This window comes from Parus major, chromosome 2 (genome assembly GCF_001522545.3).
Source record: "Parus major isolate Abel chromosome 2, Parus_major1.1, whole genome shotgun sequence".
NCBI classification, from domain to species: domain Eukaryota; kingdom Metazoa; phylum Chordata; class Aves; order Passeriformes; family Paridae; genus Parus; species Parus major.
Window position 1 is genome coordinate 105770273 of NC_031769.1, and position 72089 is coordinate 105842361.

The 72089-nt window shown below is 41.0% G+C and overlaps 1 long non-coding RNA gene across 2 annotated transcripts; it reads left to right on the forward strand.

Moving 5' to 3' along the window:
• Positions 1-12008: 12008 nt before the first annotated feature.
• On the forward strand, positions 12009-49017 carry LOC107201027. Of its 2 annotated transcripts, XR_001519954.1 has the most exons (6): positions 12009-12472; positions 23069-23166; positions 36824-36999; positions 42894-43020; positions 47280-47443; positions 48805-49017. It is a non-coding gene; the product is annotated as an uncharacterized LOC107201027 (long non-coding RNA). The 2 variants fall into 2 exon arrangements; XR_001519953.1 differs by having other exon boundaries at positions 42894-47443.
• The last annotated feature ends 23072 nt before the right edge of the window (positions 49018-72089 follow it).

Genomic DNA, 72089 nt, shown 5'->3' on the forward strand with positions numbered 1-72089 from the left:
TCTGTTGCTGCTAGGCAGAGAATAAGGAAGCCATCTGTAACGACAGGCCAATGTTTGCAGCAATCCCGTTGAGAAGTAAAGGCAAGGACTGCTAATTTCCAAGTGTCCAGCAGGGAACCAGTACACATGCCTCCAGTCACCATCGTCACAATCCTTAGTATCTGAGCATGTAATTATATGGTCATATTTTTAGAAGAGATCAGCATTAAAGATAACTGTTGAAAACTCCTGGCCAGAGCAGCATGCAGAGATCTATTTGAGCACCTACTGCCTAAAGTGCAGAACACCTGGGTTTTGAAACTGCAGTTGTATGTGACCTTGCTGTAATGAAGAAAATATTAATATCTCATTTGTGGGGTCTGCTCTTCCCTCTCAAAAATAAATTCTCCTGTAAAGTTACACCGATCTCTCTCTAAAACAGCCAAAAACACAGTTTAATATCAGGATGGATAGACTGTGAAACTTGCCAAACCTGATTTATTTCAACCCTCGCTATTTACTTATTCTCTCTATTAATTAAAATTCTTACTCAGAATCTTTATCAAGAATAAATTAGTAAACAGTGATTCAAATATGAGAGTTTTGGGGTTTTTTTTCAAATCAGATACATTTTACAAAGGGATATGATTATTCTTTTAATTTTAGATATAAAAGCAAAGAACTGAAACAATCTTTGTTAAATGTCACACGGTAGACAGCCACCAGAGCTTGCTGCCTGGGCCTGTATCTCTCCTGCAGATATTGCCCACAAAAGCAGCAGAAGTATGGTGGAGTGACGTGACCAGACTCCAAAGATGACAGTGTACAAGACAGATCTTTACATGCCTCAGGTTCAGGGCAATATCAATGCAGGATATCCCAGTTGGAAACCCAAACTGGTAACTCCCCACAGCTTTACACTGTACCACATGGACTTGCTTATTCAGATTTTTGATGGTTCACAAATTCCTGCAGCAGGTTCTGGGTTTTGCTGTAGACAAATCTCATTCTTACTAACTCATCCCACTGATGTCACTTTTGGAATTAGTTCTTCTATGCAGTGATTTTCAGACTCTTCTAGTTTGTTCTCTCAGTTGTTTGAACTACATATTTATGTAAAGTCATTTTGTGTCCAATCTTGGCTCTTTTTCATTTTTTCCATGCTGGGGTGGCATTTTGGGGACACTAGCATGCCATAATGCCTTTTCTATTATAACTAATTTAGAAAGCTCATTAAAAACATCTATTAATCCTAATTCATCTGTTCACATAGTCATTCTGACAGTGAAGGTATTTCCCTTCTGGCAATTTTATTAAGTGCAAGGAAGATATCAGCTCTGAGTTTCACTGTTTCTAAGTCATTCTGGAACACAGGATGGAACACATCATCTTCAATAGCCTCATGCTTATTTGACTCAGATTGGTTTCTCAGAGTCCCCTTGTGGGTGGAAAGGTCAATAATGAGGCATGAGGGGGGAAAAAAAAGGATATTTTGACAAAACTGACCTAGTATAGCATTTCCCAGAAAAACTCCATCAGAGGGTATCTAGCAGGCTTTTGGGTAACCAGCAGTGAAAGGAAAGGGCAGGAAATTAACAGCTGTGATTTACTAAGTGAAAAGGCAGTCCTGTATCAGTCGGAAAACCCAGCAAATCCGATAGCAATCTGTAGATGGCAGTGTTAAACCCTTCGCATATGGCTCTCACTTTTGATGTCAATAAAAATACCAAAGAGATCAGGATTGGGCCTGAGACTCCCTATTCAATATCTCTGGACACACAGTCTCAGTATAACATTACATAAAACATCTCATGTTCCCAAAAATCTAAATACATAATTTGTGACTGATTATATGTGTTTGCAGCTGGCAGTGAAGGGTGATTTATTGTTAATGTCTTTCTGTAAATGTTGAATCAATAACTATCAAAACTCTATAGTCTATATTGGCATTCATATAGCATAGTCTAAAAATACTTCATTCTCTCTAACTCACTCTCTCACTACCCTCTAAAACTAGAGGTTTTACTATTTTTCACATCATTTGAATTTTTATTACAACTAAATAATAAAATGCATTATTAGGATCAATCTAAATCCATGGTATTTGCAGTTTTAGGATTTTCTCCACAGATTTGGCTCTACTCTCCAGAATCTAAGCCTTCCCTTTACAGAACTGAACTTTCTTTTGCCTTTCTGGTTGCAAAGGTATCTTGGCAAGATTTAAATTCTGTACCTCTCCAATATATGGCTTAGTGCTGAGCAGAGACGGATTGAATTCAAACTTTCAAGCCACATTCCATTTATAAAATGAAGTTTAATAAAAAAAAAAAAAGCTTATTTGGCTGCAGATAGGGTAGTCATGCTAGCAATTATGTTTCAAACTCTTTATAATATTCATAGGGCTTATTTAAAATAAAATTAATAGAAAATGAATGTGATAGATGCATTATTTTCCAGTTGCAATGAATTTGAATAATATGTAATAATGTATCTAAAAATAATTGCTGCTCCTAATCATAGGTTTTGCTTCAGTGCTATCTGCTTAAATGATCCTAAGTCATAGACTACTTTTTAGTGTCTCTTCCCATTTCTTAAAAATTGAATTGCTCTTGCTAAATGAGTGGTGGCTGTCTCTATTCCCTCCCCACAGAGCACAGAGGATGAAAAAGGAAATATTATCTTGCTTCTATTTCAGAACATTCAGCTAGCTTTAGAGCTCCTCTTGACTATCTATCTAGGAAATGCCCTGGTCAGAGAGGCTGTGCTGCACCTGGCTGGGTGTAAGATCCATGTAACTTGGAAATGGTGTCCCAGTTATTCAATTCACCAAGAGTGGCTTGGGAGATGCAAGGTGCCACCTCCCCAGCATCAAAACTACCCTGTCACCTCACCAGAGGGACCAGAGGAGCATGGTCAATTATCCAGTACCATCAAAGGATCATCATGCCCTGGCCACATGTTCACTGGTCTGTCATTGTTAAGAGAGAGTATCTCTGGTGCAAACAAGATGAAATTTTTTTGCTTCTTGGACAAAGAAATTTGCTGCTGCAGTGTGCCTATCTGACTGACCCATCTGTGGGCTCTGCCTGTGGCTCCTAATGTGCCTTGGGGTCCCAGCAGTTGGCCTGAAGTCAGTGACTGGCAGTGAGTGGAAAAACGTTGCAGCCCCCAGGCCTTTGGCATCTAGCCCCACACCTCATCTGAGTCCCGCAGTATCGGGTGCAAGCAGTGACAGCTAAAGAAGACACCATTATCATCTACTTTGGTAAGATACAGAAGCTGACATTTTTCAGGGTATCTTAAGGACAGAAGGGAGCTACATGAAAAGTACACATACCCCATTCTCTCTTCAGACATCAAATGCATGGAGGTATCCCACCTCACAGATGCAACTCAGCCAGATGCCATGACGGGCAGGCATCACACACCAAGAGAAAGAGGACCAAAACTCCCATGGACTTCTTGATAGCTCACACCTGGGAAGAACCCTGGAGGCAAAAGGCATGATTTCTCCATGGACAATACAGTCCTAAAGCATAATATGACAGTTCACAGATTTTTAAACTCATGAGACTGGGTACTGGTAGCAATTCAGCCATGCCAGCAGAGAGCCTTCTTCTGACAAATTTACCCTAAGTGTCAATGCAGGGGTTTTGTGTATCCATCATTGGCAGAAGTAAAGCACGTCTTCTTCTCCAAAGTCCATCAGGGTTCACCCACCTTTCAAAGTCCCAAGCCCCCTGAGAACTTCCAGCAGATCTCTGTTTACATCCAGAAGCTTTCAAGTTGCCTTACAATCTTTCAAAAATCTTTGTCTTACAACTTTTACTATGGCATATGTGAAGCATAGACCTGAATTTGGGGTTTTCACTTGAGAAGAGAGAGATGCCAAAGGTTCAATCACCATGCTAGAGAGTTGTGGAGCTTTCTTTGCAAGAGGCTACACCTGGGACTTTCAGGAAGTCCCAAAAGATCCACATAAAGCCTGGAGGCCTGGCAGAACCCATTCATCCACAGTGTTGGCTTCATACCAGACTACTACTCTTGGCAGTAAAGTGTGCTGTGTATTTAAAAGGTGGGTTTTATTTGTTGAAAGGATTAAACATTTGTAAAATGTTTGACAAATCAAACCTTGATTCAAATAAAGATAAGATGGCCAAAACACTGCATATATTCAATGCTTGGATATCAAAAGCCATTTTAGCTCCAAAAATACTCCAATTCCACACCTTACTGGTTTTCTTTGCAGAAGTTTCCAAGGACTCCTAGGTGCCACTATGAAATGTTACAAAGTGAATTGTTAACCCACAGAGCTCACAAGTCAGAGCATAGGCAATAATAAACAACCAAATAAACAGGCAAAGAGTAGAAGGACAACTGGTTAAGGACAGCAGAGTTCCAGAAAACAGTAATTACAGAAGTATCGATGTTCACAGCAGGCTGCCATTTCTGCCAGCCCTGTTTCTCATGATTCATGCCAGAGAAGCAGGGTCAGTTTTGCCCCATATTTATCACTGATTTAGCATTAAGTACATATTAAAATGATTTTGTACCATGGACTCTGGCTTCACTTAAGAAGTGAAGGTCTCAAAGCAGCTTTGAGACCTATTAAGTACGAAAAAATTACAGAGGTTTTCACTGGACATAGAGTGCAAATTGTCCATTCTGAATCTCAAGGAAACTAAGCAACTATCAGCTGGGTTTTCTGAAGTTACATTGCATGGGCCAAAACATGAAAATTCATCAGAATACCCATATACCAGAGTACTTCGGTGGCTGGTTAAATCAATAAGTCATTTACATTTTTAACATTTACTGTAGAATGTTGGAGCATAACATTCTGCTGTAAAAAGAAACTGGGGGAAAATGCACAGAACTCCTTTTTTCTGGGAAAAGTCATAACAGCATTCAGTTGCTTTTTCCCAGTACAGGTTTTGTAGTGTGAACTAATTCCAAGCAAATATGGTTTGATACTGTTCATTTCTCTGTTTTACAGTATGACTCTGGGAAATAGCCAGGTGATAAATACATTGACTAGCCATAGTTCTTGCCATCCATACAAAGTTTATTTCATTTTTCCCTCTTTGCTGGTTAAATCCCACCAGCTTATACCCATCAGTCAAGGCTTATGTGAAGTAGTGATCCAGTCAGCCTCAGGCTACATAAAGCAGTGTTTTGGCCCTGTCTGTCTTCAGTTGTATTGTGTTACCTGTGATATTCTCCAACCAAGAGAGAACTGCAGAGCTGTTGCGAAGTGGCACAGGGGCTTGTCCCACCACGACAGCCTGCTTCCTGAGAAGCTAGCAGTTCTAGTCAGGCTGAAAGTGAAATTTTAATATGGCCTTGGCAGTGCTCCACTGGCACGTCCCCAAATTTACACTATTGTAACCAAGATCAGTGTCTGTGCCAGCATCTGTATTATATTAAAGATAAATTGGACAAGATGTGTTCATATCTGAACTAAACTCAGCAAATAAAAAAATGAACTTAACAAAATAAAATCAGATGGTCTGACTCATCCTCTTTTGAGAGATCCTGATAAAATATGGCTGTTCCAGAAGCTCTGATGTGATCTTAATAAAAGATGACACTGTGAAAAAGGCGGGGGGGAAAGCACGGCAGGCGGGAAACTTGACAAAAAGAAGTTTTCACTGTGCCTGGATCCTAGCTCATATAAATGGAAATAGATGAGAAACCTCAGCTTCCTTCATTGACATATGCAGCATAAAATCACTGCATAGGCAGAACACTGTGAGCATGCCCAGTAGGTAGACACCAGACTATAATTTCTTGTTCAAAATACCAAAATGCACCAGTTTAACTGAAAGAATGAGGACATGATATGAAACAGGCATGAGCTAAAGTACAAAACAGGAGGGATGACTGGAGCCCACCTCCTCCTACTTCCAAAAAAGCCGCCTAATCATTAGCCTGGGGAGTCATGCTTTCACTCGCCTTTTCTCCTTTTCTCAGTGAATTCAAACCATTTTTCTGCACAGTGGTGCAGCTTCATGAGGAGTGGTAAAGCATTCCCAGAAAAACCTATAGTCTAATGACTAGAAGTGTGTTTGAATTCTTTCCAAAGAGGAGTGTGTATTTCCTAGTTTCTAACCGCTAGGCTGATGCAAGATAGGAATGGTGATGGCTGCTTTTCCACAAGTTTTTTAAAAGAGTGAGGCCTTCAGAGAGTTTTACAAGGAACTTGGTCTGGTCAGGCTGCACTAGGCATGCTCTGAGAGCATCTCCAAAGCCCATCAAGGGGCTGCCATGTCCTGTTGTTTGATCATTACTGTGAAGGAAGGGGTCAGGCAGATGATTCATTTTCATACCTTGATGGACTGAAGGGATGGTAGTTAAGAGGGAGAGAATATGAGCATAACAGTAAAGGTGGAATTATTTACTTCAAAACTACAGAAAGTACCTTTGGATGCCGGGTAAAGGAGCAGTCACAGCTCTATAGCCATATCCCCCAGTGTCTTATTTAACTGCCTACTTGTCAAGTGTTCAGCCATATCATTTTAACAGTGAAATTCCCTCATCTGTCTTATATTGCATACCTGCATGTCATCTCTAGGGATTGTGGCCTGACATCTGGGCCCATTCTGTCCCTGTAGCGGACAGTGTCTCCTGCTGCACACCCACCAAGCCCAGGAGCAGCAGCCAGAGTGAGACCACAATGTACTTGAAATCATTCTACTCTATGGAAGGCAAGAATGCAGACAACACACAGGAGAGGGATGCACTCTACAGAAGGGCCCCAGGTGAGATCAGATGCAGCCAGAGAATCCTAAGGATCAGTCAAATGGTTTCACATGGAACTTCTCTCCAATGGTACTTCAAGCATTGACAACAAAGACAATGTCCTTTAGGGTTTGAACCAAGTACAGTGAATGCAGGATTGTTCCCAGGTGAACTCTGTCAGTTCTTTATCAGTAAAGTCAAGGAAAGAGGACGATAACGCAGCAAGGCATGAGAAGACCTTTGTAATGGGGTCATTAAGATCAACCTGAAAGTACATTCACAAATATCATGACAACATTGTGGATGCTAAGTGCTATCTAAAAAATGCACTCCTGTCTAAGTGCTAGTATTAGACAAGGTGCATTCTTGTCAAATACTGTTTGGTCCAGTAATTGAAAAGGATCATTAAACATTTACTGAAAGTCAAACTGGAAACACATGGATGAATGGAGCTGTACTTGAATACCTTATAGCTGTCACTGATACCACAGATTAAGTGGCAGCATATTACAGGTTTCCAAGAGAGGAGAGACAGTCTTCACACTCACACATACATGCAGCTAAGAAAGGTAACATTGAAAGGGGACACTTCTGCATGTGTGATCATCCTCTGTGCTCTTGTCTTAGAGCACTGGATATCAAGTTGTAGCAAAGCATCAATATTTGCACTTGCACTCCATTCATACAGACACACCTACAGATTTACTTCACATGAATATTTGATATGTCAACAGATTTGATATCAAGTAGGCAGAGTTTGAATTATTTAATTGTTTTCCTATAATATTTTATTTTTATTATTTAATGAATGCTGACTTTGTGATTTGAGCTGGACAACCACAGAGTGAGCCTGAACTCCACTGTGCTCATGAGCTGACCCAATGAAGTCAGAGAATCCTAGAATGGTTTGGACTTGAAGATACCTTGAAGACCACTTACTTCCAATCCCTCTGTCCTGGGCAGGGACACCTTCCACTAGACCACATTGCTCAAAATTCCATCCAAACTGGCCTTGGTTTGCCTTCATGGCTTTGAGGAATTGTAGCCTCCGTTAAATTCTGGCGCATAATGTAATCCCAACACAATCTTCAAGATTAATCAGACTGGCACCAAACCTACAGCTGAACACTGATATGGTCTCCTGGTAAAACAGACCATGGATCAGACTCAAACCCAGGGTCAGGGCTTCTGCAAACACCCTTCTTTCTTCTCCTCTCCCCTTATCAACCCCTTAGCTGCAGTGGACAGAACTTTTCTCAAGATTTGATGTGGTGTATTTAAGATGTGAAAACAACAGAGGAAAAATTAAAATGTTTGTGATCCATTATGCAGAAGGCACATATTCTGCATGAAAATATTATTTACTTCAGTTTTCTATTCTAAAACTTGATTTTGTATTCAAGATTTAAGGTCTCCATGGAGGTAGAAAAACACTTTGAGACTCTGAGGCTTTGAAATGCTGAATTGCCTTGTATAAGATAAAATCGATATTTGGGAAAAAAAAGCAAAGTGGAAATTAATGTTCTTGTAATAGGTGAGTAGCTTTTACACAATTATTTCATGGTGATAGACTTGGTTTTGATGTAGCTTAATTAGCAGAATATAAATTATATATGTTTTTTTTTTTAAGATGTGCATATGTATATTACAAGATTTTTTTATTTCATTGTGGAGCAAACCATTTGATGTGGCTCTGCAAAAAGCTCTAATACACATCAAAAAGCAATCAACAAACTCTTTGAGTACATCAAGCAGGATAATTTAGATGGTTTTTAATCAGGATTATGAAAATATAATTAGGTGGTTTCATGTTGGTTGGTGAGTGCATAGGGAAAAGTGATTCTCCAAACAGAAAAATATGGATAACATTACCCAGGAGCGATGAAACAACCACACACACATGCATACACAAACCAAACAGAAAAGACTTCTGGCCTCCTTCTCTAGTAGATCAGCAGGTAACATGTTTAAACACAATGTCATTTCCTTTAGGATGTCAGGAAGATTCTTATTTAACAGACAGATTACACAGAAGGAGCTTTGGAAAAATGCCCCTTTTTAATGTGTTTGAAATCATTAGTCTGCAGCTTAATAAAATAAAAATCCTCTTTTCAGAATTTAGTCAATGAGCAGAAGATGCACTTTGGGTCTAATCAAACAGGAGTTTTACTGAAGGAAACAAGAGAGTGCTTTAACTATATCTGGGCCTCTAGTACCAGAGCAAGTACCACATCTATTTGCATAGTATTCAGGTGAAGCCTCCTCTCTTCAACCACTGTAAATGCCTGCCATTCCTTAATTCCAAGAAATGATGACTAAAAACTCCTTTCTTAAGACCTGCCACATCTAAACAACCTTATCTTTGCAGGTTCTCTTTTCACCTTCTTATTGCTCAAAGCTTCCCTGTGCTTTCAGTTGTTTTTGATGTCCTGATCCTGATCTCTGCTTCCCAAAACGTAGATTTTCTTTACAATCAACTTTTCTTGATTAATCCGGAACACTGTGTGCCATGTGTACCCACTTACACCAAAGTATCTTAAATATTTGAAGTGTTTTTCTCGAGTTCTTTAGTTTTATGTGCTAACATTACATTTCTGGTTGTCTGTGAGCACTGAGCAGATGTTCTCACTATTCATAGATCCATCTCCTGGCTGGATGTAGATAATCCATAACCCCACAGTACCCTCAGAACATGCCTGTCTGTACATAATCCTCACACCAGTACTCCCTCTGTCACGTTCTTTCCTCATGTGACTGGTTCTGGCAAAACAAGGTTACCCTTGTCAGCTTGCCAATACATTAAAGAATTAGAAAGACAGATTTTTTACTTTTTTGCTGTAGTGAAAACTGTCTAGTTTGTCCTTCTCTTCTTTGTCTCTCCTCACTGGGTCCTATTTCTTGTGCCGAGAGAGTGATTATCACTGTAGTGATGGCTGGAGATATCTCAATAATCTACCATCTCATGTGGATCCCTAACAGATACTCTCTCCATACCAAAGGCTAGATCTGCTTTTAGTGACTTAGAGGAAATTCATTTCATACTGTTATTGAGATAAAAAAAAAATTACTTCAGATGCTTTTTAAGCACTCTTTTAAGCACTTTTTTTAAGCAATTTTTTGTTTTTTAATTTAGATATATAGTTTTGATAGAAATCCTATAGAATCATATATTGGGGGGAAAAATAGCAAGTTTGTGTATGTCTGAAAGTGGTTTGGGGGTTTTTGTCAGCTAAGCATTCATTACCAATGTGTCCTTAGAGGGTCTTATGAAAGAAAATACCACCTTCAAGTCAGTCAGTCTGAAGTCAAAAGTAAAATACTTATGTGCTGAAATAGCACTCACAAAACACAGCACAGGTGAAAGAAGTTTGGTTTTTTTAAGTCTAAATGAAACAGCAATTAAGTGCCCTTAAATTTAATGGCAAAAGAAACAATAGAAGTCACTGCCCAGAGCATGGCTCAGCTTCGCAATGCAAAAGCAAAAAGAGCAGGAGCAGAGAGCAGACCCAGCAGTTCTCTTGGGTGAAGTTGCAAGTGAAACAGCTGGGGGGCTTGCATGTTGTAGGTGAATGTGTGAAGGAATGAAAAATAATGAGAAAAGAGAAGACATTGGGAAAGCCACCTGCAGGAGTGGAATGGTTCACTGTCAGAGGGTAAAACAAAAATACAGTTCTTCTTGGCTGAGTGCTCCCTAAAAAGAGACTTACACTTCCAAACATAGAACTACTTTGCTTGCTTCTGCCTTGCTGTAATAGCACTTTGCTGTAATAACAACCTCTGGAAATAAACAGGGCCTTTCCCAAAGAAATCCTGGGTTCCTATCATCCCCTTCCATTCCTAATGCAACAAAGACAGCAAGGCCCAGATTTTGGATAGCTACTTGCACCATGGGGACAAAAAAACTAGCTGGCATCAAAGCCTGTGCTGCACAGATTAGATCTTCTTATCAAGAGTTAGAGAGATGAAGAACTATTGCTCTCTGCCCGGGAGGATGGGTTCCATGCCTTCCCATGTGCTGTTGCAGGCAGCATTGCTTTCTTCCCTTTGGAAGACTGTTAAAAACTCTGGCCTGATCTGTTACTGCTGAAGTGAATGGGAGTTTTGCCATTGACTTCAAGGAGACAAGAAGCGAATCGGGCCCTCTGCTTGCAAATCCAGTCTTTATAGTCCTTTCCAGATACTAAATAAAACTGTGCTTGGAAGTAATTTGAATGCCAGCAAGCTGGCCCAATTTGCCATGGATTTCAAAGATGCCCAACAATCTAACATTTATTAGGATACAAATAAAGTGTCTTCTTCACAGTGCAATTGCAATTTCCTTCCCAGTAAAAATATAAACGTGCCTTATGTGCAAACAATTTTAGCATTTCTGTTTTTATGCCATTTTACTGACAAGAAGCTCCCAGCTGTTATAATTTGTCTCATCCTTCTCTCTCTTGTAGAACCAGCCTTTGTTCCTTTTTGCAGTGCCAGGGACTTGCTGAGCTCCACCTGATGTGATTTGTCCAGGCATTAATAATGCATCTTCAAGATGCAAGATGCATGAATTCCTTTAGTAACAGATCCGCCGGCAGACTGCCGCACCGTATTGTGCCGCTTTCCCGAGATGGGGGAGGCAAGAGGGCCACACAAGCATCATGTACCCGTGCAGGTCATCCGGCTTGGCAGCGAGGGGCTCCTGTTATTACGAGGGGGTCACTACATCCTCACGACGAGGTCAGGCTGAGGATAATGAACATTACAGTAGACGTTCCTCCAGCAGGCAGGTCCTTACCCGCCACACAAGGAATCCCTGTGGGACGACCTGAGGTGTCCACACTGACAGTGACTTTAGGAGAACTGGCAAGCAGGGGTCGAGTGCTGCCCCGCTGGCGAGTGCTGTCCCTAAACATCACCAAACCAAACCATCTTTGCCTCCGAGCGCTCCTCAGCCTCCTCTCCCGCCAGGACGGCAGAGGTCGGGAGCTCGGCACCCGGACGATGCGCTTTATGGACGCTGTGTGCTGGAGGGGGAGGCTCTCCCTCGGCAGATACCACACACGCCTGCTCCTCACCCATTCCCGGGAAACGCGGAGGGATCTAACGGCCTCCCGCACCAAATGGTCTCAGTGCCGCTTTCCCCGTGCGCGAGTGTGTACGTGTGTGTGTGTGTATGTATACCTATATCTATATCTATTTATCTCCTTTAATCGATAGGATCGCTCGCAGAGCCGCGCTCCCGCACCGCGCCTTGGCTCTGCCGGTGTAGCCATGACAACGGCTCCGGCTGCCGGCGTGGGGCCGCCCGGCGGCCCAGGCCCAGGCCTAGGCCCCGCGCACTGCCCCCGGTACTGCCTCGGTACTGCTCCGGCACCGCTCCGGTACTGCTCCGGCACCGCCCCGGCTCCGCCAGCACTGTCCCGCCACTGCCCCGGTCCCGGCAGCACAGCCCCGGTGCTGCCGGCACAGCCTGGGCCCCATCGCGTGGAGACATCGTCTGTGCAGGTGCTCTTAATGTCTCCGCGTGTCTGTGTCCCCCCAGGACTCGCAGGTGTTGCTGTCAGTGATCCTCAAGGTTACAGACCGCAGACTCAGCCCTGCCTTCTGCGGCTGTGTCTGTGTGTACCCACAAGTAGGTACATTCTCTGCACAGAGGGGCCTGGGAGCCCTGCTAGACAACGAGCTATCCAAGACCAATGGTATACTGGGATGTATTAGGAAGAGCATTGACAGCAGATTGAAGGAGATGATCCTGCCCCTCTACTGAGACCTGGTAAGGCCACATCTGCAATGCTGGAATGTTGTGTTCAGTTCTAGGATCCCCAGTACAAGAGAGACATGGAACTCCTGAGTCCAACAGGAGGCAACTGGGGTGGCTGGGGGAGATCACAGTATCTCTCTTAAAAGGAGAGGCTGAGGCAGCTGGGCCTCAAGCAAAAGAGACAAGTCAGAGGGGATCTCATTAATGTGTATAAATATCTAAAGGAAGGGTATCTAGAAAATGTAGCTAGGCTCTTCTCAGTGGTGGCAAGCAATAGGATACAAGGCAGTGGGCAGAAACTGATGAACATGGATTTCTACCTGAATATGAGGAAGAACTTTACTGTGTGAGTGACCATGTACTGAAACAGATTGCCAAGAGAGGTTGTGGAGTCTCTCTCACTGAGATATTCAAGAATCATCTGGATGTAATCCTGTGCTACGTGCTCTAGGATGACCGTGCTTGAGCAGAAAGGTTGGACCAGATGACCCGTTGTAGTCCTTTTCAACTTTATCCATCCTGTGATTCTGTGATACACACACAAGCAACCCATTTCCAAAACATTTCTGGTAATGTTCCCAGCTTTCTCAGTGATCGTCAGACATCACTGATGTTCTCGAGAGGGAGGAGATCCTTCCCTAAAGTCCTTGGCCATCAGCAAGAGAACCGTAAAGCAGGTCAGTATGAATGCAGTCAACACTTGACGGCCAAAAATTTGCCATCAAAATTTTCCATCAAAAGCCACCAAAGCTGATGCAGGCGAGCCTGGCACAGCTGTTTGGGTGTGGTCTGTGGATTGATGGATGTTGGTCATGTCCCCTCCACACACAAGCACCATCAAGTCTAGTGGGCTTTACTTACTGTGACACTTTTCTCTGTTCGATGGACTTCTGAACATTTCAGGAAAAGATATGCAGCTTCTTTTCATGTTCACAGAAGCACAGAATGGGTCAGATTGAAAGAAAACATAGTGGGTCACCTGGTCCAGCCTCTCTAAGCAGGGTCAGCCTAAGAGTCATTGCACAAGCTGTGTCCAGATGGTTTTTCAGTGAGGGAGACACCACAACCTCACTGGGCAATCTGTTCCAGTGCACAGTCCTCCACACAGTAAAGAACTTCTGCATGTTCAGGTAGAGCTTCCTGTGCATCAGTTTCTGCCCGTTGTCTCTTGTCCTATTGATTGGCACCACCACTGCCTCCACCCTTTTGACACCAACCCTTTACATACTTACCCACATTAATGTTGTCCCCCTCTCAGTTATCTCTTTTCAAGGCTGAACAGGCAATTTTTCATTTTACATTTCTAAAATCACATTGCCATATTGTGTTTCTTTTTAAATAAAGGCCTTCTCCTAGGCTGTCAGTTGGGAAGAATATAAAAAAAATTACCCAGTTGTCTCTGAGACCAGTGAGGCACCAACAGGTAGGGGAATAATGGGAAAGATAAGAAAGGAGGACAATCTCTCTGAGGATCAGTTTTAAGAATCCAAGGAAGACAAAAATGGAGCAAAGCCCTCCACTCCTTTAATTGGACAATAATTTTTCCATTTTATCCACAGTGAACTTTATGGGATTCTTTTTTATTTGAGTCAGAATATTTCTGTCGCTTTCAGTAGGAGTTCTTCAGGGTTTTTGCATACGCATAGTAGAAAAAATGTTTGTTCATAAATTTATATTAAAAAAGACAGTGAAACAAATACTCCTGTGAATTTTGTTTCCAAAAAGCTTCCAAACTGTCTGCAGAAGTCATCTCAAAATCACTTTATATTTTTGAAGACTATGCACCTAGAGACCAGAAACAATAGACTGGGATTCTACTGATCCTTCGTGTACAAACTGAATTACAGCTCACAAAAGCTCTGATACACCATCCAGTCTGTAAGCAATACATAGGCTAAAACATATTCAGATTAACAAGTCACGGAAGAATTTATACAGAGAATAAAATTAATAGAAATTAAAATGTGGTCGTTGATCAACCACAATTAGGAAACCAAGCTAAATTCAACAAATCAGCTGTTTGCAACTAATAGTTTTCCTAGGTCTCATGATAAATGTGGGTAAATGTTGACTTACTAATTATGACAACAAAACTGAAAAGAGAGCTGAGAAATCAAAATTAACTAGTGCCTTTCCTGAATTAGTGTCAGAATGTGTTCACAGAGGTCTGGAGCGTTGCCGTGAAATGTTCCAAGTTCCCAGGCTGGGCTTTTCTCAATACACGATTTGTAAAAGTCTGCAAAATCTTGATTTTCTTCCTTATAAGAAAAGATATAAGGAAAGAAAAAGGCATAATTTTTTAATATTAAAATTTCACTGAGTTCTGGGCAACTGAAAAAGGGTTGCATGCTGCAAGGTATCAAGCAGTCTTTCCAGCTCCATCATTTACTGCATTTTGAAGAGAAGAAATGTACCAGGCTCCTGTGAGTGGTGAGCTGGCCTTGCAGACCCTCCAGCATAGCAAAGGAAAGGAAGCTTCCCACCAGGAGAGGCAAGGAAACAGCCAAAATATTACCTGACAGATCTGGCCTTGCATCAGGCTGGCCACAGAAATTATCAGAGGCAATATTAAGTTCCCTACCCTTAGCTTCCACCTTCTCAGTTTTAAGGGGATTTCTACACATGCCAAGGAATGTTTCATCAATCTGCGCCACACTGGATCCACTGCAAGAATTTTGTGTAAGGAAATCTAGTTATTTTAAGTGCAAAATACAATTTGAAAGTCCCCTCTGTTCCACATGATTTTCTTCTAGTTGCACCAGGAGGCTGGAAAGGATACTGCAGTTTTCCTCATGTTAATTTTGGCAATATTTTATTTGAAAAACTTTTTTAAAAGAATCCTTTAAAACTGAGTGAAAGGATGGAACATGCCTTTTGATGTTCCTGTGTCACATATATGACTATTCTGAAAACAGACTTCCTATTGTGTCAAGACTGGAGATTTTGAGATATTTTCTTCCCATATACTCAGATCTTCAAAGTTTTGCATTAACTGCTATTCCAAGAACAACCCAATATGGATAAGGCAGAGAATTTTACTGTGATTTTTTTTTAAAAGATTTATTTTGACTTCAGTTTTCATTAAACTTCAGTAGCTTAAATTTACTGGCACTTCAATTAAGCAGAATGGTTTGTTATTCATTACACTTTCTTCCCAAAAACATTTTGCATAACAATAATTCACTGAAGTTCTTGCTTTGTGAACCCTTCTGGCTTTAATGATTTCTAGTTCTCAAATTTTTCAGAGCAGGGCAAAAATGTTTAACATTTCTTCTGAAATGTTTGGTTTTGTATGTAGAAATTGGAGCTCCAGGTTACACATGGCAGACAGGACTACCACAATTTACATCACAGGAGACACAGGGCCAGCTCTAGTACATCCTTCTTGGTACACACAAGATGCTTCCTAGAATTACCAAAATTATCTGTTTCCCACAATTTTCTGTGATCCTTGTCATCACTATCAGATTTTGATTGAGACCCATCAAATATTTCTCAGACAAATGTCATGTTAAATAACCCCTTTCCTCTCTTACAGAGGAGGTTTGATTAGTTCTCAACTAGCAACACCATTTGCAAAATCTGTTTCTCAGGAGTGGTGAGCTCAAGGTGAAGTAGCAAAGGGGCTTCACAGAGCACTAGATGGGGACAGCCTCACAGGAGCCAAAAACACAGCACAGCACTAATCTTGGCCAGCAGCTCCCTGACCAGGGAACACAGAGTGGGCAAAGAGAACAAGTCTTACGAGAGCGGCTGAGGGAACTGGGGTTGTTTAGCCTGAAGAAAAGGAGGCTTAGAGAAGACCTTGTCACTCTCTACAACAACCTGAAAGGAGGTTGTAGCAAGGTAGGTGTCTGTCTCTTCTCCAGAGAAGTAACTGACAGGACAAGAAGAAATGGCCTCAAGTTGTGCCAGGGGAAGTTTAGATCGGATGATTGGAAAAAAGAGCTGTCAAGCATTGGAACAGGCAGCTAGGAAGTGGCTGAGTCACCATCCTCTGGGGGTGCTTATAAGAAGAGTAGTTGTAGCACTTAAAAACATGATATGGCGGAGTTGGCACTGCTGGGTTAATGGTTGGACTCAACCTTAGAGGTCTTTCCCAGCCTGAAAGATTCTATGGTTCTATGATTTCAAGACTTCTGTGTGCTCTATATTCCCCCTTCCCTTGCACACCTCTTGAAGAGATGGACATCACTGTTGTTGAAGCATAACCCCATGAATGCCGAGACATGAGAAGGCACACCACCTCGCCTCTGGATGTTGTGCTATTGACAGTCACGGGAATGACCGGGAGGGTAAGCACTGCTAAACTCAAACACATCAGGAGCTGGGAAGAATGCCTGATTACAGCTGCCTGCACCAGGTCCCAGCGGTAGCAGAACTGATGCATTCAGGCAAGGTGATACAGGTCACTGTTGCTGGGGTAGCAAGGGAAAGATAAGAAAGTGAGAAGAGAAGAGCATCTCTGCCTTGCTGCTCAGGCCCGTCAGGCAGATAAACCACACACGTGCATGCAGCCAAGAGAGCCTGACTAGCCCCAGTGGAGGTGGTTCCTTGACATCCCTGAGGCAGCCCAGGCCATGGCAGGGGATTCAACCATCGAGGAAGCAGCTGGCCTTAGCAGGCAAATAAAAAAAAAAAACAAACCGCAGAAACAAACCCAAAACAGAACACAGCCAGAGGCAACAGCAGTGGAAGAGGAGGGGGAACTGGTCTAAGAGATGTTTATTCAGAGACACTACCGCTGCTCCTTACAACCCACCACAAATACAGTCCTACAATCCTATACCTACAATTTTTGTAGGTATATGCATTTTATAGTAAAAAATTACAGAGTTTTAATGTTTCCTTAACTGCTCTCATCTATAAATATTAGTAGGCAGACTGTCTTTTATATAAACACAATTTCATAACAATAGAGTGTATCCCAGCTTTGCAAAGCCCTAGTCATCTATTTGCCTAGGGTGAATAATCTCTTATGAGAGACAAGAGTATTCTTTCTTTCTCAACATCTCAACAAAGAAACAGGGAGATTTGGGGACTCGCTGTGGTAAATGATCAAGATTTCAAGAAACTCACATTTCAATATTCTAATGATCTCCTGAAGGTTACCCTGTGATAGCTTTTTGTTTGTTTGTTTATTCATTTGGGGTTTACATCATTATGTAGCCTGGTATGATGTAATTTTCTTTGCATCAAAGAATATCAAACTAGAGTATGTACAAAAGAGGTAATGGTAACTGTTTCTGCTGGTAGCTATTTAGTGCTTTAACCAAGTTCTGCCTTATACTCTGCAAGGATTTTAATCACTGCACTATTAGATGAAAGGAGAGAAGAGGTAGTTCTCCCTTTTCTCCCCTTCCCTCTAATCTTCATCACAGGTAAAAGCAGCAGCAGCAGCATTCCACTTGGAGGTTGAGAAAACCTTTTATTTGTGGCTTTCAGAAAAGATTAGACTGACACAGAAGCCAAACTTTGCCAAGGTTGTTAAAGGTGTTCAGAGAACATGAACTCTAGAAATCCACTGTAAGGTGCGTCTTAAGCACCTCCAGACATATTCAGGAGTTTGAGAGTCACAAGTCTAAACTTGGGCACCTGCAGGTAGATTAAGACCAGTATTAGGTACCTGACCTTTTCTTTTGCACCTAAACCCAAACTGCATTTTAAAGGCTACAGAATACAACCCGATGGCCTTGACCTTGACCCGGATTTAATAACTTGCACACTGGAAAACATTTGTTCTTATGCCGAAATTCATCATCTCTGCAATTACAGTGATACCACTGTCATGCTTTGAATGAGTTTGCTAGAATTAAGTCTCTACTTCAGAGAAAAAAACGAGTTTTACCTGGTTTTGCTGCCAAAGCAAATTTGTTGTTTAACTGACTCCTTGGTACTTTCAATTGTTAAGCTGCTTGAGAAAAAAAATATTCATTGTCCCTGAACTGATGTGGTGAGTGTTTCAACAGCCTTTTCAGAAGCCTCACCATCCTGCTGTCTCTAGGCTCAGATCAGCAAGGCAGTCAAGCACATACTTTCCTTCAGGTATGTACTTAGTCCCCTTAACTTGCTGCTTCACAGCAGGTTAGAAAAGCGAAGCACATACTTAAAGGTAGGCATACACTTACCCTTCCCCTTCCTTATTACAGCACTCAGAACTAGTGAAGAACCCTAACTGTAGCCAAATTCTTGTTTCTACTAAATCTGAAAACAAGCACAAATGTTTACTTAAAATATTAATATGCTTACCATATCTTATCTTTGACATAATTGCTTTAATTAAAGGAGTTTATAAAAACTAACATTATGCCTACGTGCCCTCGCAGTAACGTGTAAGAATAATGGAATTTAGAGTGGCTGATTTATTAATCTTAAAATATGTACTTGGAGGGAAACAGGTAAAATTGTAAATTGGGGAGAAATACATGTGAATATTGGGATTTATAATTTAGTTTTGGATGAGTTGTGTTTATGCATTTATAGGTTTATACTATCTGATTAGATTTAAACATATTTTTTCATGTTTATAATCTCTAAAATATAAAACATGTAACTTTACTACTTCTGATAGAAATTTTTAGATTGTATTGACTTTTGATGTGGACAAAATTTACATGGCAAACATTACCAAGATCTTTTATGCTATGTGTACACCAATGGTAATATTATATACTTTATAAACTTGTGTAATCAACCCCAGTCCACTATGCTGTCCCTACACACATTGCACATGTCATTCTCCAATGTATTTCCTTCTCTGCTCCCCAGAAAACTTCCTTCTGTCTGTCTCCAGTGCCTTGAAGTAAGGCGAATTCTTCATTGACCTCTTCATGGCCATTTCTTCCCTCCTTAATCTGTGAACAACTTCAGATATAATTCCCCTAACTTTTTCTGAAAATCTGATTCTCCTTTGGCATCTCTGTCTCCTTCTACCTGTCCTTCTGCCTCTGTAATTTCTTTTTTCATGTCCTAGTGCTTTGCAGTTACCACTGGCCATGTTATCCAACACCACCTCACTGGTTACTTTTACTTCCTGCCAGCATCCTTCAGTCATCTCCTGGTTAAGTGTATTGCAAACACATGGAAAGAATGATCTTTGTCTTCCACTTTAATACAACACTCAGTACTGGTCTGAATTCTAAAAAGTACATGTTAATGTCTGGCTCCTGTGACATAGGAACTACCTGAAGCTAAGGGTATATTTTACTTGCTAATTTGTTTAAACAGTTGTTAAAGGAATGGCAATGTATTGTTTACACGTATTTGTTTCATGTCTTCTTTATGACACTGCCCTATCTAATGTGATTATGCAGCAAAATAAACAATGTCAAATCATGACTTCTTTGTAAGGAAGTCTAGTCTCTTAGACTACAAGTCTGGCATACTAGCCAAAAGCATACATAATTTAAAAGGCACTTTCAATACTGCCAGAAAAATTCTGTGAAATATTGGTGAGCTTGAAGAGAAGAAACTACACAGAAGTTGCATGAGAAGATCTTTTTCCCAACTATGATGCTACTAAAAAATAAATCACCTTTTTTTTTCTTGTGCGTATATTCACATCAGTGATGTGGTACAGCTCACAGACTAGAAGAGACCCCATGTCAAGAATGTGTTTGTGTCCCCACCCATTTGGAAAAGCACACAATCAGTGCAAGAAATATAATTATGTACTCTGAGTAGGAATGCTGAGGTGTTCAAGGTTAGTCAAGCTCACCATACAGGTCATCTTTTTTGATACAGATGTTCTCACCCAACCATCTTCACTTCTTACCAGCATGCTCAGCCAGGTGAAGAGATACTAAACCAACGAGAGCTGCATAAGACACAAAGAGGAGTGCAACTTTGCTTCAACCTTGAGTTAGCCTAAACATAATTTTACAAAACAAAACAAAAACTGCACATAGAAATTTAATTTGACAATTACAGATTTTTAGTTTAGAGAACATTTTACTGTTGCTTATTTCTGCCCTTGCCTGTGAGTTCTGAACCGGGGTTCATAAGGTCATTAATTCTAATAGCAATGGGAAAGCAGAAGAAAGAGATACATCATGGCATGAAACAAAAATCTGAAAAGAAAGAGTGATTTAATGTTTAAATCCAATCTCCTTTCTATTATATTAGGGAATTTGAGATGTGCTTTTTTAATCTTATCTTCTTGAATTTTTTTTTTCCACAGGAAAACTTCCCCATAAATTCACAAAACGTTCTGGCACTTGGTATGGTTTTACACCCTGAGAATTTATTATTCATGAAATAGGTCTTTTGAAGTACAATTTCTAAGTACTGATGTTTTATCTTTAAGCAGTGAACATGAGCAGAGGCTTAAAGGCCCACTGACAATCACTCAGGAATAGCTCAACTGCTTATGTCTAGGCGAGGTCTTCCCCACACAGGGAACCTTTTGTAAATATTAGTTACTAGAATCACAACACTAATATATGTAGTTAATAATTATCACAATGTGCCAAAACTGCACAGTTTGCTCCCTGATTACAATATTAAATTGCTATTGAGCTGTGGTATTTGCTTCAGGCAATACTACTGAGAAGCCTCCAAAGACTTTGGTTGGCCTCCCTGCACGAGCTTGGGAAATGCATGCCTGCACAGAAAGCAGAGGCAGTGCTGGGGTTTGCCAGAAAACAAACAAATCTCAGACAATAGAAGGAAAGTTTTATCAGAGCTGAAGTGTCCTTTCACTTGGGAACTGTCATCTCATGAAAGTAAAATTCACACACACACTGATTAGGGCTTCTGTGGCAGACCATTACCAAGAGCGAGGTGATTCAAGCTGTGTGTGGTGCATCCTGTACAAACAGTTCTGAAAGCTTTGTTTTTTTAGTTGCTTTTGATGGTATCTAAAAAGCAGCTAATCCACTTCAGAAAATTCCAGAGGTTCTGCCTGACTTGTTTGTGTTCATCTATCAATGGGCGTTTTCTGCTGATGCTTTTGTCAGCTGTCCTGCAGATGAAGTCGTTTGGGATGGCCAATGGGAAGTACTGTTGCTGGTACCATTGTTCATCTTGGTCATGCATTCAAAATCATAATGGGTCTAAACACAAACCCTAATCTTCAGCTTCAGGTCTTGATTCTTTATCTTTCTAAATCCAAGAACCAAATTGTCCAATTCGCAGAGTCTCCAATTGAATATAAAATTAAAAAATTGTTCAATCTCCTTAGATTTTGGGCATTTGGACTAGTATCAACCTTCAGACAAGCTTAGGAAAGGGTCTGAAAAGCACAGTGGTGTCTGAGCCCAGATCAGTCATAGATTAAGGTTTCTGCCGGAGAGCAAGAGTCAGAAAATGCCTCTGCGCTGTCGTATAACTAGTGCTCAGTAATCTGCTATGTAAATGTAGTCCTTATTTGGAGGGAGGAGAAGGTGTGACAAGTCTATCAGAAGCAAAGTTTCAGGCTCAGGATTTCAGACTCAGGATTCTTTGCCTGTCATCAAAGATGACTTCTCTGTCATTTTTCTAAAGTGAATGCATTCAATGTTTACTGAAGTTATGAAGACAGCTTAGCCAGGATTGCAGTTTATTAGGGTGTCAGTAGGAGTAGCCCAGGAATGTGATTTGCAGGTACAGGTTCCAATCCTTGCACTTAGAAAAGGCTGTTGAAAGAGAGAATTCAGGCTTTTGACTCCTTCTATAAAGCAAATCCAGGTGTTTGCACTTGGAAAGTGCAGGTGCAAGTTCATGTACTCAAGTTTATCAGGCCCAAGTTGAAACTGTATCCCTTATGAGATCATAGGCTATTGTCCAGCTTCTGCATCATTAAGGCATGATATTCATGTAGGTTTTGGGACATAGTCTTGAAATCACCGTGCTGGGTTTTCTAACCTAGATTTTGGTGAGCTTTATGGTTTTTTTTACAGAGCTATGTGAGTTACATGGGGCAAAGCTTCCATGCTCCTTCAGAAAACATATGTTAAATTGAAATAGTAGTAATATTATAACCCCTAGAAGGAGAAGTGAAGAAAAAAGAACACATGTTTGCTGGCTGCTTGCCTGAAACCATGAATAGGTACCGTGCATAGTATTTCATTTCAGCATTTGAAACTTACCTCTGATGTTTCCTCAGAGAAGGAAGCACTACTTGTTCTTGTACTTTTTATTTATGTACTTGCTGAATTGCAGAATGTATGATTCAGGTCTCACCTATCTGCCTTATACCATGGGCCTCTTGTCCAGAATGAAATGCCATTCTTAAATTAAATCACAAAGGTGTTAAAAAGGAAAGGAAAATTTTGTCTCTAGACTGTTTTCAGGGTTCTTCTGAAGCCCAAACATAAAACCAAATTGAAAGAAACTGTTGTGCCATTAAATCTATCCTGCTATGAGCTTCTGCTTGTTCCCTAGTACCTATTTTATGGGACATTATAGTGCCCTATTTTAAATGTTCCAAGCAAATATTGTATATATGTGTTCTTTTGGTTCACACACCAAACTCAGAATAAGGTAGATAACTGTCTTTTTCTTCTCATTCTCTCTTGCCAGGAACAGCTGAGATATTTTATAGCTTGTCAACAACCCCTCTTCAAGAATAACCTGAGAAAGCAGGTAGGCTATTACACAAGTAACAAGGGTCTGCTCTCTTTCTTCCAGTTTCTTCTTCTACGACAGCTAACACAGAAAAAGATCAAGGATTGTCGTAAAAAAACAAAAAGCAGAGAACTACCTGGTGTTATCTGTTACATTGGCAGGTATGATTAATTATTTATGCAGTACCATGGGTAAAGCAGCAGACAGGTCAGGTTCTTGAATCTGCTGTCTGTGGGTGTTTTGCTGATGTATGTCAGCTTCATTCTTGGTCAAGTATTGTGGCCCCATCCTGCTACTGACTGTATCTGTCTTTTATTTGTGAATTTCCACCAAAGAAAAGGCATACAGCTGGCAGGAAAACAACTTCTCAAATAGCATATATGTGTTCTGTTGATTCTGGATTGTACAATAATTTTAATCTGATCTTTCAGCCTTAATTCTGGACAAAAAGTATTGGATTTGAAACTGTAAAAGCTGGAATAACTGTATTTAGTATGTATCATTTCCAAAGCAAAACTAGAAATCTGAAATCTTTATAAAGGCCAAAATTAAGAGAAAGAGACAAGCTGGGTTGGTAGTATTTTGTAGCTTTATATAAAAGTTGTTGGCATGGTTTTTTTCATAGCTTTTCTTTTTCTTGTCCTTTCTATTATACCTGCCTCTTCCACTTCTCACCAAATTTAGAGAATATCTCATCCATACCCTTAAAACTCTCATCCTATATTTCATAATCACCCCTTAGCACTGCAAGCATGGACTCAAATGGGCTGTGACTTTCCTCTCTGCTCCTCCTAGTGAAGATCTACCATCAGTGCTGACAAGCTGCAGCAGCCTCTCTGGTTGCACAGAACATCTCACTGACAAAATATCCCATCAGCCAATATTAGTCTGAAGAGTGTGTCTCTCCCCAAAAGCCCTATGTCGTCACCACAAGTTGCAATGTGAAAGCCCTACCATCAGGGCATCAGTCAAAATTTATTCTCAGGCTGGCCTCACATGTTAACTTATCGCCAAACTAAACTCTCTGCTGAAAGGCTGGAGCTTATATTCACAGAGGGTGAAAATTGGTTCCACTGGGAAAGCTTCAAAGTCATTTCAGCCATTAAACTGTGGCTGGATGTATCATAAGTACAGGAGAGGTCGAGGCACTGCCTGTGAACCAAGGGACTTTGTGAAGAAGCTCCTGCTGAAATTGGCAGCTCAATTTTGTATTCTGTTTCAGTCCGACTCTGCAGCAGGAGCAAGTCGCGTTTGTACATGAGACTCATTATGCTTCCCCTGTTTAACATACCAATTACTTTCTGTATTTACCATGTTTAGAGCGACTTCATGTCAAAAATTAATAATGCTAAAATAAAGAGCTGTGCTGATGTACAAAGAGAAGCATGGCAAACTATTAGAATGTATAATGGAAACAGAGGATGGATTTGCAGCTGTGGGGATCACATCCAGATGAATTTCACAGTGCGCCATGGAGGGGTCCCACAGAGGCTCCTGTGCTCTTTAAGGCACACTTCAGACTGTGATAAGTATATACCTTGAGAGGTCACAGCGCCTAAGTAATTTCACCTTGTAAGCAGTGCAAATATGTTGTGGTGCCAGTCAGTCCCTCTAAGAGCTTCACTCCTCCAAATTTCCTGGCTTTCTCTTCACATTGGACAGAAGTGTTTGCAGAGCAAGTAATTAAGTTTGGGGGACAAGAGGTTTTTGTCTTTTTTAACTGACCTTTGTGCAAGCTTGGGCAACTGAAGAAACTCTGATTCATCATTGCTGGTCCTGGGAAAACTGTACTAACAGAAGATGTCTGATCTTCAAAACTCAAGAGTCCACTAAGGATTTTACCTAGATTCCCCAGAGAATCTGACAACTCCATTGTATTGACCCTTCCTCACAAGTTTTGAATTCAACATCTCTGTGGTACTGGGGTTTGAAATCCTGTCAGAGTCTCTAGTAGACATGGACAAGCTGTCATGCACTGAGGAATGTTTTCTTCCTCCTGTTGATCAACATAGGCAACAGATTGGCCAACCTCCTAACGGGAAATAACAGTAAGAAGACTATTGATTAGTGGTGTTTGAACAGTTGTCATTAATGAAGATCATAAAAGCAGTGACAGTATTTGTAATAATAACAGATGGGAAGTTTATATTTTCATTAAAAAAGAGCCTCTGCTTATGAAGACCTCAATAAACAACGAGTAAACAGTTGTTTATTGAGTTGTTATTTGTTACCTCCAGTTTCAGTGGAGCACCTGCTCTAGGTTGGTATGGGAAAGATGTTGACTTCTGAATCACTTTACTCACAATCTGTGATTGCTTTCTGAGGAACAGTGTGAGGGAGAAAGGGGGAAGCTCTGACTGCCTACTAGCTTCAGCAGTAATGGATAGTGTTTTATGGTTTTCCTGTTTTTCTAGCTTTGGAATGCTAATCCATACCTAGGCAAACTAGTTGTTTTTACAATAAGAATACACTCAGTTCTCAGAGCTTGCCTCATATTTGCTCTTTTGAATAGACAACCTCCACTAAGAAATCTGTATTCCTTACATTGTGTAGTCCGTTCAGTAAAGTTTTAAGAAATGCTTCATGTGCACAAACTTTCTCAGGGCCAAATCCTGAGCTCTTTGCTCACTTCTTTCCCATTTGGATTACTATGTGCCTTGGCAGAAGTTTGTTTTTTGTAGATTTCTGCTATTTAACTATCACTTTTTGTCCACTGAAAACTCAGCCACACTCAGAAGGCAAGGCAGAGTCTTTCTTTACAATGCATCACCTACATGTCATGAAATCTCTGCAAGCAAAGATATGCAAGCATTATTGTTGTGTAAACATTATTGGTCTCTTACACGAGAAGAAATTTCACTCATGCTGACGATAAATGGGAAAAAGGGAGATATCCAGGAGCAGTTGTTAGCAATCTGTGTTTACTGACTGGCTGATTAACTGATAAGGAGTAAAGAGTTTTGATAATGTTAATGATACAATAGAGAGGAACCAACTCACTTGTCCTGAAGAGGGTTGGTTTTGCAGGGCTAAAAATGATAAACTTTTTATTTCTGACACAGGCTGCAATGGTCCACAATACACAAAACCAGATCTGCTGAGTAAGAAGGTACCAGTTTTATAATATTGCTTTCAGAAAAAGACATATATCAGTCTTAACTTTTAAACAAGCTCACTGCTTTTCTTACACCAGAAAAATAAAAAATGCATGATAGGAAATCTAAATCACTGACTCATCCTGCTTGGACTGAATATAGGGCTACTTGCTTCTTACTGGCTATATGAAAGATAATACAAGTGCAGGAAAACCTCAGATTTCAATACCCTCATGGTGTGGTGAATGATGGGTTATGGCTACTAGCAAAGAGACACTGGAGTTGTCATTACTGCAGGTAGGAAGCACAAAAGTGAATGCCAACTTCATGGCCAGATGTTACATCCAGCCATAGAAGGCACTTTGCACTACTTTATAAGCTGACCTCCAGAAATTAAGACAGAAATTCAACAGCTTGAATATCTGTTTGCTTTAGCAATTAAAGCACTCTTTATTTTTCTGCTCAAGACAGAAGGGGATGCAGGAATGCCAGCACCTGCTGTGTAGGTGTAAGAAGTAGCCAGTCGGTGGTGGTGTGTTTCTGCTGGGTGACAACACGGGGCTATTGGATGCTGAGGTCTCTGCTTGCTCTGTAACAGTCCATGAGAGCAGTCATTCCTGGGTTTGTCTCAAATGGATTATCTAGTGACAGTCAGCAGTTTCTTGGTACTACTGACCAGTTGTCTAAACAAACTTTCCAGTGAGAGTTCTTCAAGAAGGATTTTCCTCATGTCATGTTGAAAATCAGTCCGTTCAGTGAGAACATCCATTTAGGCTAGAAGACACCATTCTTGAACTATTTTAATCTGAGTAAGGAATTTTCCCTCATCCAAAGTGAATGGGGTTTTTTTCATTATCAGATCCCAGTTTAGAAAACAGCGCATATTTTCACAGTACATTTCTCTGCATGCCCTGAGTTTTAACTCTATAAGACATGCACTAAAAGCTATCTATATCATAAATTATGCTACAAAACCTAGCTACTTGCTGTAATTACAGGATTTGGTTAATAGCAGTAATTTGTAACTGCTCAAAGTTACAAATAACTCAATAATTTCAGAGTAGTTCATTGCCTGGACCTGGAGGAACCTCCTTATTTGAATCCTAATAGGTATTTTTAAAGTAATCTCAAGTCATCTCTTGCTAGCAACTTAGAAAAAATGTTGAATGGAAGAGCAGAGAGTTCAAAGATTCATGTGAGAATAGCAAAGATGTGACTGTGTTGGGGTTCCAGAAAAAAATCAAAGTCTCACACCAAAAGTCTTAAATAACTTAGGGACAAATGACATTTTTGTCATTTTTTGGTTTTGACCAAAAACATTATAATTTTCATGGGTCAAATTAGGAATATACAACTGATTTCATGCAAGTGAACATAGTCAAGGAGTCTGAATCTGAAATCTGTCTCCAGCAAGTAATGTGCACCTTCCTATGTGATAATTGTACAACTTGAGGCCATCTACAAAATGCAAACAGAATAATTAATATCTCCCTCATAACATAAAATGGTGGGATGGACTAATGTTGTTTGATCTCCTTGAGTCCTCTCTTTGTAATAAGCTCTTATTTTGTATTGCATTATGCATAGTATATTCACTCACGCCTCACTGTTGCACAGTTTCCTACCAACACAATGAAAATACAGGCCCCCTTTTACATGAACCCACACCACAGATTGCCAGAAGTAGCTTACATCTAACCTGAGGCCAATAGCTGCTGGGAAGTAATTAGTTGTAGTGCTGCTATAATCCCTTAGTAAATGTAAGCGCAACTCCTATTTGTGCTGAAGGTGAAATGTTTGTGGTAACAAATGCCCTTTTCTCTGAATAAAAATGTATTTACTTTTAATCAATCAGGGACTCATTATCAGCATTGTCTTCATCTCCCTAAACCTTGGTCTTCTGTGTATGATTTTAGTGTTGGGGGAGAGCGTCTGCAAGGTTATTAAGAGAATGTTGCAAAATAGCTCTAATGACCTGAATCGGCTAGGGATAGGCAGTCAGAAATTACAAGGCAGTCCTATTATCTCCTGGTACCTCCAGGCTCTCATCAGACCCTCCCAGTCCTCAAAAGGAGAGGAGGAGGAGGACATTATTGCTGTTCCTGTTAATGCAGTGGGAACATTCACATGTTGCATGACGTGCACATGAGCACATTGTGTGAGGAGAAGCCCCCAAAGGAAGAGAGGTGCTCTGGGGCTTTACTGCTAAGGACTGTGACCTGCAGACTTCAGAAGGTGACATGGAGAAATGGCTGCCTTGATTTAGGGAAAGGAGCTGGCTGAGGAGCTGGGGGATGGCTGGGGGATGGTGGGGAAGCTGAGGAGAGCCTGAACTGTGCAGTCCAGGCTTCTAGGCTGGTGCTGGGGCTGCCCATGCCTGCTGGGCTGAGTCTGCAACAGGTCACAGCCATGCAAGGGGATGTGGAGCTGCAGTCTGGCTTCTGCCCCAAGGCATCCAAGTGCCCCTCCCCACAGGAGTGCTGCCAAACCAAGGCATGAGTAAAGTTGTCCTGGCCACAAGCAGCCCTTGAAGACCCTCTACATGGCTGCAGCCCTTTCTCCTCCACCCACCTCTGCAGAGACATAGCATGCAGAGCAGGGCTGGAAGTCTGAGCCATAAAGTTTTGCTGCTTTTAAAATCTGAGAAGGGAACTCTGGGAATTGGTTGCCATGAACTAAGGCAGTTGCTCTAGTTATTTTCAGTTTCCCCAATATACTTTCCTTGGCCAGCTGTGGACATAAAAGTTACAAATATTACAGTACATAACTCCCCAGCAGAGGCCCTGCTGTGTGATAAGAGGAAGGGTCTTTCCAACATGCTTTTTCAGGACATGCACAGGAACAGAGAATCCTGTGAGAAAACATGAATGGTACTCCACCTCACTCACATTATGGGTCTTCATGTTTGGCCTCAGAAAAGTACCCACATCTAACAGGCATTAGGGATGGGAAAGTATTGCAAGAAGTGAGAAGAAAATCATTGTAACAATCCACCCAAAAAAAATAAAAGGATTTTCTGAATCTGTGGCTTCTTCATCCAGCTATTGGATAGCCTGTTCTCCTGTGTGGTTAGTTTGGCAAGTATTTTTCCCTCCCTGTGTTCTGGCATCCTACTCATACCAAGGAGGGATGTGACTGATACTGCTGGATGTAGGAAAGCAGTGCTGATTTCAGGTATGGCTGCACTACCTGGTATTGCTTTGGCAATTTGTTTTTAATTTTTTCATTAGTTGAGTTTTCAACATTGATTGTGAAATATTATGAGCAATGAGAATGGGGAAATCTTATTAGCAAACTCACTTTAGAGAGGAAAAACTCAGAATCGGTGTCTTTTCCCTATGGAGATAATCTGTTATCCCTCAATATACAGACAATTCTTCCATAGACAAATGAAATGGCAGTGCATGGCATGTGTGTGCTATGAAAGGAGCACAGAGCTATGGTAGAAAGTACGTGTGCTGCAGAGGGAAATTTTGATTCTGAACACGTGTGGTTAGCTTTTGATACAAAACTCCACCATGACAAACTGTGATCTGGACTCATTATTACCTGCTTCTAGGATCACTTTCTATAACATCAGCAATGCTGAATCAAGGCAGCATATTTGACTTACAAGAACAGCTTTAGCAAAGGGTAAATTGTGATAAAAATTGTCTCCTTCCTTGTTTCTTTGTACAGTGCAGATCAAGTGATACACTCTCAGCAGTAATGCAGCCTGATCATTACTGAGCACTCTCCCTGGCATGCCTATGAGCAAACTTTCTATTGTTTCAATTAGATGATCTTGGGCATTCAGGGAATTTAATACTGATGGAATTCAGCTCCTAAAATCCTAGAAATTAGAGCCTGAGAGAACCTAGGGAATCATCTTGTCCATCCCCTGACAATGCAGATTATTTTCTACTGTATTTTTACTGTGTTTTTTTTCCAGTCTATTTTTAATGATTCTAGCAACGGGGTTTCCATCACTTTTCCTGGGGGACTATTCCACATTCTAATAGATCTCACTGTTAGGAAAATTTTCCTGATATTCAGTCTAAATTTTCCTTTGCTCAATTTCATCCCATTACTCCTAGATATGCCCAGTAGAGGCAGGTGAAAACTGAAAGTGAGTAGGCAAACCTGACACATTATGTGTGCTCAGAGCCAATTTACAGCAGCAGGTAAAGTGATAGAGTCAATTTGCAGCATTCTGTAAGTGACAGAGAGGGTCTTAGGGCATGCACTCTCTGAAAATGGTTCTGAATCTTGATGAAAACCCCAAAGTGTAGAAAAATATCCAGAAGCTGTAATGACTTTATATTTTTTGCAACACTCAGGTTGAACACAAGAAGAGTCCTCTATGAAGAGATAACGGCTAAGGCACCTTATTTATGTTGCCAGTAAAACTTAAATTTATACAGGCATCTGAATAGCATACATTCCATTGCACCAAACACTGAAAATTGCCATTTACTTGTACATGCTAGACAGAATTAAAATCCATCTCAGAATACTTGAGCTATTACCCACTAGATAGTGAAACCCAGAGCTGAAAATTGCATTTATATTGTAAATGATCTTATGTAAGTAACTTTATGTCTGCATAATTTTCTGATACCCTGCTAATAAACTATCTAACAAAAGAAATTCACTAAATCCCCTCTGCATACAAGGACATTGCTCTTTTTTTCTAGTTTTCCTTTTTTTTCTTTTTCATCCTTTCATGCATTATTATACGCCTTCCCTGTGTTTTCTTCCTCACTTCTAATTCATTTCCGAAGAGGCAGGCAATCCTGCAAACACTTTGTTGCCCACATCACTAAACCTTTCAGACCATTCACCAGCTTTTCTAATGATACATAAAGTTCATAAATGTCATTTTCTTTATTCTTGGACATACCTGTACCCTTTCTACCCCATTAACTTGTATTACTGAAAAAACTATCTTGCATCTTGTTCCTTATTTATATCCTTTTTTACATCACATCTTCCTCAGCACCTTTTACCTTTCTGCATCAGCCTTCATCCAGTGTTTGTGTCTAATCAAATCTACAACATTCTTGGGTGGGGGCAGTGCCTTCCCTTATATCTGTAATGGAAAATGAAAGAAAGCTTGGGAAGTCATTTGCAGTGGGGAGTGGTAAGGCCCCTGCAACAGGAAAGGAAGATGGTTTTCATAGCCTGTTGAACAGCAATCCAGCCTCTTTTGAAACTGTAAAAAGTTCAGAAAACAAAAGAAAACTAAAATACTATGTTAATCTCATAGTGATATGAGGAACTCCACAGTGACATGGTCAGAGTTGTATCCAGACAATTCGGTAGTGGCTAGATTTGGTTAGTCATAAAAAAACCCATGGAAATTATCTACTGGTGACAAAGTAGGTACATCTGGAAGAAACACAAGTCACAGGCACTGGAACTGCTGGCTGATCCACAGTCATGTGCTACAAATTCTACCCTTGGAGAGGGATTCAGAAACCAGGACAGGCAGGGAAAAGAAGGGTCTTGTGTGGGACTGCAAGGAAACGCCAGTAAAAAGCCACATTGTGATGAGGGCAAGGAACAAAAGCTGTGCCTGAGACTTGTGGGAAGTGGAGAGGACTGTGCAGTCCACAGGACAGAAAAAGAGGTGAGGCATTAGAAGGAAGATCAGCTTGGGTGTCAGGGATGCATGTCTGATGTCTCACTGGGGCTATTGGGGCTGCTATTGTGTCTGTGGGAACAGTTACAAGGGGAGTCATCTTTCCAGACACTTAGCACAGCCTCAGAAACATGCTGTCCAGGAATCTGTGTGTGCAATCCTGTGATTTTGGTCAAGAGGATGATCACCAGAGTATATCACAACTGTTTCTTCTGACCATGGATTTTGTTAATCCAAATGACTTTTTCTATTCTCCTCACCTTTCCTTCTTTTTTCAGTCAGTCCAACTACTGCTCCAGATGCCACTTTTTTCTCACTTGTATTTAGTCACATGAACCACCATGAAGAATCTTTCACAGTTTTTTAGTAATTTCTTAGTTGTCAAGATATGTGTTTTGAGCAAAACAAAAAAAAGCCCCTCTGCATTACTTTAGATCTGTTAAATTAAGACGTCTGTCCTTGTAGCAAAGTGCTATAGCTGAGGCTAGCAGATACATTCAAACTGGAATTACATCAGTGTCTGGGACAGCAATCATCTCCTGTAGGGAAATTCTGCTCCAAGAATTCTGCTCTAAGAATTCACTTCTCACCACAGTCCTGTAAAGTCCTCGACATGCCTTACCCGAATTGCCCTTTTGATTGTATTCTCCCAAGGGTGAGGAAGTTAACAACACTCATAATAAGCAGTGCTCTTTATCAGAAGTTCTCCTGGTACAGAATAGGCATTAATCCTTAAATGTATTTAGCAATCAGAAGAAAGTGTTGTATCAACTCCGTCTTTGTTGTTTGTTAGGGGAACATTCACAATCTCATCTTTGCACTCCTTTCATCGTGTTTTCCTCATTGATCCCATATTTCTCTGACTCTGATGCTCACCGTGCTCCCTGTGACCCCTTCTTCCACTCTGCTCTCTGCCTTCTTTCATGCCATTTGAGCTAGCTTTTCCCATCTCCTTCCTCACGTCTTGTCTTAAAACCGATGGGAGTGCTATCCTGAGATTCTCACCACTTGTATTCCCAAGCCCTTTTCCTTCTCAGCATTGATTGTAATTTGTTTTGATCTCTTAACTCATAAGCCCTTTTGGCCAACAGTCTTGTCTCCTCGATTCTTTCAACAGTTGTCAGATATTTTGCCAGCTAGCTGAAGAAGCACTCTGTCTATGTGGTGATAAGTACTAAACCTAAATTTCAATGTTGTCCTTCATTTAAGGTGTCTATAAAAGGAGGTTAATGCAGGTCTCCAACTGAATATAGGACATATAAAACTTAGGAATGTTAGAGATAGAGAGGATTTGCTGAGATGGAGCTGTGCAGAAGAGACAGTGTACAAGGAGAAAGAAGATGCAGCCATCTGAACAGATCTAATGCACAGTTTCACAGCATTGCTGTGCCTGTCTTAGGGAGCAATCCTCTCTCCTGGGTGCTATTGTGTGTGGGGGCCCAAAATACATATTTGGGGATGATCTTATAAGAGTCATGAAAAGCCGGATGTATTTCACCTCTAACCCTATCACACAGTTGTCTACTCTGCACTATTTAGACTTTTTTCTGTTTGTCACTGGTTTCAGAACATTACACTTTTGTCCTGTCTGTGACTCTTTGGCTAGGCATACTTACTTCATTAAGGTGTTTCTGCCTTATGGCATGCATATAAGGTATGCAGATCTTCGACCTTCCCACAGGCCCTAAGGGAAGGATAATAGTGGGATTTATTTTTTTGTTTTTGGACAGGATTCTGGCAGAAAGGGCTGTGGGCAAGAAATCTGTGCATGATTAACACTTCCCCTAAAAAAGCAGAACTTTGTACATTCTTATAAATTATCAGAATTGTATCTGAAGTATCTCTCTCATCAATTTCTCATTCTAATTGAAATAACCTGGTCAGGTCACAAGATAAAAGCCTGGTGTCAACACTGGGACGCCATTCAAACAGAGAAATTATGAGCTCATATTCTTCTTGAACCAATAACAAATCAGCTCTCAGAAAACAAAACTGGCCAAAAAGAATTAAAGCAAGACCAGAAGGTGCTAAAACAAAAGTTGGAAACTTTACAAAAGGAATTACAGAAGTATCTGGAGGTTTCTCAGAAATGGCTGAAGTGATTTGGAGGTAAAGGTGAACTTTCTATTGGAGTAATGACTGCAAAATGTACTAACAAATTGAGAAGGCCAGTCTGAATTAGTAAGGACAAAAAGGTAAAGGGCAAGAATACTGCCATAGCTGCTTCTAGGCAGGGAGTCACCAGCTGGGAACCCACTAGCAGGGATGAAGAGGAACAAGGACTCACTAGCTAAAGTTCAGCTCCAGGAAGAAATGTCTAGTCACAGACCCATCAGGGTAGCCAGCCATCTGGATGTTCAGTTGGGCCAGTCAGAGAGCTTAGGTAAAAACATTTACTGCACCTCATCTACTCGGTTGCCAAAGTCAAAGGGTCCCATAGGAGAGGCTGGGCTTTCTGAGATCAAATATTGAAAATACCTAATATCTTTTAGGAAAAACTCTATTTGAGACTTACTTTACTAAGTATAGCATTATGGACTGAATGAAAGCTGATGAATACAGAGAAGAATTCTAGCAGCAAGCCTGAATAACAGTGCCCAGAGAGTGCCACAGCTCTGATTTAAAAAAAAAAGGCTTCAGGCAAACCTTTGCTTCTTGATTAAAGCCATCCACAGATCTGAGCTGATCCAGGCACAGCTAAAAGTCAGAAGAAAAGGAAAAAGGAAAGAAAAAGTCCTACAGGAACTGCAAGAGAATCTGCAGAAACTTGAGTTCCTGGCATGTGCAGATAACAGTGAGGGCTTTCAAGGATAAACTGGAGAGGAATCGATTCAAAGGTGCTCAATTGGACTTAGGCTTTTACACTAAGGTCGGGGAATGGAAGCCAAAGACACTCCAAGGGATTTCTGAAGTTTGCCGTGGAAACTGAGATTCTTCTCTTGCACTTGAAGACCAGAGGAAGTAGATTCCAGTGACAGAGATGAAAGACAGTCACTACAAATTTTTTAAGTGCAGTTCTGTAACAGGGAAAAAGAATAAAAATGTGCCTCATTATGTTATTAAAAAATAATAAAATTAAAAATTTGGCCCAGTAAAATGAAACTGAGAATAATCTGAAGTTCATTTGAAAATTGGGCCTCTGAAATGAAGTATGGCCAGAACCTGGAGGTTGTTCTATACCACCTCACATCATTTCCACGGGAGGGCAAAGGGATGATCTTTCAGTCAATGGTGGCGTGGTTGGGTGGTCAGGTATTGTCAGGGTTTTCCTCATAGTACGAGGGTGAACAATCGTGTGAATTGTTTGCCTTTTGTATCCTGCTATAATATTGATGCTGTTACTGCATTTCCTTATCTCATTGCTGTTTCCAGTAAATTGTTCTAATCTCCACCCATGATATTTACCATTTGTGCTTCCAGTTCTCCTCTCCAGCCCAATGCAGGGGAGGGACAGGGAAGAGGGGTGTGAGTGGGTGGCACATAGTTTGGAATGTGTGGGTAGGAACTGAATTGGGGAGTACCATTCCTGAACTACAACACCTGGGCAGACCACCAGTGCTTCACTGAGAACTTCTCTTTCAGCTCAGGGAATGGATGGACATCAAATGGAGCAAGCAAAACTCATGCTTGTGTAAAAGGAGCAGCACACCATTTTCATTTCAAGCTGGACAGCTAACAACAATAATGGGAATTTTGGGGTTTGGAAGTGTAGTAGAATTGATGAAATGTGAAGGAATTGTAGACATTGCCTCAAACCTTACATTTATTAGACCAGACAAGCAAAAAAGACTGGGGATTTGGGAGATTCAAAACAGAACTCCCTAATTGATTTCAAATGGAGAAAAATATCTGGGGTATGTGAAGGCATCCGAAACTGGAAAAACAGATTCAGAAACAGGGTCCTCTGTAATTTGAACAAGAAATGTGAGCAACTGAGGTAATAGATGAACTAATATGTGAGATAGAGTTTATGATACCTAGTAACAATAGGAAAAGTGCATTCCAAATACAGTCTTTGAAAGTTCCTTTTGAAGATGCCGACTAGCTGAAACAAATCTATAAATATGGGGACACTTAACCTTTATGTTATTCTGTTTTGTTAAAATGTGGGAAAACTTTATCATGATTTTGCCTAAAATAAGGTGGCATCATTTCAGTGATCTGAGTTGAGAGAAAGGACCTAAGTCAGGTTGTCTTTCAGACCACTATGTCTAGCTATCAGCCTTTAAGATAACTTTAAGAGGGAGATAAACATGTGTTTTCACCCAAAATAGAAAAAGCTGACACAGAAAATAGGCTTTTCTTGGTAGTTTTTCTGATAAAAATGGGGACCAGTGTAAAACCCAAGTAGACAAGACACAAATCAACCCAAGAGCAAGAGAAAGGATACTTTTCTTTTTCAGGGGGAGATGCAAAGAAGCTTCAAACAAGGAAATTACCTGTCTCTGGATCCTTCTTATGTCAAGAAATCAGGTTTTGGTACATTTATTTAAATATACTACATATATTCGAATAAATATATTTTGTCAAATACTCAATTTCCATCACCAGTTTACCCTCCTAGTTAGAGTTATATAGAAATTTGGCTACGTGCTCAAATCTAAAGGAGTCACAAAACTTCCCACCTTAATGATGAGATATAATACAGTAAAAAGGATCAGTAATAACAGATCCATGCTTTCTAGCAGAGAACTTAAACGTAAAGATCCAGGCTCAAAAGGATCTTCTGCCATGTTCCTTACAAAACTCTTCCATAAACACACTTTTTTCCCTAGTTGTAGTATATAGAAAACAACATACATTTGAGTAGGGAAAACTCACAGAAACATAAAAAGTGATGTAGAACGACAGGGTGGATATTCTTTACTGATAAGGAGAGGCAAGTTTGTGAGGAGGAAAACATTATGATCAATAATCAGCCACAGTTCAAACTGAGTAGCTGAGAGGCAAATTGAACAAGTGGAGCAGCACCTGAAGTGGCTTGTTTTCTTTCCTGATGGACTGCTGGGTTTGATCTCTGTGTACAAGTCTTGGATGATATCTACAGAGTCTGAAAAAGACATCCCTGAAGTCTCACCTATTTATTCCTTTATTTTGCAGATTGTCTGTGGAGAGCAAGGCTTGATCCACAACAGAGGATCCTTTGAGCTGTAGTGTTTACCTTGCTGTCTCAAGGCCTAACTGCTTCATTCTTTGTAATTTGATTATTTGGTCACGCCCTGGAATGCAAAGTACTGCTCTGATGTATTTGTATAAACCTAGGCTCTTCAAATACTGTAAGTAGCTGAATGATGTATGTTAATGACATGCTCTCAATGATTTTTATAATGCAAGATCTCAGCCCAGATTTAATGCCTAATATCCCTGGGATTCACATTGAAATTATTACACGCATTATGTATTCCATTCCTTGGACTTAGAATTAATTTCAAAACAGAGCAAAAGTGCATCCTATTTGTTTTCTTGAGGGAGTTTGCATCGGTAACAGTCTATTTATTCTTGAGTTTCTGAAGTTAGAAATACCTTTTCCCTTTGCTGTCTTTGATCTATCCTGACGAATTGTGCAGAACATTTTATTTCTGTGTCTTGTCTTAGTTATGTCGCTTTCTCATTCACTTGAAAAATATTTACCCTAGTAAAATTTACCTCCTTAAATAAGGGACACAGGTAGTTACAAAACAGTCACAGGGTGTCTTTGACATAAATCTGTCTGCCAAAAATAGACTGAAAAAAAAATAGCTTCTTCTCTACATCCCTTTTAGGGAAGACTGCATAGAAGAATTCATAATCTGCATTGCTTTGATCGATCATTCAATCTTTGCATTGGTGATGTTTCTAATACAGGGGCTTAGCCTCTGGAATGACTCCAAACAGAATGGAACAAAGCAGCTAAACGTGTGTTAGGTTGTGATCTGAGTACTCTCAGGCAATAAATCTTTAATTTACAAGATTGGCAAGTGTCTCAAAATTAGAATTAAAGGAATATTTAGCATTAGTGATGTTCTCAGTGTTGTAAGGAATTGCTTTCCTAGACAATTTTTGAAAGACTGGGTCTTACTGCCAAGCATACTTCTAAGATACCACTAAACCACCCTTTTGTTACACTCCTTCTCAAAAATCAAGCCCAAAAGCCAGCAGAAAGATGTAAAAGAGGAAAGGAAGCAGAAGCTCATACTTATTGTGGTTCCACCTGATAGGATGATTTCTTTTAGCCATGCTTCTAATCCATCCTGCTGTCCCTGAGCAGGACATTTTGCTTGAACAGTACAGAGAGAAAATTGGTGTGAACTAGTCTGCCTAGGAAAGGGGAATTTTCCCTCAGGCATGAGGACAGCACTGTGGTAATGTTATTTGTGTGTGTGAAAGGGTAGAATAATCTCCCATGATGGCTGAAGGATGATTTCAGGTTTACCTATGCAGGTAAACTTAAGCCTCAGGTGTGCATGGTTGCTTAGACACACAGTCCTCCTAGACTAGAACCATAGAGGGTTTGAATTTCTCCTCCAGGACTGCTAAAACAAAATCTATCTGGTTCCCAGCTTTCCCCTTTCTGCTTTACATGTCCCCACGCATGGGTGAGCATCACACAGTTGGGATGCTGAAACAGTCCCACCTATTTCACAAAAAATGCCAGCAGGCTCCTCCAAACACCTTATCCTCTCCACCCCTGATGAATGCTCCAGCAAGTATTCCCTCAACAGTTCCAGCATCACACCAGGCAGAGCAAGTGGGGGAAATAACACCTCTTCTCATGTAAAGACTCCATGAAATTTTCATATTAAGTAGAGCAGGAACTGAAACATCCCAAGTGAGTGTCCTAATCCCCCTGCCTTGCCTCCATATTTGCTCTCCCTGGCTACTTAATTCTCTCTTACAAAATTGAGCTGCTTCACTGGTGACAAATTGGGAACAATCCCACGCAGTCCCTGGCCTGTTAGTTATGGTATTCCCCCATGAGATACAAGCTTGAAGCTTTTTCCAGTAGAGAAGTGAACTAAGGTCTCCAACAACCACTGAAATACTTCTCCTAACCATGAAATGAGGCACATCTCTGAAGAACTGTGTTCCTGCCAATGTGCCTTTCCATATGCAATTACCTTCTCCCCCTGCTCTGCTTTGGGATGGGGGAGAAGTGGGAATTTGGCCCTGAATGAAAGATTATTAGCTTCTTTCTCAGCGAGGGAAAGGACAGGGACATACAATAAGAATATTAATTTTAATGAGAAACTCAGACTGGCAAGAGAACTTTATTGGCAGAAGTAAAATTAGCTTTTCTACATAAACAGTTAGTGGTGTCAAGGGACTAGTCATTCATTGCCCAGAAGGAAAAAAACAAAACAAAACAAAACACAAGAGTCTTTAAGGGTCCTTACTCTCAAGAATGCTCTTCACTGTTTAATACAGAGAGGATTTGCTTTGTACTTCCGAAAAAATAAGTATGAAAGATATCGTCCCTTTCCAGCATTTTGGAGTAGTAAATATCCAAATGGAACAAAGTACTTCAGGCTTCTCTCTTGACCCTTTGCCATCTTCCACACTGACACATGTTCACATGCTCTACATATTTATTTTTTAAGGCCATTTCCCAAGTCAGAAGGTCCTCCTTTTCCTCTTTTCCCATCCCTCTTGCCACTCTGATCATGGAAAATCAACTGTTATGGTGGGACTGTCCTTTTTTCTTGTTTTCCCCTTTCCAGCTTCCCTGATCTAAGAGGAATGGAGGGGGAACCAGGGAATCAAGGCCTCCTCATTAGGTGACAGATCATGTGGGGACCAACCAGTGAGAGTCACGAACCAAAGGCTGTTTCTTGCCATTTGTACCACACATGTTAAGATAACCTCTGTACTGCCAGGGCAAAAGCCAGCTGTGTAGTCTACTCAGTGATTTTCTTCTGTGTGTGTTTGCTGGTAGGATAGGATTTAATCCACAGAGTAAGAAACCATGGAAAAATTACAGATTATACAGTATACAGCTTCCTAGAAGGAAGGTTTCATCTTGCTCCCACCTGATACTGTGGAGAAAAATAACAATTTATGTCGGAGAACAAGAATGCAGCCAGCCTGCCACAAAGGGTGCTATTTAGTAGAAGTGATCCTATTTTATACTTGAGAGTAGAGCAAAAAGGAAAATAGTCACTAATGCTTATTTCTTCACAGAAACTGGACACATCTGATAATGTCTTTGTGCTGTTTTGGGTTTTTTTTCTACCCCAGCACAGTAGGAGGCAAATGCATGCAGATGCTCTAATACTTCCACTTCTGTACTGTCCAAGTAGTCCATGACCACTACTTTGCCTGTATCAGAGGCCAGCAAAGCCAGGACAGTGAGCACATACAGGGTGAAGCTACTGCTGGCAAGAGGTAAAAGAAAAAAAGCAAAACAGCCACTCCTAGACCCTATAGCTGTTGCCTGACTTCTCTGGGTTCCAAGTAGTAACAAGATTGGTAAATTCCTCTTTTGAGGGGTTTCCCCTTATTACATCCCAAGATCTTGCTCTGGTTTCTCCCTTCAGGTCCAGAGCAGCCAGGCAGAAACATCTGGGAGCCTTGCGTCTGCAGTGCCAATATGCATGGAGGGAGACTCATTTACACCAACAAAAAAAATGCCTGTGCATCTACTGACTAATCAGAACACAATTTGTCAAAGAAAAAATATTGTTTATGCATCAACATTCACTTTGGAATTATTTTTTTTTTCTGAAGATAAACAGTAAATGCCATTTACATCCAGCTGCCACATCCCGGTAATTCAGAACACATTCAGTTTATGTATAACTTTGTTCATACTTTTCCTCATCTTGAAAATAGGATAAAAAATCTATCTCAGAATATATTCTGCTATAATTAAACAAATACAGTCAAGATTCAGAGCCATCTGTATTTCATACCATACTTCATAATGTCTCAATATCACAAACTCTAAGGAGTAACACTATACATTAATGGGAACATGTGTCGTATCTACTTGCTCTTTATGACTTACAGGCTATCTATATTATCCCCATGTCTCCAAATCTCTGAAAACAAGTGTAAATAGTAATTCTTATTAACTGCAGAGACACCTGCACTGATATGGACAAATCTGGTCAACAGCAGGTTCCCCTGCTGTTTTACTAAGCCTGCAACATGCTCCTGTCTCTGGCAGATGCTCCTGTTTTGTATTACTTCTAAGCAGATATCAACTTTATGCACTTTTTGAAATTCCTTTCAGGAACCACTGTCCTTCTGGCTACCAAGGGCCTTTTGCTGGAGCAAAGCAATGAAGAGATCAGGGAGGTACCAGGAGACTGTATTTTGGTCCTGAAAATTATTGGCAGTTTTTGTAATCTTCTCATATCCCTTCTGCTAGGGATTAGAAGTAGCAAGAAGGGTAGGTTTACTGGGGAAGTCTTGTAAAATAAACAAACATTACCAGTCTAAGCATCCACCCATTAAATACCAGTCAAATTACCAGCTTAAGCACCTAGGATTGCTAAATACCTTTCTTGAGCACACTAATAGATAATACTTCTCTTCTTGAAAGCTCTGAATATTTCTATGAAGCAAGAACGGCATTAGGGAAAAAAGTAACATAGCATCAGCCTGGGAAAATGTAACAATAAACAAACCCAAATGAATCATAAATGGAACACTCTCCACAGTGGATTTTGACTGTTCTTGCAGCTCATGGAAACACAGCGCTGAAGGGATCCCTTGGATCACTTAGTGCAAAGCTGGTTGGAGATAGACAACAATTTAACGTCATTCTTTTCTTAAAATGAAGAATCAATATCAAAACAATTTCCAGGGTCCTGTCCCATATTATTTTTTCTACCAGACATCTGTTCCCAAACCATACTGCTGGTTGTTTGCCCAGTGTGAGTCCTGCAGGGAGATACCTCCTTTGCAGAGACAGGGTGCTGCTGGGCAGCATCAGAGGCAGCACAGGTCTCCATGAGGCATTGCTCCTTCCAACTCAGCTCCATGTCCCCATGGCTTTCCTGGCACCTCGTCTGTTTTCAAAGTCTTGAGGCTATTAGAACAGTATCTAACATGATGGGCCAGAATCTTATAAGAGTCAGAAAGTCTTGAAAAATTTACTGGCTTCCATTGCAATGGGCCATTTTCCTTTTTGTTGCATTTCTTGGGTTTGCAAGGGTTTTTTTAACCTTTTGTTCCCAGAGATACAGAAGGGGACAGTCAAGAGCTGCACACCACAGACTGAGATACCTGAGCAGTTTCACCCATGAAGGCACAGCTCTCCCTTTGTGGCCCAGCTCGGGACTCTGGGACCTTTGGCACAGACTCACACAGAAGGGTGTTTCTGCCCCAAAACCACTGTGATTAAATCAATGTGTGGTATTTCCAAGTAAATGTAGCTGAGTAAGGAAAGGGAAGAGTAGCTTATGAAGCTGTGCAGAGCTTATATCCAATATCGAAACAATAAACTAGCTACTTCTATGTATTAAATAGAAATACAGACAACTGATGTACTAAGCCAGAGCCCAAAAGTGATATACCAGCATGGCAATTAGGAGCACACAGAAAAATGAATGCAAGCAGTGAAATTAAAAGGCAGCATTGTTAGAATTGTTAATTGTATGGTAATTGGAAGTCAAAGCAAGGACTATTTAAAAATCCAGGTTGTCTACTAGGAGTTCACAGACCAACAGCACGTCAACAAAAATTAGGAAAGGAGTCCAGATTTTAATTGTAAATGGGATACTAATCAGCAGCAGCTCAGTTTCCCAAGTGTGAGTCAGAGGTGGTTGCTTGACATTTTACATTTTACTTTTAGCTTTAACAAAAGCTCACCAATGGCCTGTATAGGGGAAAGTTCCTAGTAACTGGTAACTACTACATGTTTAACTACACAGCAGAAGGATCTACTTGGATAAATCTCCAAAGCCCCACATATAAATGTCTATATCCTAATTATGTAATTAGTTGTGTGAGTACATACAAAATGTCTGCAGTGAAGAGTTTCACAGTGGCAGAGGAGTCAGCACTGCATGTAACTGTTTTTATAGTCATTTTACCTGCACTCCAGCTTTTCTGAAAGACAGGTCCAAGTACTGTTCTTTGTCATATTTCTTAGGAAACATTGCAGAATTAAACACCAGGACTAATATGGGTAATTCTTTGAGAGGCAGATATTAACAGTTCCCTGATTCCTTTCTTGTCTACCCAGGCAACGTACAGTACATTTTGCTGGTGTCTCACATAGGGGTTTCCACTCATTCCTTGGGATGACAGCTGGGGCACACCAAAAACATCTCCCTGGAGACTTAGACCAAAATATCTACTACACTCTCAATGTGAGTATCCTCATTTTCAGCTGAGAAATTTAGCTCAGAGAAGTTTCAACCAGATGAAGATAATCTACAAATTGAGGTGATTTCATGAGGCAAATTCCCCAGTGGAGCTGAGATGAATTTTTCTCATCCCACCACAGCTAAGTGCACAACTACCTCCTGGTATCAGGTATTTCTCCTCTGTGTGAAGGGATGACAGAAACATAATTTGCAGAAGTCTCGTCCTTTTTAAGTAATTTTCTGCTATTTTATCCATTAGCAATAGGAGAAAGCTTGGCCATTGCTGAATGCCAGGTAGGCAATTAATACAATCATTTCTTCTTTGTTGCTGGTCCCTCAGACTCTGGAACTCCTCGGCAGTTGAGGATTAGTAAAATAACCCCAGTCACTATGACTAACTCATAAACTTTGTTTGACCATGTGCTTGGGCATGTAGGGCTTCCATTCTCTGAGGCACTCTGGTCACCGTCAGGTTGCGTTTGACAAGTAATATGGATAATAGTAACAATCCTTAGAGTTTAATATTTCACCAAAACATAGGGCTCTCAAATGCTCCAATCCTGAGTGATGTATTTCTGCTAATGATTTTGCCACAAAATATTTTAATAGCTACAGGGCTTTTCTGAGATGACTTTACAGGTCATCCCTTGTACAGTCTGGGCTAGGTACTCAGGAAAGGTTTTCATTAAGGGTTTATCAAGGATCATTCATTCATTTCCAATTTTCTGTGTAAAGCCATCTGGCCATGTGTGTACCATTACCCTGTACCCATCACCATGGCATCTAAGTGCCCTCTTCATGTCCCTGTTTATATTCATTATTGACTAACGTTTGCAAACAGAATTCTGTTCCCTGTGAAGATTTGGAGAAGGACTGCTCTTCATACAAATGCCACATTCATGTGTTAACATGGGTGTCTGTGCACAACAAAATGTTCATTAACAAGGTCTATCTACTACAAATCATTCATTCCTCTGTTTCAAAAGTTTTCTGTACCCAGCCAAGAGACTTCACTGACTGCTTACTAGCTCAGCACTAATAATGCACAGTAGAAAGGAACAGCTTGTGAAGACCTCCCCCAAACCACAAACACCCTCTTATAATAACACCTAACACAGCTAAGCTATGGTCCCTCATAGCAGTTGCCACCATCCTAGTGCTGCCTCAGAAGAAATCTGTGTTGTCTCACCAGCAGCCAGAAAACAGAGAAAAAATCATGTTTCTCAAGTAACTGGTTCAAAATACCAGAGGGAACCAATGGACATCATTTTTTCTTCTAACCAAGGGTTTTGTGTGCCCAAAACACTTCTAGTTTGTTGTCCCATGTCCATTTTCACCGAGGTATGCACAAAGTGGATATGTATTCAAAGAACAAGCTGCCATTTTCATACTGAAAGGACTGCAGCCAAAATTGAAGTTTTCATCTGCCGTAGTACAGACAACCCCGCATCTCCAAAATCAAATTAATGGGAATTGCTCTGCTATCAGAACATTTGTACCTAAAGCATCTGTCTAGGAATGCAGATATTGGCTCTGTTCTCTACTTTTTTGCCTCCCATTCTGAAAACCTGTCTGAAGTATAATCCTGTAAATTGACTGCAAGGTCAAGGCATAAAACTTAGCAAGTAAATAGTGCAAAATCCTGAAATAAACACCAAGGAATGCGGGAGTGCCAATGCAAAAATAGCAATAAAGAACATTTAAGTGTCTCACATAAATGGCTAATATAAGCCTGATGACATCCTCTTCAGCATCAATGCACCTCAGGCCATGCCTTTGCAAACAATTAGGTGCAATGAAAATTTGCAGGCACATTTATCGGGAGCGCAGTAGGAGCTTGAGTCACACAGGGAACATGATGCATATAAATACAGGCCAAAACTGTTTACTGCTACGAGTAGCCTGGATAAAATCAGATCAGGGAGCAGGAAAAACAAAATGTGGTAAGAGACAGCTGAAAATTGGTTTGGACACCTCTCTATATAGTATACTAACTTAACCCCACCTGTTTGTTCAGTAGCAAGCAGAATCCATGAGCTGGTTTAAAAGGTGACTTTCAAAAATACTTAGCAGGAGGAGATGTCGTGGAGCAAAAGCTTAAATCTCCCAGAGTCACTGTCTGGCCTGTTGTGTGGCCTCCACGGTCTTCCAGAGTGGCAAATGCTTCCCAGGATGCTCTGGGAGAGCTGACACACTGAACTAATCTTTAGTTTATTGATGTACTACTTCACTGAGAGATGTACTATATCAATAAATGGCTTTAGTTAAGAAGCTGAGGTCTAAGAAGCAGTGGTAGGTGCTCGCAAAAGTACATCAAAGCTTACAGAAAATAAAATCAAGAGCTTGTGGGAGGAAATTGATGTCTAGGAAGGACAGAAAGAACAAACAAACATCGAAAACTTCTAAGTAGGAGTTTTGTAGAAGACAGTGTTGTTGGCCATCTTAAACATTTAAGAAACCACATTTTGCTGGTTTCTGCATTCTTCCCAGTTTTACATCAGCCTATGAACAGATTATTAGGGAGTAAATAGCAGCAGCCACCAGTAAAAAATCCCAATTGCCTTATGATGAAATAGGAAATCACTGTCCCACCAAGGGCAATGTGGCCTGGTAACTGATAGATTTTTTGCAGTGATAAACCCCAAATCACTTAATACGCTACTGCAGTAGACAGGACTTGTAGTCCAGTTGGGCTTGATGGTAAGCTCAGAATAGAGGAATAGGAGTAAAAAAAAGTCTAAGTTCCCTCAACAAAAGACACAATATTTATGGCTTTTTTCCTTTAGTTCCTATAATTTGATTTTTTTTCTAAAAACAGTGGAAAAAATTGGACAAGTAGGATATCCACAACAACTGCAGAAGTGGAATACCTCCCTGCAGCTGGTATCTCTGTATACATCTGGTCTTTTGTCATCTTCTGCACACGGGAGTGTTGATGGTCTCCCCTTGCCCAGCCCATGGAGGAGGTGCATTTCCCTGTGCCCCATTCCCAATCCCACCCCACTGATTGGTGCTAGCTGGCTGGATTCCTCAGCCCACTCACACCCTTCTCTGCATTACTCCAAAGGATGTGCAGCTGGCACTGGACTCAGGAGAAGGCAAGTCCCTTCACACAACACACTGTAGGTGAACATGTGAACCCAAGAAAAGCGATCTTGCTCTGTATTTAGTAAGGCCTGTTGTGGTAGAATGAGGGGTAATGGTTTGAAACTAAATGAGGATCAACTTAGATTAGATACCAGGGAGAAGATTTTTACAATGAGGGTCATAAAACACTGGAACAGATTTCCCAGAGAAGTGGTGGATGCCCTGTCCCTGGAAACATTTAAGGTCAGTTTTCATTGGGCTTTGAGCACCCTGATCTAGTTGAAGATGTCCTGCTCATGGTAGGGAAATTGAACTAAATAGTCTTCAAAGGTCCCCTACCAAACTATTCCAATTCTATGATCTGTGATGAAGAGTAAAGGATCCCCCTTTTCTAAAGGTTTTTCTAAAATAATTCCTTAAAGCAACATCTGTAGGTGAAATGCTGCTGTTATAGGCTTTGCTTTTGGAAAGCTGCTGGAGATAAAGGAAGAAGCTGTTTCAGTTGAAAAGATGGATCAGAATACTTGAGGCAGATATTGCTTCTTGCTCCTGGATACAACTATTCAGAAAAATGGAACTGCTCTCCTCCCATGGGAAAAGGCCATGCTACGACTTTGACACATTCCTGCAGAAAACAACTGTTTTTTCACATTTCCCTGCTAGAAATGGGCAATTTTCTCACAAACACTGTGTTTTCTGTCACCTCAATTTCCTACCAGTATTCCCCTGTACTACCCACTTCTTGAGAGCCCCAGACAGGACAGGGAATCTGTGTTACCAAATGCAAAGAGCTAAAAACAGACAAAAAGGAGCCTGATCCTGCCACCTAACAGTGGCTTCTGCTGCTCCTACTTTTTGTGCAGTCATGGGGTACTGAGTCTCACCCCACAAATTAACCTAACTGAGCTGCAGGACCTGCCCTTGTATCAGACATGTCCTTGTTTTCTATGGCCCCTGGTTCAGTGTGTGGATGAACTGAGGTGATCCCTGGACTGACAATGAGCCTGAACAGTGATTAAATTTTTGATTCACACTATCAACCAAAAAGCCATGAAAATAGTGGTGCTTATTCTGCTGTTGCCGCTTCCCTTCCCTACTTCATCGTTCTCTTAAAACTTTTCCAGTTCTCCGTTCTTCACTTGAGCTTTTTCTCTGACATGGCCCTTTCCCTGCAGCCTATTGCATCTGGAGGATGCTCAGTGATCTCTTCTGGCCTTGCTGCAGCTCCAGCTCTCTTCCTGCAGCTCCTTTTTTCCTTCAGAAGAGCTAGGACAAGTGCCAGCTAAGGAAGCAAGACATATCTCTGCTAACAGCTGCTCCTTAAAAACTTGCAAAATCCGTAAGTGCTGGGAAGATTGTTCATCCAGGGGTTACAGCTTCAGAGAACACTCTGGCCCCAGCCCTTTCCTCTCTGATGGGTTCTTCAACTCGAGTGGAGCTGTTGAACAATCCTTTACTACATTCTTTTCTATGCCAGACACATCTTCTCAGATGCAAATCACTTATGCCCCAATGCACTGTTTTACATTCAGGAACACCACGGCACTCATTTATTGCAGATTTTACTTGTGCATAGCCTGTATTCATGTTGCAAAGTCATTTAACACATAGCTCTTAATGTCACAGGCATCTCCTAGCATTTTAGGGAGGACATCCAGGTCAGCCCAGGAGATGCTTTGGCAGGTGTCTGGCCATGAAGGTCTTTGCTGTCCCAAGCTCTCAGACACATTTCAGTATCACTGCTCCAGCTTTTGCTTTAAATCAATCCAATGGTTATGAATTTCTACAATGTCTTTGCAGTTTCAAAGCTTCCTCTTGAATTTCATACTCAGGCAGAGCTGCCAGTGAAAACAATGAGCCGTTTGCCTGAGTAATCAGCATAAAATTGGAGCTGAGGTCAGTAAAAATTATTGCAGGAGAAAGGTTGCAATAGCTAAGCCTATGCAGCTCTCCTGTTAGCTGTCTAAAGACTAAAACTTTCATTCTGTGAATCTTTTTATAAAGCCCCCCAGCTTACAGTTTTCTCTATAAAACAACCATGGATTTAATTTGGCTTTTAAAGAAGAGAAGGAGAGGAAACACCCATACCTGATCTGCATCTGAAAAGTAAAGAGGGAATTTTACATAAAGCAGAGCAAGTCAGAACTTTTTTATTTCAGTCTTTACTGGGGTTCTGATTTTACGTCAGAGAGTATTTCATAGAATCTCATATTCTGCTGGTTTTGTTTCCCAATGATATGTTTTTAATCCTAGGCTTTGCCAGTAGTCAATTGCTTCTCCTGTCCCTTGCTGCCCACCTCTGCCTTGCTGTCAGTATTTCTGGCTGACTCTATTCACAGCCCTCCCTTGCTAAGCTCCATGTCTGCACTGAGATTTCTCCCTACAGCCACAAACCAAAAGCCTTAATATAACCTGGAAACCAAGAAAAGTCAGTGGCAAGAGACTGAATGGGAGAGGGGGAAAAAACACTAAATGTGTGCACTGAGCACTCAGTATGTATTTATTGTGGGAACTAGAATAGAGTAGAAACCGACCTGAAAACATGAAACAAGTGGGGGTTGGGGGGAGAGTTAAATCCATATATTTATTTTTATGATGTGAAATCTATTACCCCTATAAACCATTAGTAAGGTGGGTTGGGCTAAAGGTTCTAAAATTTTTTGTTCTAAAGGGTAAACTGTGTCTGTCTTGATTTTTCAGGATTGTGTGCAGCTGACTGCAGAGCTGGTATATGTGTCAGAAACCTGACAGAAACTAAACCTGAAAAAATGAGGGTAACATACTTCTACTTAGAAGATTTAAAGACGTTACTTTTTTTTTTTTTTTTGGTAGAATCTCTTTACCATACCCAAAATTGGCTAGGGCAAAAGATCTCTGTTATTCAGCATCTAAATTAAAGGCTGATAAATCTGATTGTTCTGAAGTGTTCTCCTTTAGCCTGCCAAAGTGATTTCCAGAAAAAATGAGTAAGACATTTATTCTTGTCCTTATGTATCAAGTGGAATGAAAAAAAAAGTGTGAAAACCTAGAAATTCATGTTTATTATTTCATTATGCCTATGCTTTTTACAACCCTTTTCCCCGCTTATTCCAAGGCACATTCCGGGATGCCACTTGCATGACTTTTAAGAAAGACCACATAAAAATGTCAGACTAGTTTTACAAAAAGCCTAGAGGCAAGTAGCACACTCTTCCTCTCACTTTAATAAGATTAAAAGTGGCAATAACAGTTCATTATGTTTTTGAACAATCTCCAGAAGAAGCACACAATCTAAGAAATTAGAGAGGATGCCATGCTCACTTTCAGGATTCTTAGAAGTACTCTGCTGGAAGCTGGTAGACATTTGACTTACAGGTCTTTAAAAATTTCAGACTTGTTTGGCTCAATTCAGTAATTCAGTCTCAGCTTTGTTATGGAATGGCTTTGATCAAACAGAAATAGCATTATTTAGTTAATAAAGTAGATTCAGCCTAAAATCATTCTTAGTGGTTCTCAATATTCAACTTGAAGTCTATAAACCAAAGCTGTCCCCTTGTCCTTTCAAAGCCACCAGGAAAAGACAGCCAAGATGCTTGAAGAACACATGCAAAAAGTGGGTAGCAAAATTCTGTTAAAGACTTCATTAATGATATATAAGAATATTTTCTTGTGAAGACAGATTAATCTTAAATTCCTTCCAGGAGGAGCCCAGTTCTGAAGAATGCTGAGAACATTTAGGTGTCTTCATTAAAAAACGCAAAGGGCAGCATGTAAGTTCCTCACCATAGTGAGTTTTCTTAAGGAGTGAAAGAGAATTGAAACTGTTTTTCAGAAGACAGTTATTCAATATGTCTTATGCTAACAGTTTCCTGTTCCAGAGAAAATCTTTGGAGAAAAGAGTGGAGGCAAAAAGACCAACACAGAGGCACCAGCAGCAACAGGCTCCTTATGTCTAGCTGACAGTTTTGGCAAAGCAGAAGACCAACTGGGGTTAGATGTCATCAGCTATTTTAGGGGATTTGTGTGTTTATTTATGACATTTTTGCATTTTGAAAAGGAAGAATTGTGCTGCTGCTCTATTGACAGCAGTGTGCACTTTTTTAAATGTCTTGGCAAATTTTAATATCCACAACCCAACCTAACAATTAATAGGAGCTGCATGCATAAATTCTAATTCCCCACTCAGATTCCTCTTCCTTCCCACATGAAATGTGATTGCTGAGAGGTAAGTATTTTCTTTCCAGGGAACAGAAAAGAAATCGCCTGACCTCCCAGCTGACTGGCATTGCCTGACCTTTCATTGACCTCACTGCAATTGCATACCCACAGCTTAGACAAAAAAAGCCACCTTTCAAAATGGGCCACTTAAACACTGTGCTTGGGGAAGATGATGGGAAAAGGAAGCACTACCTGTTCAGTTTTAACATTCTAATAATACAACAAAACACAGCAAGGAGAGAAAACTCTGGAAATGCCGTGGGCTAAGTTTTTTCTCCATTACCAACATGCTTTCTCTCGCTCTTCCATGAGTTTGTCATCCAACTACTCCAAAAGTCAGAACAATCCCAAGAAGATTGAAGACTTCAGCTCTATTCTATTTGATCACTTTCAGAAAGTGCAGACAAAACCCTTAAGATCAGTAGATAATATTTTTTTCATAATGAAGTTTGAAAAAACCAATACCTTTAGGAAACATCTGGTCAGGTGGGTCACAAAGACGAAGCTCTTCAGACAGCAAAACACAAAGTGCTTTGGATCTCCTTTTTCCACTGGACCTCCATCATGATTAATTTAGTTTTCTGGATCTTGATGTTTATTTTTCTCTCTTCCGTTGGGAATTGGCAGGCTCTCCCCAGCTGTCTGTTTTTAAACACCTTTTCCAGAGAAGGCAATACAAAACAATAGGGTCTTGTGGAACCTCTGATGAGTTCCCCCGCATTCTCTGTTCCCAGCCCCACAGGCTCTCTTTCCCTGGGTGGGAGAGGGTGGGCCGGCTCACCCTGTGAGACAAATGCACAAGGGTGTATGGGTGCCCAGGAAATGGTTTCTATAGCAACAGTAACTACATTAATGCATTTTGAAATTTCTTCCTACTCATCAGGCTTTAAGATTTCAAACATTGTGGAGACTCTTATCAGGCAAATGCTATTTCCTCATAGTCATCTTTGATTTGTTCTCATCAAAACCAGATTTTTATTGAGGGGAATCCTTTTTGGACGTTTAAAAGAAGATGTGGCAAAACAGCAATAAATAAGCAGCTGAGAACAATGCTTATGGTCCAGGGGAGGAATGAGGTAGGATGATCTGTTAGATACAGGCCACCTTTAGGATCCCTGGTCCAGCTGTATTTTACTGTTTAAAATCTCATGTTATATCCAAGTGCCCTCTTCTGTAGCCTGAGTCTTCAGAGAAGAGAGAGTTCTTGTAACTTAATGTTCTGTATTTCCTTACCATTAATTCTTGTTTAAATGAATGTTCCGTCTGCTTAGTAGCTATGCTGTGTGACGGACTAATAAACACAAAATAATACGAAAGTGGGTATTTTGTGTGGTATCTTCCTCCTTCAAAATCTTGCAGATGTTTGGGTCCCAGTGATACTTCTTAGAGGATGGAGTTTGCAACTGCTATAATTAAGCAATATAGTACCGTTAAGTCACTCGAGAGGAAATTAGGAACTAAACTAGTGCTGTGTGCCTAGGAAGCTGAAATTGTGAGCTGAGATCTTAATTCAGAGCATGAAAGTCTGCCTTTTTTTTCTAGTTTACTTTAAAGGAGGTGTTATTCCTATTATACACCATCAGAAGATCTAAAAAGTGAGTTAAATCTGTATTCAATGTTTATTTTACATGTAAATTGGGATCTCAGAGTGTGGGAAAAATATGTTTTTGTCACCAGTGCTTTCTGTTTTGCTAGTACTGTATTAGTTTTTAATGGGAAGGAGAAATGTGCTGATTTGGAGGCTTTCCAGGGGTTTGGCAGTATTCCACTGCATCAGCGCTGAGTAAAGAAGATGTTATTCTTTCTTGTTACAATAAGAACTGGGTTAAGGCAGTGCCACTTCTCTGAGCTGTCCTGGCAGAGCTCCACCTACAGAGAGGCAGCGAGACCAAGACAACCACAGTGTGAGACAGGGAAATGCTACGTGGTAGGAAATGAGCTCCCAGTAACCTGTCTGGGACAGCGCTTGTACACATCAGCTCTGCTGCAACCAGCCTAATGGGGTCAGGAGTGTTGCATCTCATGGAGGGAACAACTGTCTCCCAGACAGAACTGAAGGATCAGAGCGGGGATAATCCACTGTCACAAGAGCCTCACATCAGAGCACCTGTTAGCTCACATGGAGCTGTACAAAGCAGAGGAGAGCTCTTCTGATTGCTTTCTACGATGGTGATTTTGTGACATGCAAGGTGACCTGTCTGAATACAGCTCAGTCTGGGCACTCGCTTCTGCTTCCTACCAGCAGATCTGCACCACTTCTGGATTGCCATCTTCTTGATGATCCACTGTGTGCATCCCCACAGGGACTGTTGTTTTGTCTTTGACAGCCTGCAGGCAACTTTCAACTGAATTGTTGACTTGGAAGCTCTGGCGGTCCCCCAAAGTACCACCACATTTGTCTGTCTTGAAGAAATCTTTGTAGACCTTGAACTTGTCAAAAGTATTATCCTTCCTCTTCCCTTTTCAGGTGATGTGCTTTTACTCAGCTACCTATAGAAGGACCAGCCAGATATTGATGTACATTTTCAATTTTGTTCTCAGACTGATCTTTCTGCCCCTAAATTGCCACTTCAACAAATTGCTCTTCTCACTGGCGCTGACATACGTCTTCCCTGATCTTGCACTAGGTTAGAGTTTGGCAGCTTTCATAGATGCCATTATCTATTCTTCCTCTGGTTTCCAGGCCCACAGACACTCTTCATTCCTCGCTACTTACCTACCTTGTCTGAACAGAATTTAAGTAAAGGGAACTTCTCTCTTTGCATGCAAGCAAAAAAATAGTTCTACCGTAGTCTAAGTGATCCCAAAGCCTTGCTGCTCCCTCACAAGGCCACTCATCAGCATGTCAAAAGATGCCATCAAAGTGCCACTTCCCTGTCACACCAAGGTAAAAATCTTCTGAGGTCAAAAGCTTGGTATCTCTGGAGTGAGCTACTAACTGCATTGCAGCCGAATGTCCAGCCACAACAAACATCACCTATTGTGTACACCCTTGTGCAAAAACAGAAGAAACAAAATAAGAGGGAATCCTTTTCTGCAGGGCCCAGCTAAAAAGCCTTATACAGCGGTTGAACCCACAAAGAGACTAACCACATAAAGTTTATTCTGCCCTGTTTTTCCTCAGTGACAGTCAGCACTCTCATTTTGATATCCTACAAGTGGCATAACATTCAGGGATAGTAATCATCCCATTTCTGTGGTTAGAAAAGAAAGAAGAGACTTCAGAAGGGATGGGGAAGGACCTGAACCCATCTGCAAAGGGTTTTCCTATGGGGTCCCTCTGCAGTCCTCCAGATGCCTTCATCTTACCCTAAAAGGTGCTGCCCCTGCTCAGAGGTGCCCAAGTCCTCTCTGTGGTCTTCAGAGGTTCCGAGAAATGAGCTCTGCTCAGACCCATGGCTTTTCACTAGTTTTACTGAAACACAAATCTCACCATGTGTGACTTGAGAGCAAGTCTGGCAGTGCTGGGAATGAGTCTTTTCCCAGCCCTTGCCTCCTGGTAGGACATGGTAATCTCTCCAGAAGGAAATGTCTTTGAGGGTTATTTATAAGGGATGGCAAGATAAAAAATATCCCATTATTTGGTAAAGTCAAGTTTATCATGACAGTTATTAGAATGCCAGACACTGCTCAGAGTTTTGAAAGACAAAAATCAGCTTTGTCTCATACCCAGTCTCTGCATAACAGGGGGAAAAAAAGCCTGTTTGTCAGCTGCTTCCTTGATTATGTTCAATAAGGATACACAGGGCTGTTTTTATTTTCACTTGGCAATTTCTCTGTTACTATGACTTCACTAATCTCCAGTCCATAAATCATTTGAGTAAACAACACACCAACAAGCTCAAATCCAGAGGAAATTACTCCAAGGCAAGTCTTTATTCATCTTTCTATTTTAAAGGGAGAACTCAAGAGATTCTACCTACATGGGATGTCACCATGAGAAAAAGCTCCTGACATTCCTGAGGTTTAGCTTTAAAGCATATCATTAAGTATAGGTATTAAAGGGAATAGAGAATAGTACAGTATGGTCAGCTGAATATTTTTCTCTCTCTGAGTTCTGTTCCCTCTTGACCCTAACATGAGGATCCTTCTGTTGACTAGAGGGTCTCTGCTTCTCCTCCCACTTCAAAACCCTTCCTCCTAGCAACAGAAAAACTATCGATGTGTGGAGGCTTTCAAGACAGCCCATAGCTGTGCTCCCTTGAATGTCAAAAGAGGTTGGTCTCACAGCTACAAATCAAGCATCATTTTATTTAATAATATATTTCCTGGTGGTCCATGTCTCGTCTGAATTGTTTAGTTGCACATCTACCTTTTGAATTTTCTCTATAGCTGCAATCCAGTGCAAATAACATAGGTACTGGGGAAATGTGCACTGGCTTTATAAGACAACTTAAAATATAATCCCTCAGGGAAAAAACACTTTATAGGAATCAGAGGCAGAAAAAGCAGCATGCAGAGATGCACTTAGATGAACAGGTAGTCAGTTGGTCTAAGTCTCTACTGCCTTGTATCTTGCCATTTATACAGAATAGAATGAGTTCAAAACTCAAGGAAAACAGTCAAGGACTCAGAAAGTAATATTCCCACCACTGCCCACTTTGTGCAGACATTAGTAGCCACACAGTGTAAAAAGCACAAAACAGATGGTGTATCCTCAGTTTCCTTCATGAGGGGGGATAAAAAACAAGAGAACTCTGGGATACAATCAAAGTTTTTAGAATGTCTTTTGCAGGTTGTGAATAAATATTTCACATGCCAGCCTCTGGGAAGTCCTTGCCTGGACAGATCTCTGGCTAGAGAAGGATGCCATGAGTGCCTTGCAATCATCTTCTGCTGAGTGAATTCTACAGTCCTTCTTTGTAATCAAAGTATTTTCATATTAGGTGACACACAAATTGACAGGTGAATGATCTGATGTGATCCCTACCTAGGTATGAATTAGATCTACTGTGAGATGACAGCAAGAAACTCAATTCCATTAGCAGCTAGTTTACCTCTCTGTAAAATGGGGCTATTATTTTTCTCATAGTAATGAACAAGCTTAAGGATTTCTTGACACTGTATTTCATTTATGCTGACAGAGATTAAATAACTTATATTTCTAGACCAGATACTCTGGATTTACTTTCACCCTCAGTCCTTTCAGTAGAAATATGACTGTGAACAGTCATGTCAGATACTGTATTTTCTTTATGATCAACAGCTTGCCTAATCCTCCTCCTTAAAAGTATCTATACTGAATTTTCCAGTATGTCAAGATTTTTTCCTAGCTGTTTTTTGCCTCTTTGCTGCCACAGGAGACAGATGTCAAGACAGTATTTGAGAGGCTTTGTTTTCTCCTCATCTGCCTGCATGTGTGGCTCAATTTCCTTCATTCTCTGGCCCTCAGCTCTCTTCAGCATTGCTCCAAGTTCACCACTCACAGGAGCCAGAGAGGCTTTCTGGCCTGTCAGTTTTTGAGAGAGTTTGCTCTGGCATATCCTTGTGAGAGTCTTCAATAACAGTAAGAAATCCCCAGTACGGAGCAATTTAAAGGATGGTAAGAAGGGAGAGACCTACATCACAGAAGTCCTGGCACAGAAAAGAAAGTCCCAAGACACAAATCTCTTTTCTGTTCCTCTTAGGCATATTTCCTCTTTGCTTCCACTTCCCTTCTTTCACATGAGATTACCTGCCAGAAAATATTTCTTCAACTATCTTCAAATGTTCATCTTCTTTTGACTACCCCAAGGGCAAACTCAATCCCTGTTTTATTATCACCTTTTTTTTTCTTTTTTTTTTTCTTTTTTTTTTTTTTTTGCCACAGAGCCAGGATTGAGCAATCTCCAAATAAAAGCACTGCTTTTTCATCCAAAGTTGTCAAAGTGTTTTACAAAGGTGAGCAGGCAATGAGGGTCCTATCTGCCCAGCACACAATGGGTATCAGATATCACACTCAACTTGTAATTCCTCATCCCTGTCCCATCAGGAAATGCTACTAAATCCATACATTAAGCAAGCACAACCAGGATATCTAGGTAGAAAGGTGGAACCTGCCTGGGCAGATTGCTGAAGAAAGTCCTCTAGAAAAAAAAACTCCAATGCTTATTCAGGAAAAGAAGTTTTTTCTAACAAATGTGAAACTGTCCAGAATGAGTTGTTCATTCTTACTTTTAGAAAGAAATTACATTGATTTTTTCCTGTCTTCATGCCATTGTCTTATTTCTCTGAAGACTCTCAGTAGCATCACCTGTTTTCTCTATGGGGAGTCTTTATTTGTGGATGCTTTATGAAGCTGTGCTGTGCTATGTGCACCACTAAAGCAGAAGAAATTAGATTATCAATGAAAATCAGCTGAGTACTATCATTTCTTTCTGATGTTCTCTCCCCTTTCTTTGTAAAGTTTCCCCTGCACACTCCTCTTATTCTTCTGCCCCCCTAAATCCTCTGTCTCCCTCCCACCAAAAAATCCACAATAAAAACCACCTTATTACGTAAAACAACGGTCAGACATATAAAATCACTTATTCTTTTAATGTAAGCGGGATGCTATTCTTCCTAATAGCTTTCTATTGGGTGGAATTTTATTTCACTGAAAATTTTTGGAGCATCACAAGAACTGTTAATAAAACACATATTGATCTGCTGAGTTTTTTAAGTTAAAATATACCTGAGAGGCTCAATTTTCGAAGATAAATAACAAAACAAGCATAAATGAATATACTCCTTTTTAGTATTTAAAAGAAGAAACAATGGTAAATTACAATTTATTTAAAGACAATTTTACAACAAAAGTTTGAGAAAATTTCAAAGACATTTGTAGTGAAAATTCTCAATTAAAAAAACAACCTTTTGGTCAATTAGTCATTTAGAATGACTGCTGCCAGTATGTACAAGTGAAAAAGGCTAATACATGTGTATGTCTGAGTCTTAAACATATTGCTGCTCATCATTTATATTTCCAGTTGTTGATCCCAGGCAGCCAGAGTGGGGAGATGGAAAAGGAAATCCTGGACCCCATCCCGGTCCCAGGGCTGTGACGGGGAGGGACAATGGAGACTAAAAAAGAAAATGTTGCATTGGGCAATTAATTACCAGGTTTTAAAGTAAACCAAATGTCGTATAATCACCAGCTAATTTAGATATTTGTGCAGTTGATTGAAAATATGCAAAGAAAGCAACATTATTGAAAATTATTTTTAAATGTTTGGAATTTATTAGAGTCGACTATGGAAAAGAGATAATTAAGGATGCTAAATATAATTAATGTGTTGAGTTATAAAAAGCACTGCTTAGGTTAGGGGTTTTCCAGCAGTTAGAGAGATGGCTGACACTGTAATGACAACTTTACATTTAAATATGTTTGTGGTTCACATAAATATGTATTGAAAAATAATTTCTCGGTGTCTAAGGAGTATACCTCCATTTTCATATACAAGAACCCTTACACAAGAGCAAGTACAGGGGAGAGACAAGGCTGTGGTAGAGAAGAAAGTCCAAATTGCTGCATGATATGGATTTCCCTTGTCTTCAGCATGTGCAGATTCCCTGCTTGAGCAGGTAAGGTGAAGTGTTAATTTCTGGAGGTGTCAAAGGCTGGGGTTTAAATAAAGTTGATGCAAAACAAGGTGAGATCAGTTGAAGAAAACAAAGACACATTTTGCTGGTTTGTTTTTTAATAATCTAAGACTGCAGCCTTTTCACTTTGATTCTCCTGAGGGAATTCAACTCATGATTTTTGATCCCTTGAAGTTTACAGCCCTAGGGGTAGGAAGGCTTCCTCTAGCAAGAGGAGGTCCAGTGTAAGGGCAGGTCGAAGCAAGATGGAAAAAGCCTCCCTGCAAAGAGGTGAGTTTTGTTTCCATGCCTGCCATTGTAAGGAATGTTTGTGTTTCATATATTCTGTCAACTTTACCTGTGCATTCAAACCCCCAGTGTAACCACAGTGGAAAGCTGCAACACAGGGATATGGAGGAGGTGGGGCTGTGGGAAGGGCCAGCTCATGCTGCAGGGATCTAACATCAATCCCAAGGGGTCTACAGCAGTTTAACTGCTGTAGATCTGTTAAACTGTGCAAAATCACTTTGAGGAGCCAATACCAGGATGTGCTGCAGAGAGCCATGAAGTGTGGGTGCTGTGGGTCACTCATACCCAGGGGCATCAGCCTGAGGAGTGGTCCAGGTACTCAGAGCAGAAAGACATGCAAACTGACTGACAAACTGTGTCGAACCATCCTACGCCAGCACCAGACATTGTGGATCTTCTAGGGGGCTGTGAAGCTCAGTGAAGGACTGCTGCAGGTGCAAAGAGCTGCAGGCTGAGCTACCACATCAGCTGTTGGCATAGCAAACACTTTAAAATAAAAAAAAATCTAAAAATGCACAAAGAATTACAAGTTTTAGAATTGTATGGAAAGGCCAGACTTCCCTGACTAAGAGCCTGAGATTTAGCATGAAGAGATTTTGGCCCTCAGTGATTTCCAATAGGTTATAGATGCTTGAAACTCTGTGCCACCATTTAAACTGGCACTTCACATCTAAATCTATCAAAACATGGAGTTTGCCATCAGGTACAGTGAGATGTTGTACTTCAACCAGCAGGAGGATGATGCTTGCCAGATTCCCCTGCACTGTGCTATTTGGTTTTTGTGCTCATCGATCCTCAGAAAAAGTAAATTCAGACTGTGCAAGGGAAAGCAAAGCACAGATGGCGAGCTGGAGTCTGCAGAAGGAAATTCACAGAATCATAGGATGGCCTGAGTTGGAATGGACCTTAGAGATCTTCTTGTTCCAATTCCCCCTGCCATGAGGCAGGGACACCTTCCACTAGACTAGGTTGCTCCAAGCATTGTTCAATGTGGCCTTGAAAACTTCCAGGGATGGGGCATCCACAGCTTTTCTGGGTAACCAGTAAACTTTTCTGTTTCTGTGCCTCTCCACCATCACAGTAAAGAATATCTTCCTAACGCCTAATCTAAACCTACTCTCTCTCAGTGTGAAGCCATTTCCCCTTGCCCTGTCCCTCTGGGCCCTTGTAAATAGTCTTTCTCCATCTTTTCTGTAGGGTCCCTTCAGGTACTTCATTCTTCTTGGAAGGAAAAATTATAGTATTGCAAACATTATTTCCACAAATCAGGTCAGATAAAAGAAAAAGTCTTATTTCTGGGCAGACTTGGACTGCATTTCTTTGGGTTTTTGTGGGGGTTTTTTTGTGTTTTAAGATCCTTACTGTATCTTTGCCATTGCCTGAGTGGCTGCTGCACATGAAGAGCTTCCCTGATGTTTTAGATAAGCACTTAGCCTCCTGGAGAACAAAAGCAGTCAGGGTGAGACTCCTGTAACCTTGACAAACTGAAACCAATCCTTTCTGTAATGACTTTCCCAACTTTTTGCTTTTATTTTTCTCCAAGCCAAGGAGTATGTCTGAAACTTGTAATGCACAGTTCCCTTCCATGGGCATTTCATTACTACATTTAAAACTAGAACTTATAATCACTATTTGAAAGTCAGGTTTCCTCTTCTTTAGTGCTTTAAATGTGAATTTGAGGCCATAACTTAGCATGAGTTGCGAGTACTTGATGCTTTGTGTTCAATGAACACAATCTAAATTACTGCAGACAGAAAGTTCTTCAAGCTGATGTTTTCCACAGACATCTGAGATTTAAATACTACTAAAAGCCACTCATTGCATAAACCTTCATTGATTACAGCAGCATTCAGTGCCTGCTGCCTGCTCCTGAGCACTGTTGCTCACCTCCCCAATTTAGGACATCTTGACTTACAGGTGCTGTGGCAGAAAACCATCTGACAGCCCAAAATGAGTTGAATTTTGGGGCTATTTCTTATGAAGCTGTGAAAACGCTCCCTCCCTCTCCCTGCTCTCTAAGATCCTCAGAAAAATTATTTGCTGAGTTGTGAACAAATGTAGCGCTGAGGCTGGGGAGCTCAGTGTCACCTGTCTTCTTTAGATGTCATTTTCCCTCATTGCAAGCAGGGTCTCTCAAGGAGACAAACAATGCTTACCTGTCTTTCTGTGTACCAGGATCATCATGAAAGGAAAACATATCCCTAAAAGTTTATTACTACTAATGGAAGATAACACTACAGAAAGGAAGGAAGAAGATAAAACTCCCAGATACATGTTGCCTGCTTTTAAGGCTTTGATGGGAAAGAAGAGACCTCCTGAGGGGTTCGTTTTCCTCAGCTTATTCTCCAGTTGCAGTCGCATTCTTATTTAGGGTCCTGGTATTTGGCAGAGAAAAAACCTTTTTCTGTTGACAGTGTTTCCCCCACTAAAATCCAATGAGATTCTGCTTTTGGGAATAAAACACAGAGAACTAAGGGGCGGCCTCTCAAGAGGCCAGCTCTTGGATTGCTCCTGAGATGCCCAGGGGAGCAGCAAGCAGTGCTGAAGCCCAGGGTGTGAGGACAGCACAGTGAGCAGCTGCCAGCCCTGACCACGGCCTCCTTTCACCTGCCAGGTCTCCAGGAGCCAGGAACACCTTGAGGGCTCCACTTTCCCATGTGCCATTCCATAGCAGAAGACCATTGCCCCACGCTGCTCTTCTGCAGAGGGTTGTGTGGAGGTCCTTCTCCAGGTGCAGAGCCAAGCTGTGCCTGGGGGCTGTCATCCTCCTGAGAGCAACACCAGCAGCCCTCCCTGGGGCAGGATACAGGACCTGAAAGTGCAAACCTCAAACTTCATGCTCTTATTTTTCCCACAGAAGTGAGGAGGAGCATCTGAACTGAGGGGAGATCAAATAGGCACTGGCGGGACCCCACAAACCACCCACAGGCGCACACACAGACACACACACGCGCACACACACACACACACACACACACACACACACACTTGACTGCTCTGCTTTCTCAGGTTGTAAACTTGTGGTTTTGCAGGCAAGTGGGAGACAGAGCTCAGCTGTGCTTTCTGTACTCCCCTGGCTTTGCTTTTCATCCTGATCTCTGCTATGGTGTTACCCATTTCCTCTCCCACATCTGCCCAGACTAAAAATAAGCCATAAAAAATCACGATGACCCCAGTTGGAAACAAAATAAGTTATTGTACCTTTCTGGAGCAGCTGTTCCCCTCTGCCTGCAAACCCCAGCTGGCAACTGAGCCCCACACAGCCCCTCACTCATTTCTCCCTGTGGGATGGAGGAAGACATTTGGGAGAGTAAAAGTGAGAAAACTCATCAGTTGTGATAAAAGCAGTTCAATAGGTAAAGCAAAAGTCACATACAAGCAAAGCAAAACAAGGAATTAATTCACCTCTTCCCAGGGGCAGGCAGGTGTTCAGCCATCCCCAAGAAAGCTGGGATCTATCACACCTAACAGAGGGAAGACAAACCCCATCAGTCTGAACATCCCCCTTTCCTGCTTCATCCCCCACTCTGATTGCTCAGAATGATCCCATATGGGCTGAGATACCTGTCTGGTCAGTTGGGGCCAGCTGTCCTGGCTGTGTCCCCTCACAGCTCCTTCTGCACCCTCAGTCTCCTCACTGGTGGGGTGATGTGAGGAGCAGAAAAAGTCTTAATTTTGTGTAAGCTCAGCAATGGCTAAAAAACCCCTGAACTATCCCTGTTTACAGCACAAGCCCAAGCCATAGCCCCTTAACAGTTAGTGTGAAGAAAATTAACTCTACCCCATCCAAAACCACCAGAGGAATTCATCAGACTGAAATGGAAACCTTGGAAGCTGGGAAGGGGAGCTGCCATGAAACTCAATACCAGAGGGATGTGACAAAAGGTCACACAGACATGCCTGAACCCTGGCTAGGGCTGGGTCTTGAACTGATAGATATCCTGGGGTTTTTAAACCAGCCCAGATCCATCCTAGATAGGTTTCAGACATACACCTCTGGCTTCCTAATTAAGGGAGAAGTCACAAGCAAGGCAGAGTCAATCTTTCAGAAGTTTCCCTCTTCTGCGGTTGTTTCTGTCAAAGGGAATGGTTAGGTTGACTATAAATGATATTAATGTTGTCCTTAAAAAGTCATAAGGAAATCTGCTGTAAGTCAGTCTGCTGTTGCCCTGGAATACAGAAATGTGCCCGTTTGTTTCCCAGTCATTTCCTGCAGACAAACAGAGTAAAAGGAAATATATAGCACCAAAAAGTGATTGAAAGAGTGGGAGAGTTGGGAAGCACTACTGAAGTAGCATAGCCAGGGCTCTCCTGCAGCCCCATGTTCAATATCAGAGTACACTAGGTGGTCCTTGGATTTGTTGTTGTTATGGAGCTGGTGAGGTTTAGAAAAATCACAACAAAATTTTCATTTTAGAAGTTATTTTGTTCCCATATCGTATTAGCTGTATTTCCCTTTTGTCGTTGTCATTTACAAGAATATTGACATATAAACCAATGTTTGTTTTGTTAAGCTCATTTTCTCTTCCTACCTACTTCCCCTCTGAAATCATGAGGTAAACTATTTGCAGAAACAATATATTTGATAAATAAACTCCTTTTCCTTTTCACAAATTATCTGGGAATAGACATTGATTTTTTTATTACTTTGTTCATTATCTAAAGCATTTGTCAAATTCTTTCCAATAAAATTCCAAACCATGCAATGCTGTCACAGCTATCGTTAACAATTTGACTTAGTGATTTACTTTCTGGAGCCGGATCTTGAATAATTCTTCATGTCATTTCCAAATCCCAAAGACACTGTTAATTTGCTTTGCAGGAGCATCTTCTAGTTCCTGCCATGCATCAGGATGACACTGTGCTAGGTGCTGCATAAAAGATCAAAAAAATTCTTATTCCAATACCCAGTCTAAGTCTAGAAACAGCTGGATATTACCAAGAAAGCCAGAGCACAGCAACAGGTGGGCGTGATGGACACTGGCACAGCATTCAAGCAGTCAAACTGTTGGCACATATTTTGTAGACATTATAGCAAAGAAGAGTCTGTCTAAGCAGAGACTGAAAAAAACAATGAGGTATTTCACATAAATACTGAAATTAGTTTGGTTTATTCATTGATCTGATAGTTATGCCCCCTTATATTACTTAATGCTGCTCGAGTTCTTCCCAGACCTTGCAGGCGAGCTGCAGGAATAACTGGTATCAAAATATCTAGAGAAACAGATTTGTAGAGATATTTGTAATCTCCATCGGTATTTCTTGTAATTATATTTTCAGAGAGTAAAAGAGAGCACAAATACAATCAGAGCAAATTTAAGAAAATGTACTTTCTCAACCTTTAGTTTAAAAGTCAATTTCCTAAGTTCAATCAGAGAACATTCTCATTTTAACTGTAGTCTTCCTGCCTGAAAAGGGAAGAGTTTGCAAAAAGAGATAGAGAAAAGACTCCACACATGAAGAATTTTCCCCATAATTTTTCAAGAGAAGCTCACAGCTCTTTAAAACTAATAATCATCATTTCAATATATAAAATCAAGCTTAAGCAGAATCAGGAAAGAGCATATCATATGTGACTGCTGGGATTATATAATGGGAAAGTTCTCATTGATTTTTATAAAGCATTGGATCCCAGAGATTTTAAAATTAGGCACGAGGCTGACCCAGTTTGGGTGGAAAAAGCTCACAGAATCCCAGGGAAAAGCACAGCCCAGGGAGAAGTCTCAGGAGGTACAGTTATTTTTAACCTTTTGGACCTGCAAGACAAAGAATGAATTCTGAAAATGCTGGGTAAAAAAGAGGTATTTCATTTTGAAATTTTAGAATCATCTACCCCTCCCCTAGATCCTGACCCTGGTAGAAAACTTGTACAGCAAACTCTTTTTTTGTATTAAAAAAAAAAAAAAAATTGGTGTAGACTGAAACTGGCATTTCATTCATCCATCCACAAGCATGGAAGACAAAAGTAAAATGTTTTCTAGGATGAGATTCATGGAAAGAACAGAATATGCAGGGTTAGACCACCAAAACAGAAAGAGGTCTTGTTTTAGCTGAAATCAAGAAAGTTAAATTTAAACCCAAATATGGCAAAGATAAACTGTTGAATAAAATGATGAACTTACTCTCAGAATTAACATTTGAAAACTGGTCTAAAAAATGCTGCAGTTTCCCAGCAATTAAGTGTGCCTCATTAGAAGATTCAAACGAAATTTGACCTGGACAAGTATCCTTTTGAAACTGCAACTGAATTTTCTTCCAACATATAAGAAGGTTTCAGCCCTTCTTATAAACATGAAGGGACTATTATCTGAATAGACTCTATTATACATGCTGAACAGCATTTCAGATACAAATTTATTTGCAGTGGAGTAATGTTAAACAGGCATTTGTGTTTTGAATCAGGTGAGGATGAGATTCTTGTCTTGGTACCTGATCTTATCGTACCAGTGCACATATTTTCAGATGCTCTGAAATGGGAAGAGGACCAAGTAGACATTTTTCTATCAGTTTAGTTTTATGGTATTAACCATACACTTCTGGACTGAAACCCCCACCACTATTTCAGCCTCATTTTACCACAGGAGAAGGTAGACTAGGACTTCAACACACTCCTCTCATCCCTATAAACATGATGTACAGACAGCAGCAGACCAACAATGGATACCTTGGTCTAATTTCCAAAGACCCTTCTAAAACCTGGGGCACAAATTAGGATGGGATGCCCCCAGTGGAAGAAGTGCCCAGACTTGCCAGTGTATGATTTCTGTAGCATCTCCCACAGTCATTTAAGAGATGCTTTTATTAGCCAGTGTGGAAATTTTATGGATTTTGGAGGGGCTTTGGCCAGAGAGACCCAGGAGAACCTCTCTGGACACGGAGCACAGCCCTCCCTGATCCTTTCCACTCCTGCCCACACTGGGATCTTCCCCAGTCAACCCCAGCATGCCAGACCCTGTACAGGACAGGACGGGCAGCTCCAGCCTTGCAAACCACAAGGCTCCAGCCCCAGCTGTTTGCTGCTGGCACTTGGGGAGCAGCAGCAGCTCAGCAGTGGGCAGCTTCAGGCACTCCTCTCTGGGTTATCCCCTGCATCTGCTGTCTCTTATTCTTTCCATTCTGTGCCTTTCAGGTGTCCCAGGACAGTACTGCTGGCAATAGCTTGAGGGATTTATCTTGTTTTGGTCTGGTTTTTTTTAAGGTTTTGTTTTTCTGCTCAAGCCAGATGAAATTCCGGACCGTGTCCAAGTCCTGGCACAAAAGTGAAGGCAAGGCACTGCGGTACTGGCAGAAGGTGGCGGTGCCTTAAGCTGGTACTGCCAATGAGGACACGGGCAATTTCGCAGATGGAAATCACTGGCCTCACAGCCATATTTTGTTAACAGAGCTGAACGTTTCTCATTCATTGCAAGCTGGCTTTGTTTGAGCCCTACTTCTGATTTTCAGTGGAAGAAAAATAATTCTAAGTCACTGCCTCAGAAATTAACTTTGGGGTTTTTTTACATAATAATCTTCCCTAGCTCTTGTACAATTTTCCCTTTTTTATCTGCAAATGTTAGTGTTGTCATCTTAGCCCAAAAGTCAGCATTGCAGTCCTGCCCCGTTGATCCTCAGCTATCTGCTGAAAGTCACAACACAAAGAACACAACTGCAGAAAGGAGCTTGCACAAACTTCATTCTGAAGCAAAGACTCAGATTTCATCGATCTACAACTTGACATTCAGTTCCTGCAACTGAATAGAAAAAAGGCATTTATAACCTATTAAAAACCCAATGATGATTTTAGTCTTGTTTCATTGTTTTTGTTTTTTTTTTCTTGTTGGAGAAATCAAGAAGTCTTTCAGAATAGCCTGGGAGTTGCAAATAAAAAAGAACTTTGCTATGTTTATTTAGAGAACCTAACCCCTTGGAGCCAGCATTTTCACTAATGCATTTTACATTAGTGGGCTGCATCAGGAAATCCTGACTTTTGGTGCCAGGGGGGTAATTAATATCAGATCATGTTTGCAAAATGGTTGTGTTTATGTGGGAATGATGGCTGAACTCTAACTGGCAGGGTTTGAAGTACTCAACATTTGCTACGAAGCTTCCATAACTGGCTAGGATGGGGTGTTGAAATTAAAGGACCAGTTCCTGGTGACTTGGTAGAGCTATGGCTGCTGAGGAGAGCAGCAGCCTTTAGGATCCTGTTCAGAAACCTTTGAGGGGAGTCTGAAGAGTCATGTGAGGAGGTAACACACAAGTATTTCTTTTGCTCTTGTGGTCTCAGATGTCCCAGGAAGTGCCAAAATATGCATATTAGGATTGTCATTTCCCAGTGTATCCCACCTCCATTGCTCCCAAATCGCTGTGCTCACTAGATAAGGAGTATCCATAGCTGGTACAAATGCATTTTATCAGCACACCTCAGAAGTGGTTCTTGCTTTGGTGCACACATCAGCCAGCATGGTCCAAAACAGGTGTGGGTCAATTAAGCAACTTTGAAGCCCAGTTTCTCCTGAGCTCTGTGTCTTGCAGGGCATCTCCAATGCTCCCCACTCTAGGAAGTGCATTTCCCCCTGCACTTGGCTCCCAGCTGTTCTGCACACTTGGTTCTTCCTGAAGAGAAGGAGGAGGCATGCAAGATCTTCTTTACCTCCTCTTCCTCCCAACTCAAAGCCAGGGTTGGGAATGGGAATTGGAATTCTACTCATGATGGTGATTCAGCTTCCTTCCCGAGCACAGGCACTGTCTGCAGCTCCAGCTGGGACATCTCCAGCTCAGCAGAAGAGGATGATGGAAGGATATCCTGAGCAGCATTACATTCTTAGTGTGAAAAAAAGAAAACACTTCAGCAGATGGTTTGAGCAACCTGATCTAGTGGAAGGTGTGCCTGCCCGTGGCAGGGGGGTGGAACTATATGACCTTTAAGATTCCTTCCAACCCAAGCTATTATTTGATTCTAAGATGGTGCCTAAAAGTAGCTTATTTAGAAAAGACCTTGGGTTCTTGCCTCCCCAAAAACCACAGTTTTTTAGCACCAGTTAGGAAACTTAGAATAAAGTTTAGTAAGGTTGAAAATCACTCAGGAGTACAGGACCCACTGAATCATAACATTGCAAATTGGCATAGGCAACATTTAAAATTAAAGGATGTTTTCTGAAGTTGAAAAGAGGAAGAGTGCAACTGAGTAACAGCAGCAACTGATGTTCAAAATGGGTTTTATCTGCTGGTTTCCCAGCACCCATTTCCATGGGATGTGGCAGCTGGCAGGTTCTCTGCAAGACCATTTATTTACTCTCTCCCTGTCAGATCCTTTGCTGGAAGTTCATGACTCCCTCAGCGCCGGTGAGGATTAAAAGTAAAGGTGTAATCTATGTTAGAGCTAATATATGTTTTGTACTATAATGAGCCAATATACTATTACGGATCTTGTGGTCAGCTCACTGTGTTTGATAAATATGATCAATAGATGTTATTCCCCTCTGAGATGCCCCCACCATCATCTTTCCATACTCACCTCTTGCCAGTAGTCATTTGGGGATAATTATCCCCACCAAGATCCTACCTCTAATGTGCCCGCTGTCTTTCCTTCTGTCATAAATTGGTCTGATAAGATAACAAATCTGAACTCTATTGCTATTATTGCTGTTATTTTACTAGTTCCTTGATCTTAGAATAGGGCTAGCAATCTTCATGGCAACAATAGTAAAATTCTATGCACTTAATGAATTTCTCCTCATCTGTTATTTGTGTAACTGATTATTCCTACCTAAGTCTAGGAACAATGTCCTAAACTTGAATACTCTTCAGCAACACTGTCTACAGCTTTTGTTCTCTGAGAAGTAATGGACCACCTTTTTTTTTACCAGTATCTCTCAATAATTATAGTTCATTTTGTTGCTTGCCTTGATTTTATTTCAATGTGTTCTACTGTTATTTTAAGCCTATTCCTAACAATGAGAGCCTTCGGTGCACTTTCTCCTTTTTCTGAAGGCACTGATGAGCTCTTGATCCTCCATATTGAGATAGTTTGTACATCTACCATAATGTAATTTTCTTCAAGGATTTAGACTTAGACCTTTTTTTAGACTTTTTTTTTCCCCCATTAAAGTTTCGTATGGTAAAATCTCACCACAATCACTGCATTTGGTCTCTTCCAACTTGATGTTGTCATGCATTCTCAATTGGTCAATCTTCCATACCTCAGAGAAAATGTACTGCCTTATTCACTGACAAAGTGCCTTAGTCAAAGCATCTCCTCTCTTCAATTTGAAAAAAAAGGTGTGTGTATGTTAATGTTCAAAACCAGTAAATAAATAGATAGAAACCGTGTTTCTGTTATGTTTGTGTAGCTATAGTCATACACTTATGGATATCCCTATATATTCCTGCACTTACTGCATTTATACACAACATCTGGAGTTTAAGCTTATCAATTCAATATCCTCATTCTTGTTCATCCTCTGATTTTATAATAAAAACCACCTCATTCTACAAAATCTTTGGTTCCTGACACTTTGTTTCTGGGCACTGACATCTTTGACTGTTGGGGACTGCCTGTGCATGAGGACCTATGGTGCTGAGTCCAGGCTTGTCCCACCCTCAGCAAAGGAATTGATGGAGTAAATTCAGTGGAGGACCCCTCAGGCTGGAGCACTTGCTGTTTGAGAGGAGCTACTGGGCCAGATCTGAACCAGGCTTTGAGCAGGAGGTTGAACAAGAGACCTCCTTAGGTCCCTTCCAATGTGTATTAGTTTATTACCTGTCTTCTTGCCTTCTGAGAATGTTACCAGCCATCAAAGTTGTTGTAAACTATCAATTCTCCCCTTTTTCCATCTGTATGGGCACTGGTGCTACAGACCCTCCCTTGTCCTTGGAAGTCTCCTGGGTTATATTAAGAAAGCCTTTATGCTTATTGATGTGGCTAAGTTTCACCATCTATTCCTCCTCCTAAGCTTTCTATACCCTCCTTTTAATACGGTATTTTTTGCTTTAAGAGGCTACATAGCTCTCAGATTCATTAGTGTGCAGTATTGTGGATAAATGGAATATTTTCATGACCCTATGCCACAACTGTGGCACAACTTCCCAGAGTGCACTTGGGGAGCCACTCTCCTTGGATATTTATTTATCTGGATAAAACAGGAGCATTGGTCCCTCCCACTGTCAAGATCTACTTGTGCAGATGATGATGGAAAGGAGGGTGTCCCAGTTTGGGCCAGTGAGGTCAGTCAGTACATCTGTGAAAAATCTAGGAATCCTCATATAAAAGGAGTAGCAAACTCTTCTTGTTGATGGAGTCATGACTGCTCACAGCACTAGAAATTGAGGACTTGGTGCTGGGCTAGGTTACAAACAACCTTACAGATTCTGCCAGGAAAAATTTGCCAAGGTTGATTTTATTTGTCCATCTTCCTTGCAGTAGACTTTCCCATTCCTAAGTCATCAGTCAGTGAGCAATAGAATCAAACCTCTTGGGCACCCAGTCCCTCACATGCAGTGGTGCTTGGAAGATGCTGTGGTCTTTTAGAAAATCAGGGAGCAGTTCTCCACAGAGATCTTCACCCAAAGGCCCTGCTTCCAAACGTAAGTTCACTAATTCATAGCTATCTCTTGGGCTCAGAGCCTGCTCACAACAATGGAGAAAGGTCTCAAGACACACACCATGTCACAGATATCTCCCAGTATCTCCAGCAGCAATTCTGCCTTTGCATTTTTGTCAGGTGTCCAGGAGAGTCTTGCCTGTTACCCTTCTAGAAGATGAGCATGGTCAAAAGGTAAGCTGTCATGGCTTACAACAACAAACAGATGGCTAACATGGTCCCGCTATGAGAAGCAGCAACAAAGGAGAGAGCTTCTTAATATTCATCTATATATACAAACTGCACTACTGATGCCACAACATGGGGAAGCCTAAGAGCTACTGGTGATTGGATCAACCTTTTGCAAAGACACAACCACACACTCACCAGCACCACAGCACACTGCAGCATCCTCTTGCAACAACTCTCAATGAAAAGCAGGCAGCCCAAAAGGGGCTTTGACCCACGAGCTCACTCTTCCCAAAGAGCTGATACAAGCAGGATGTGCAGCCAAGTGCCAAGTGACCAGCTGCTGTCAGTGGTCACTTATGCAGTAAAAATGGGGCATAGTATCAAGAAATCCTGGACAGCCAGTCACCTCTATCCTGCTTGGCCCGCAGATCTCAGGTCTGCCACATTTTAAACTCCAGATTTCTAAACAGTCAAAAGAACTACTGAAGCAATCAAATCAATTAGACTCAAGCTCCTTGTCAGCAGAGTGAGTCTCACATAAGACTCCTGCTTTTCTGCCTTCCTTTTTTTGCAGCCAGAGAGCCAGAAAACATGAAGCAATGTGAAACTGATGGGCAAATAACACAGGCAACTTCGAACTAAGCTTCTGAGGCAAGAGTGTGTCAGTGCTGTCTTTACAGCAGGACCACAGCAACAGCTGAACACCAATGAACACAGGCTCCATTAGACAGGTTAGCACACACACAGGGTGCTTGTAGCCACGACAGATATCCTTGTAATCACCATGCATCTACTGCAGTCCTAAAATCAACCTCTTGCCATTGACCCAAAATTCTGGGGGATACAACAGAAACCTTCATGCTGCTTCAGGTTTGCCACATGCATACCTTTCCTGAGCCTATGTGGACACTGGAGCAGGCAATAAATCCTAAGCCAGTCTCACTCTAGCGAATACTTTGTCATACTCAGATGGGCAGGATCTCTGTGCTTATGAAATCAGAAACTCTGGTCTTTATAGGCAGAAGCCTTTTAATGCACCAGTAAGCTTCTAAGGAAGGCTTTCCATGATAGAAGACAAATATTTTTGCCAAGCTGGAAACAGTTGTGTGAGCAGATAGATACACTTATCTAGATGCAATAAGAAGAGCTAACTAGCTCTTAAATAATCTGCATCCTTGCTGGGTTTAAAAAAAAAATTAAAAAAAAAAAAAAAGAAAAAGAGAGAGAGAGAGAGAGAGAAAGAGAGTGAGAGAGAGATTCTGATCATTAACCTTTGAGACTGACACTGCATCAACTTGCCCAAAAACTATCTTAACAAGTAAGGCCATAATTAGCATTTAGAAAGAAAATCTAAGAACTGTGGAGCTTGTTTACATTGTAGCCCTGTGGAAAGAAAGTCTAAAGCTCTGGGCTGAGAAAAGCCACATGTGGAAAAATGTCAATGTGGCAGCTTAATACAGGAGACCAAAAATGGTTGATTTGAAATTTGCTAAAAGCATCAAGAAGTACAATTGATAGAACTTAATTTTATAAAAACAAAATGTGTGTTTCTATCAAGCCTGCCCTCACAAATGGCATTTTTCTGTAAAAGTATTTGTAATGAACCTGTGTCAAGATGCCAGCGCACTTCTGGCAACACCAACTGCAGTAGGTGATTAGAATTTATGCTGTGTAAAATTAACTTTGAGATTAAATGAAAATTATAAACCAAAATGCAAAAGCATTTATATGGCAATTCACCCACACCATTTGTTTAAAAAGTGCCAAGGCAAGTGAAAATATTGCAGTGCTCTGAAGAGTTCACAGACTATTCCAGCAGCTTTCTTTCCAGCCCCACAGCTCTTCCCACCAAAAACCTCAGGTGTTCCTATCATATGTGAAGCCACTGACATACTGAACTACACCTTCATTTCCTAAGACCAACAGGTGAATAGTTAAGAGAAAATTAGAGAATTTTATCTACAGAAAACAGAAAAATCTCTTGTAAAATCATTAGATCTCAAGCAGGGGGAAACAGACATTATGCTGGATTAGTCAGAATTGTTCCTGAAAAATTATGTCATGGGAAGCTTAAGAGAGTTTAGTGAAAGTACCCAGAAAGGATCTTGCAAGACTGAAGTGTAAGTATTTTGCTATTCACACTGTTTTCGAGATGTATTTCACCATGGCAAAAAAATAGCCTTCTGA